At 41.4% G+C, this 71,651-nt stretch overlaps 2 protein-coding genes and 1 pseudogene across 2 annotated transcripts; 2 read left to right on the top strand and 1 right to left on the bottom strand.

Moving 5' to 3' along the window:
- The first annotated feature begins 19,920 nt into the window (after positions 1-19,920).
- SMU1 (SMU1 DNA replication regulator and spliceosomal factor) lies at positions 19,921-50,199 on the top strand. Its single transcript, XM_065947198.1, has 12 exons — positions 19,921-20,061; positions 23,159-23,369; positions 24,910-25,062; positions 26,354-26,464; positions 37,160-37,288; positions 38,761-38,880; positions 40,174-40,290; positions 40,912-41,039; positions 41,842-41,968; positions 43,961-44,128; positions 48,310-48,462; positions 49,698-50,199. The coding sequence occupies exons 1-12, from the start codon at positions 20,036-20,038 to the stop codon at positions 49,794-49,796; spliced, it is 1,542 nt and encodes a 513-aa protein (XP_065803270.1). The 5' UTR covers positions 19,921-20,035; the 3' UTR covers positions 49,797-50,199.
- On the top strand, positions 31,461-32,024 carry LOC136176659 (small ribosomal subunit protein eS24 pseudogene; annotated as a pseudogene).
- A 4,951-nt stretch (positions 50,200-55,150) lies between the features above and the next one.
- Positions 55,151-64,714, bottom strand: DNAJA1 (DnaJ heat shock protein family (Hsp40) member A1). The gene is made up of 9 exons (XM_065947200.1): positions 64,562-64,714; positions 63,354-63,495; positions 63,049-63,226; positions 60,687-60,791; positions 59,804-60,031; positions 57,754-57,868; positions 56,626-56,741; positions 56,223-56,323; positions 55,151-55,529 (listed from the first exon to the last, which is right to left on the bottom strand). Exons 2-9 carry the CDS (start codon positions 63,483-63,485, stop codon positions 55,311-55,313), a joined length of 1,194 nt encoding a protein of 397 aa, XP_065803272.1. The 5' UTR covers positions 63,486-63,495; positions 64,562-64,714; the 3' UTR covers positions 55,151-55,310.
- Between the last annotated feature and the right edge of the window lie 6,937 nt (positions 64,715-71,651).

Below are 71,651 nucleotides of genomic sequence, written 5' to 3'. Positions count from 1 at the left end.
TTCACACCTGTTAGTTATACTTGGGTAATTAAAATGTTTACCAACCAAAACAAGTGGCGAGGGTGGGGGGCACTGTGCCCCTTGGCTCTGGAGGGGCAAGATTGGCCTGAGACATCTCATCAGGACCCTGGGAGGAGCAGGAAGTGAGGGGGATCTGGCTGCCTGTGGATCTCTGGCCCCAGAATCCAGGAGTCCTGTTGCTGGCACGAGGGGGCCCTGCCATCTGGATTTTGATGCAGACCCAAGCCTAGAGCTCTCAGAGATTCATTTCCGGGCCAGATGTGAGTGCTGGACGACTGGCATGTCCTCTGGGACCTCATCTTGCCTGGGAGGCATGTGCCAGGGAGGGTGGGCACCAGGCTGTGACCAGTAAGAGTGCACTCCACTGCCTTGGAATCTCTGTCTGGTGGGGTGCCAAGAGCTGCGTGCCCAGCCTTGCCCCCACTGCTGCTCAGCTCCGTGGGAGCCCTGCCAGCTTGAGCTTCCTGCCCTGAGAGATGGGGCAGGGTGGGCCACCAGCCATCATCCAGCTGGGGCCTTGGGCCAGCGGGGGGCTCTCAGAGTGCTCCCTCTCTGCGACATGTCCTGCTGCTGTGGCTTTGGTGTCTTTGCTTTTCCCTGACAACAGCAGCAGAGGGACAGGTCAGCTCCCAGGCCCCAGCTCTCTGGTCTCCCACCTCCCCGAGGGCCTGTAGTGATGGCCGGAAGAGGAGGACCTGGCGGACTGCTGCCCCACTGTGACCCTTCACACAGCTTCTCTCCTTCGGAGCACACGTGGCCCCTTGCCGCCTCCTGTGCCACACTGCTCATTATGATCATCCCCACCCTGAGAAACGTAGGCTTGAGGCGGTCACGTAAGGACACAAGATCACACAGAGTTACTCGCTGATGCAGGAGTGCTGAGTCTCAGCCCGGGTTCTGTCCACGGAACCGTGATCCAGCCACTCATCAGCTTCAGGGGCTCGTCCTCCACAAAACAGCGTGGGAGCTGGAGGCTGGGGAAGGAGGGTGCCCGCCTCAGCCAGAAGACAGGAGCCTCGCCTTGAGCCTCACGGCTGCACCGTCACCAAAAGAAGTGCTGTGTAGACCGCAGGCTGGACCCAAGACCTGGTTTCTGTTCTGTGTGGTTTGGGTTCTGTTTCATTTTCCTTTTACAGTTCCAGAAGACTTGGGAAGCCAGTATACTCAGTGGCAGCAGCTCCCTATGCCAGGGATATCATTGCAGCCTCCGTCTCAGAGACACACTGGAGTGGTTAACACTGAAATCATCCATGATGATTCAGGGGGCCTGGGTCATGGGTACAGAGAGGAAGGGAGACCCTTGAGAGCTGAGGGTCCACACGGACCTGAAGAAGTTAGGACTGCTTTTTGCCTCTGGAAGCATTGCTCTGGGCGGCAAGAAGCAGCCCCTTGTTCACAGATAGTACAGCTCCTTCTGAAATTAAAAGACGCTTGCTTCTTGGAAGAAAAGCAATGACAAACCTAGATGGTGTATTTAAAAATAGAGACATTACTTTGCTTACCAAGGTCATATAGTCAAAGCTATTGGTTTTTCCAGTAGTCAAGTATGGGTGTGATAGTTGGACAGTAAAAAAGGCTGAGTGCCAAAAACCTGGTGCCTTTGAACTTTGTTGGAGAAGACTCTTATGAGTCCCTTGGACTATAAAGAGATCAAACCAGTCCATCCTAAAGGAAATCAACCCTGAATATTCATTGGAAGGACTTCTGCTGAAACTGAAGCTCCAATACTTAGGCCACTTGATACGAAGAGTCAACTCATTGGAAAAGACCCTGATGCTGGGAAAGATTGAAGGCAGGAGGAGAAGGCGACAACAGAGGATGAGATGGTTGGATGGCATCACTGACTCAATGAACATGAGTTTGAGCAAACTCCAGGAAATAGTGAAGACTGGGAGGCCTGGTGTACTGCAATCTATGAGGTCACAAAGAGTTGGACACGGCTGAGTGACTGAACAACAATGGCTCCTTCACCCCAGTGCTAGGTCCTGCCCTTCCCCTGGGCTAACACCTGGCATCAGCACGGTGTTGTCCCAAGGCTCCCGGGGACGTGCGGGAGGGCTGAGAGGTGGGCCGCTCTGCTGAGGCCTGGACTTCTGCTCATCTCTCCCTTTTCCTTCTTGTCACCTCTTCTCACCGTACACGATCTGCCCAAAGGAGGGCTGCTGTCACCCCATTCCCAATCCTCCCAAACTTTCTTAGCCAATGGCATTTTCCTAAGTGAAGCCAGGGGCCGTGTCTCGATGATTCATGATTTTTAGACTGTCTCAATCAAGAGTTCTAAAAAGCTCCGCTGGGTTTCACTTCATCAGACTTAGTGATTTATGTTTCACGCGGTTTGCCCTGGATGGAAGCTGACCCGGCCACAATGAGACGTGGAATGAGGAGAGCTGACCTGCTGCCGAGGACGGAGGGAACCTCTGGCACGACCAGCCTGTTGGGTAGTGTCTCTGAGATGCCAGGCTGGGCCCTGCTGCCAGCTCGGAACACTCTGCCTCTGACTCAGGTGCTGGGGCTCCACTCCGTCTTTCAGAGGCCCTGGACTTGGTGACCAGTGGGCCTGGCTGATGAGCTTGGCCGTGCTGGCTCCACGGGGCCTGTGGAACCTCCCTACCTTGGACCTGCCCTGTCTTGCACGTTCACTGTCCACACCCTCCAGAAGATCTTTTCAGGGCTTTTCTTCATGGGAGACAGGACCTGCCAAGCCTTTCCCTGGCTCGCTACCAATACTGAGTGAGCACATGTTTTAGCACACTGCTGGAGTGACTGGCTTCAGGAGGATGAGACAGGAGAGGAAACTAAGGAAGGCCAGTGTTGACTGGAAGGCCAGTGTTGACTTGCTAGGTGACCACGGCCATATCCTCTCTGGTCCCCAGCCAGAAACTGGCTGAGGAGGATGTGAGCGCCCACTGGGGCTGCTGGCTGTGGTTCTAGGAAAACTCTTTGGGGTGGTTTATTCCTCCAGCCCTCTCTGCCTATTTGAGGTTGCTGCTGTGCACTTAAGCCAGGATTCAAGGCCAGAAACAAAAGTCCTCTTTGTTAGTCCAGGAAACCAGGAAGGGGGAAGGTAGAAGGAAGGGTAGATCCAAGGCACCCCGAGGGTCAGGGTCCAGAGTCCAAAGGGAACTGGACTGCAAGCCTTCCTGGAGGGACCTTATACTTTTTCTTCTTCCTTGTCTTATCACCTGGACTAATGCTGCAATAAATCAGAGGTCAGCTCACAAGGTGAAACACAAGACTTGTGCCCAGGGCATCTGGTGGCCAGCCTCCTGCTTTCCCACGGAAGTTCCACCAGAAAACCACCACCACCATCACCGCACTTGTTGAGAGCCTGACTGAAATTATGATGAATCTATGAAACCACCCAGGCTTCCCGGGTGACTCAGATGGTTAAGCATCTGCCCACAGTGCAGGAGACTTGGGTTCAATCCCTGGGTCAGGAAGCTCTCCTGGAGAAGGGCATGGCAACCCACTCCCATATTCTTGCCTGGAGAATCCCATGGACAGAGGAGCCTGGTGGGCTACAGTCCTTGCGGTCACAGAGAGTTGGACACAACTGAGCCACTAACACTTTCACTTTTCTTTCTATGGACCACTATAAGCAGACTTGATCTCTTATATTTATAAAAGATAAATGTACTATAATCCTCTTTTGGTTAGGTCTTCTTTTTATTTTTTTTAATTTTTTTGGCCGCGCCATGCAATTTCCAGGATCTTAGTTCCCTGACCAAGGATTGAACCTGGGCCCAGGCAGCGAACGTGCCAAGTCTTAACCACTGGACTGCTAGAGAACTCTGGTTTAGGTCTTCTTTATCCTTAGGGTTCTTGTACTTTTTTCCCCTAGGTGTTTGGCATATATATATATATTGTAATAAATAATGTTGTGGTTCTTTAGTCATTAAGTTGTGTCTGACTCTTTGCAATCCATAGACTGCAGCGTGCCAGACTTCCCTGTCCTTTACTATCTCCCAGAGTTTGCTCAGATTCATATCCATCGAGTTGGTGATGCTGTCTAACCATCTTGTTCTCTGCCACCTCCTTCTTTTGCCTTCCATCTTTCCCAGCATCAGGGTCTTTTCCAATAAGTCGGTTCTTTGCATCAGATAGACAAATATTGGAGTTTCAGCTTTAGCATCAGTGAATATTCAGGGTTAATCTTCTTTAGGATTGACTGGTTTGGATTTCCCTGGTGACTCAGGCAGTAAAGAATCTGCCTGCAATGCAGGAGACCCAGATTTGACCCCTGGGTCGGGAAGATACCCTAGAGAAGGAAATGGCCACCCACTCCAATATTCTTGCCTGGAGAATACCATGGACGGAGGAGCATGATGGTCTACAGTCCACGGGGTTGCAAAACAGTCAGACGCAACTTGACGGCTAAACCACAACTTAACTTAAATATTATCAGCATCTACTTAACTTGCTTCACTCCTACCCCTACCCTGTCTCGGATTATTTTGAATCAAATACCTGACATTATGATATTTCATTGTCTATCACTAAAAGGTCAGTATTCTTTCTAAAACCCAAATATAATAATTAGTAATAATGCCTTAATATCAAATATTCAGTCAGTGTTCAAATTCCTCCAGTTGTTTCATGCGTGCTCAGTCAGTTGTGTCTGACTCTTCGAGACCCTAAGGACTGTAGTTGCCAGGCTCCTCTCTCCATGGGATTCTCCAGAAAAGAATACTGGAGTGAGTTGCCATTTCCTCCAGTGGATCTTCCCAACCCAGGGATCGAACCCACATCTGTGGCTCCAGCATTGGCAGGCAGATTCTTTACCACTGAGCCAGCTGGGAAGCCCCTCCAATCATTTGGTATGTTTTTATTTATATATATATTTTTTCAGAATCCTACCTTTTCTATTGAAGGGTGTTTTCACTGGATATAGAATTGAACCTAGAAATTATTTTCTTTCAGTCCTTTCAAATAAAATTCCATTGATTATTGCTTTCCATTGTTTCTTATAAAAAGTTATTTGTAAAAAAAAAAAAGTTATTTGTTAGTTTAATTGTTGCTTCTTTCTTTTTAATGGACTTCCCTTGTAGCTCAGCTGGTAAAGAATCCGCCTGCAATGCAGGAGATCTGGGTTTGATCCTTGGGTTGGGAAGATCCCCTGGAGAAGGGAAAGGCTGCCCACTCCAGTATTCTGGGCTGGAGAATTCCATGGACTCTATGTATAGTCCATCGGGTCGCAAAGAGCCTGACACAAATGAGCGACTTTCATTTTCTTTCTTTTTAAGGTAACATGTCTTTTTTTCCTCTGGGTGCTTTTAAGATTTTCTTTACTCACTAGTTTTGAGTAGCTTTGCTGTGATGTGGCTAGGTATGGATTTGTTTTTACTTATCCTATTTGTATTTCCAGGACTTCTTGAATCTCTGGCTTAATGTCTTTTTTCCGCTTTGAAAAGTTTTCAGCCATTAATCCTTCAAGATTTGCTTTTACCCTGTTCTCTGTCTCTTCTTCCTGGAATTTGAACTACTCATGTGTTATATCTTTTCATCACACCCTTTATGAATTGTTCCTCTCCTGTATTTTTTGTACTTTTGTCTCTCAGCACTTATTTCTGGTTATTTTTTAATGACATTTTCCAATTCATGAATTCTTTCTTTAGCTGTCAGGTGGTCTGGTAATCCTGTCTGTGATTTCTTATTATTGATTATTATATTTTTAGTGCTAGAATTTCCATGTAGTTTTTGCTGTTTTCTCCAGTCCTCTGTTGATACTCTCAGTCTTGTCTTTCAACATGGTCAAAGTGTGTTAGTCACTCAGTCGTGTCTGACTCTTTGGGACCCCAGTGACTATAGCCCACCAGGCTCCTCTGTCCATGAAATTCTACAGGCAAGAACACTGAAGTGGGTAACCATTCCCTTCTCCAGGGGTTTTTCCCAACCCAGGCCTCCTGCATTGCAGGAAGATTCTTTACTCTCTGTAAAGTAAAGACTTCAACATGTAAACATAGTTAATTTAAAGTCCGTGTCTTAAAAAAAAAAAAAAAAGTCCGTGTCTTATAATTCTAATATTTGGAGCCCTTGTGGAATTGTTTCTATTGTTTATTATTTTTGCTGGTTTTCACTTAATCTTTATTCAGAGTACACGGGCTATTGTACTTGCAAAACACAAGCAAAAAATTGTTTACAGCAACACTTTGAGGCCTAAGATGTCTTTCTTCAGAGAGGATTTAAGTGTGCTTCTGCCAGGCTCTTGGCACTCCAGAATTACTTTATTTCATTTTCAACGATTGAGATGATTTAAAGTTGATCCCCATGAGAGCCCATGCACTTAAAATTCATCCTTACTTCTAAGGTTCAAGCTTTCAGTATCTTAACCCAAGAGAGATTCATCAGAGATTCTCACTCTGGCCATTACTAGCCTTCTCTTCAAAAACAAGCCATCTGTCTCCTGATTATCTATTCTGGTACTAAAACACATCCCCCACCCCTACACAGGGAAAAAGTGATCCCAAACTCCAATTTATTATCTGTTCTGTGCCTTGTAGCAGATTCATTTTATGTTTTCCATTGTAGGTGGGCTGGGCCAAACTGCAAGAAGTTTGGAAACTCCATTTACCTTCTGAACCTCAGTTTTCTCACGATGAGGACCGAGATGTGCTCACTCGGTTTGGCAACATGAAGTCATTGACAGTCTTGACATGAGCAGGTTTTGTGGAATGAAAGTCAGATTGAAATAGGTTGGGAGTTAATGAGGTGAGGGGTAGAAATAGTATTTGGGGAGCAACTTATTCTAGAAGTCTGGCTATGAAGGAAAGCAGAGAAGTGACATGGGAGGCGAACAGGGATGATGTGGGTCAAAGAAGAACTTTGAAAGTGAGAGATACCAGAGTATGTTGGTATGTTGATGGGTATGCTTGCACTGATATATGAGTACATATTTACCACCATCATGAAAGGTATATTTCATACCCATATGACAGGTAAATTCATAACTTGGCTTTCCATATCTGCCTGATGTTTTTTTTTTTTTTTTTAATTTTACTTTATTTATTTGGCCATATTGTGCAGCTTGTGGGATCTTAGTTCCCTGATCAAGGATCAAATCTGGGTCCCAGCAGTGAAAGCACCGTGTCCTAACCACTGGGCTGCCAGGGCATTCCCTGCCTCATGTGTTTTAATTAGTATGAGTTGAAGTGCATGGGTCCTGCCACTTTAGGAGTCCCAGCTCTGGCCCAGCCTTTATCATCACATCCATAGCTGCTTTCATTTCCTCTTCTACTCACTCCCACATCATCCTTGGCCCTAGAATAAGTCCACAGCCCCTTTAACTAATCTGATGCTTCTAACTAGGGTTCCTACCGTTAGAGTCAGCAGTTTTCAGCCCCTTCTAAAAACAGGAAGCCACCAGAGCCCTTCATATTTATTATGTGCCATAATAAATTCTCGGAGTTGGGAGCTCTGCAGTGGAAATTTAAACATGTCACTTCTCACTTAGCAACACTCCTCAGCTCCTTATTTTCTTTTTTTTTTTTTTTTATATCAGCTCCTTATTTTCATCTGACTGAAGGCTACCTGTCTCTCCAGCTTCACCCCTCTCCCTCTTGCTCCCACACTGCACGCTGCTGTGTGGGCTAAGGCTGACCTGTCTGGAAAAAGGATGCTTGGTTTGGGGAAGGCAGGGGCTCTGGGTGTCAGAGCTTGTTTGGCCAGCCTGGGCCACTATCCCAGGGCGACCCTGTTCCCTGGGGAGGCTCTGCTTCTCTTGGTGGGGAGCCCCTGGGGTGGCACCTGAGCCAGAACTCCAGTGCCAGGGAGACGAAGGTAGGAACAGACACCTTGGACCGGTGAGCCGGGCCTGGCCATGCCAGGCCCTTTGTTTGTAAGTTGGGAGAGGTTTCAAGTTTCTGTCTTTTTTTTTTCCTAAGAACTGGGGATGTGCCACATGGGCACCACAGAGGCCAGAATCAACAAGAAAAACAACACCCTGGGGAGAAACCTGTTCCCTTAAGTCACAGGATTGTGGGGTGTGTGTCAAAGGTTGCATGTCTGTCACATGACTTTATGTATATATGTATTTCGTAATTGAGTATTGATGCCGCGAAGGGCCCTGTGGGGCTCCTGGGCACAAGGTCTTTCTGTGTCCCCCATTTCTTTGATTATAAGAAATAGCCTCTATTCAGCCTCATGACCTTCCCTGAGTTACAGCGGGCAGATTCAAGCAGTTGTTAATTAGGGAAGGGTGGGAATGTGACGTGGCTTCCCAGGAGGCACTGTGGTAAAGAATTCACCTGCCAATGCATGGGATGCAGGATGTGGGTTCAATCCCTGGGTCGGGAAGATCCCCAGGAGGAGGAAGTGGCAACCCACTCCAGTGTTCTTACCTCAAAACTTCCATGGACAGAGGAGCCTGGTGGGCTACCGTCCACGGACAGAGGAGCCTGGTGGGCTACCGTCCATGGACAGAGGAGCCTGGTGGGCTACAGTCCACGACAGAGGAGCCTGGTGGGCTACAGTCCACGACAGAGGAGCCTGGTGGGCTACCGTCCATGGACAGAGGAGCCTGGTGGGCTACCGTCCATGGACAGAGGAGCCTGGTGGGCTACAGTCCACGACAGAGGAGCCTGGTGGGCTACCGTCCATGGACAGAGGAGCCTGGTGGGCTACAGTCCACGACAGAGGAGCCTGGTGGGCTACCGTCCACGGACAGAGGAGCCTGGTGGGCTACAGTCCACGGACAGAGGAGCCTGGTGGGCTACCGTCCACGGACAGAGGAGCCTGGTGGGCTACCGTCCACGGACAGAGGAGCCTGGTGGGCTACAGTCCACGGACAGAGGAGCCTGGTGGGCTACCGTCCATGGACAGAGGAGCCTGGTGGGCTACAGTCCACGACAGAGGAGCCTGGTGGGCTACCGTCCACGGACAGAGGAGCCTGGTGGGCTACCGTCCACGGACAGAGGAGCCTGGTGGGCTACCGTCCACGGACAGAGGAGCCTGGTGGGCTACAGTCCACGGACAGAGGAGCCTGGTGGGCTACCGTCCATGGACAGAGGAGCCTGGTGGGCTACAGTCCACGACAGAGGAGCCTGGTGGGCTACCGTCCATGGACAGAGGAGCCTGGTGGGCTACAGTCCACGACAGAGGAGCCTGGTGGGCTACCGTCCATGGACAGAGGAGCCTGGTGGGCTACAGTCCATGGACAGAGGAGCCTGGTGGGCTACAGTCCATGGGGCCGCAAACAACTGAACAGGACTGAGCAAATGAGTGTGTACACATGCCCAGGAATGGAGTTGCTGGGTATGGTAGGTAACTGGGGACGTGAAACCAGAGAAAAACAGTCAAGAGCAGCCTTGGGGCAAGATCCCCATCAAAGGAGGCACACAACAATATCTTTGAGCTTTTTGCAGATACTGAAACCCCCTCCAGGCGGGAGAAGTTAATGATTAATGATGGTATGCTGCCCACAAGGCTGGAGACCCCAGACCAGTTGAACCTGAAGGTTGATGATGTTGACTCCTGCTTACCTCACCACCAACCCCCTTAGAAGAATATCCATGCGCTGATCATGCCTTCTTTGAACAATTACTATAAAACTTCTCACCATCTTCCCCAAGTGGGAACACATGCTTTGAGGGCATTAGCCCACCGTGTCCCCCTTTGCCTGGCAAAACAACACATCTACCTTTTTCTACTTCACCCAAAGCCCTGTCTCTGAGATTGCTCAGACATATGTGCAGACATTGCTCAGTTATGTCTGACTCATCGGAGACAGACTCAGTTATGTCTGAGCACTGGTGTGCAGAGAAGCTGAGCTTCCAGCATCAGTATGTGCCCATCCCTGTGTCCCTGGGTGTCCCCGTGTGTGTTGTCTGCTGGGAGGAAGAAGAGGTGAGTGTCTGCACTCTGTCCTGTGTTTGTGTTTCTGTGACGCCTGTGTATATCTGCACGTATGTCTGTATTCCGTGTCTGGGGTGTACCTGCCATAAGTTGCTTGAGTTTCTCAGCCTTCATATGTTCATATGTACTTAGTCCCCAGATTCTAGGCTTCCGCGCCAGCACTTCTTCACTTTGCTTCATCCACTCCCTCTTGTGGTCATGTCCCAAATCTCATCAGCAGTGGAAAGGGCTCCACCTCAGAAGTCTCAGCAATCCAGTATTTCAGGCTCTGACGTGCCCTTCTCTCTCTCCAGTTCTCTCACACCACACTTGTCTTCTACCTCGGCAGGGCCTCGGGCAAAATTTTCATGGCTCCCCATCTCTTCCAGCCTTGACCTCCAGGTGTATTCTTCAACGGCTCCCTCCTCAGCACCTTCACTGTTCTGTACCACATGCTCAGTTATGTCCGACTCTTTGCAACCCTGTGGACTATAGCCCGCAGGCTCCTCTGTCCATGGAATCTTCCCAGCAAAAGAATACTGGAGTGGGTAGCCAGCCATGCCCTCCTCCAGAGGATCTTCCTGACCCAGGGATCGAACCCAAGTGTCCCTTGCTTCCTGCATTGCAGGCAGATTTTTTTACCCACTTAGCCATTGGGGAATTGCTCCCATTTCTACCCCACCTGGCTAATCCTCAACTAGGTAGTGGAACCTCAATGGAGAAATAATCGGAAGGTGGGGGGAGGAGGCGGGGAGGGGGTGGATGAATCTACATACAATGCGTCACCTGTAACTGCTGCTGGGGATTTCTCTACCTGGTGAAAACTGCCTTCCCTCTCCCACTTACAGATATGGCTTTTCCCCTGCTGCACCCCTTTCCCCCACCCCAAAGGCTTCAGTTGATCTCAGCACAAATGCCTTGCCTCCCAGCACCTCTCTGAACACCTCTCTGCCTGAGGTCAGTGGGTGTGAATCTCTTCCATTTCCTGCCCCCTCCCACCTCCAAACTTGCCTGCAACTGCCTCCATTCTCCCCTCCTTTTCCTGTATCATTACGTCCCTCCTTACATTCAAGGCTGTGCTGTGCGTGCTAAGTCATTTCAGTTGTGTCCGGCTCTGTGACCCTATGGACTATAACTCGCCAAGCTCCTCTGACTGTGGGATTCTCCAGGCAAGAATACTGGAATGGGTTGCCATGCCCTCCTCCAGGGGATCGTCCAGACCCAGGGATTGAACCCTCGTCTCTTATGTCTCTTGCATTAGCAGGTGGGTTCTTTACCCCTAGTGCCACCTGGGAAGCCCACATTCAAGGCTAGATCCAGGCAAAATAATGCAGCTCAGTTCTGTTCTGTCAGTACTCTTTTAATCAAAAGTGACAGAATCCCAACCCAAAGCTGCTGAAGGAAGCAAAAAGGGACCCTTTACCAGCTCGCACAACTAGGATGCCCAAAGTTGTACCCTATTTAGGAACAGCTAGATCCAGGAGCTCATGTGATATTGCCTGGACAATGTCACAATGCTGTGCCTGAGTTTCCTCGTTTGTAAAATGGGATATTAGTGGTCCTGCTCACTCACAGTTTTTGCGAGAAATAGAAGCCATCATAAAGTCAGATAGTGGGACTTCTCTGGTGGCCCAGTGGTTAAGAATTTGCCTCCCAATGCAGGGGACATGGATTCAATCCCTTGTCGGGAACTAAGATCCCACATGCTGTGGGGCAACAAACCCTACATGCTGCAACTAAAGAAGCCTGTGCATAGCAATGAAGACCCAGCAGCCAGCCAAAAAAAAGAAGTAAGAACTCAGACAGCTCTTTGGTAGCTCTCAACTCTTTTTTTCTCTGTGCAGCAGGCTTCATTCATTTCTCTGCAATCTGACTTCCTTTGTTCCTCAGTCAAGTAAAGAAAGTGCCCACTCACAATTCCTCAGCATATCAGGTCAGTTAGAACGAGAATATTTTGATTCCAGGTCTTAATATTTGGAAGAGAGAATTCTATCAGCATAGTATGGGTCAGTGTCCACCACTGGGCCATTCAGGAAGGGAAACATCTGGTAAAACGTAGATGTAGACGGCCCACCCCTGAGTGAGGGTAGTTGGAAGGGGAAAAGAAAAAAAATTGTGAATTGACCAGACAACCCAAAAGGTGTGTGGAGAACAAAGAAAGTTAGATTGCAGAGAAAAAAAAATGAAACCAGCTGCATGGAGGAAAAAGCGTTGAGAGCTACCAAGAATGTTATCTGGTCAACTCAGAATTCCCCACACACATCCAGGGAATGAGCCTGGATCCTTTCCCTCCAAGTAGATAAAAGCCAAGCATTCCAGGTATCTAGATATGATCCTTATTCTATGCCTTAGAGTCCCTGGAGGTTGATGGAAATTAGTCTGATAAGGAGATCAAAGACGCTTTATTTAAGAAAAGGACAACAGTGGGAACTCCCTGTGGGAAAGTACAAGAAGCTGCAGGGGCTTGTCCTGGCCTGGACCTGTGGATTCCTTGCGCATAGATTCCAGATCAAAAATGCGTTAAGGGAAGCCTCTGGAAGTTACAAGTGCTGACAAGTCATGGTGTGGGGAGAGTGGCGCTCCAGCTCTGGCCTCCCATCTGAGCCTCAGGCTTGTGAGAAGCTCACTTTCTTTGTGAACAAAGGCAGGGCTAGCCATACACCGCCATTGTGGCTTTGAGACTCAGGAGCAGAATTAGCCAGCAGGGACCACAGAATGATTCCTGGGGTTAAGACAAAGTGGAGGATTACAGGGGATCATTCATTCACCCCCTGGTGGCACAGGAGAAGGATACAAACCCATTTGTGAAAGACTTCAAAGAGGGGAGGAGTGCTTCCCTGCAAAACTAACCAGTACTTCAACTTGACTTTTAGTATGAATTTTCTCATTGTGTTAAGAAACATAAAGGAGTAGGGCTTTTACAATTCTTAATATACATATCAACAATAACAATAATAATATTATAACAATAAACTCATGTGAAGTGAGGTCACTCAGTCATGTCCAACTCTTTGGGACCCCATGGACTGTAGTCTACCAGGCTCCTCTGTCCATGGAATTTTCCAGGCAAGAATACTGGAGTGGGTTGCTATTTCCTTCTCCAAGGGATCTTCCTGACCCAGGGATAGAACCCAGGTCTCCCGCATTGTAGGCAGATGCTTTATCCTCTGAGCCACCAGGGAAGCCCTAAACTAAACTCATATAGTGAAAGGCAAAAGATTCACACAATCTGAAGAGAAACCAGAGTATAAGGAACTCTTAATCAGTGCTTATTACATGCCAGGCAGGGCATTAAGTGTTTTATACAGATTAGCTCATTTAATCCTCATAACTTTTGAGGTAGTACTATTATTATCTTTATTTTACAGCTACCTCACACTTTACCTTGCTTACCTCATGGCTTCCTCCACTTGAAAAAACTTTCAACTGCTTCTATTTCTAAGTACCTGATTGCTATACATTTTCTAGGTCATAAAACTGACTTATTTTTGAGTCAGTTCAGGCTATAGGATGCTGGTCAGCCTGTGGTTTGTTCGCTCTTGGGTCTGGTATGGGAAGCGGATAGAAATTACACGGTATAAAACACAAGTGCCTATGGCTGCCTTTTAGGTGGCGCTGTTGGTGAGGCTGTTTTCTTAACAAGAGTCTCCAGGATAGGCTTGTGTAGCTGAGGTCCGGGCCAAGCCTTGTGTCCTCAAGCTAGAACTATTCTTTGTGCCCCGTCAGTCCCAGGTCATTGCTCTCCTTGGAAGGCATCTTTCCTTTTCTTTTCCCTTCAGTCCTATATGCCTGGTCTTGGCTAGTCCACTGAGGACAGCATGCTCAGTCATTGGTCAAAGAAAGAAGGGAAGGGACCAGAGCCAGCATCAGTGAGTTTTCACAAGCTTGGGACTCCCTCACTGTGAGATCTGGGTGGGGCTCTTCAGTCCCTTTTTCCTACTTTCTTGTCTGTGTGATGGGACGCTTCAGTGCCTCCTACCAGCCTCATCCAGACAGGGTTGGCTGTCCACCCAAGGGTCGTTCCACTAGCACCACCTACTCTTCCTTGCTGGGTGATATGCGATTGTGTTTGGATGCTCAGGAAAGTGGTCCCTTCATGGCTCTAGGGGGCACATGTACATGCTTAGGCCATGCATGGTAATTCCAACCCTTGCCAGTGATGGCTTTCAACTTGACAATGGCCATATGATGATGCCTTGGTCAAGAGACCAGCTGAAGAGGGCATTTCTGGGAAAGGCGTTTGTCCCTGGTTAAAAAAAAAAGTATCCATGTGGGGAGTTCCCTGGTGGCTCAGTGGTTAGGACTTGCTGCTTTCACTGCCATGGCCTGGGTTCAATACCTTGTTGGGGAACTAAAATCCTGCAAGCAAAATAAATAAATAAATAAATAAAATAAAATCCTGCAAGCCATGCAGCACAGCCAAAAAAAAAAAAGAAAAAGAAAACAAGCTATCCATGTGAAGATACTCTTCTTTTGACTCTAGAGTGGAGCTACATTGCAGTCTCTGAAGAGAACAGGCTTGCTCTTTGGGATTTACAGGAAAGCGTGTTTTGTTCCAAGTTGGAGCATGTGGCCTTTATTCAAGTAGGTGTACAGAAAAGGTCCTTCATCACGGATGGTGCAAGAATTCCTGTAGGAGTTGGGAATTTAAAAAGAGGAAGTTGAGTTAGAAGATCTTCAAACCAGGCCAGGAACAGGTAGAATTGTGTAATAATCTTTCTCTAGTCTTTGCCATGTTATCTTGATGAAATTGGTGTAGTTTAATAGAAAGGGCCAAACTGTTGCCCCATTTTAGCAATCAAATATTTACCCTATCTTCTACTTTTACTGGACCAAGGATCTCTTGCCCATAAACCTCTCTCTACTCCTTTATACCAAACAATGTCATCTTTTCTGTGGTTGGCCTGCCCTCTGCTGGATTGAGAAGATGGGTTGCAGAAACGTGGACTTCTGGGATGGGCCAGCTCTCCAGAAAGGACATGATCAGGAGACTGGGTTTCCTTTGGGTTCATTCTAGGCTATTGGTTCACCAGAAGTTAGGTCTGGGGGGCTGTGACCCAACTCTGAGTGTGGAGTAGTAATCTTCCTAATGAACACAACCGCCTGGTTTAGAGGTTAGAAAATGTGTGTGTTGTATGCCTGTTTGAGTTTCTTTATTCATGTACAGATGAGGAGATGTAAGAGACCTCATTTGTCTAGTGTTAAAAACAAACTTTCTAGACAAATTGATGGTTAGCAATTGTCAAAGCTTATCAACTTGCTAATAAGGGATTAGCAAAATAATAAAGCTTATGCTTTGGGTATAGAAAGGCTGTGGTAACTGATGGATTATGTAGCTTGGATACAGAAGACTTACATAAGCAGCCAGTTTAGGGTGGGAAACCCCCTAATTAGATAAAGCTTAAAGTTTGGTTACAAATAGTAACAAATGTCATAATCAACTCCCTTGTTACAGAGGAAATGTGGAGGAGGAGGATTTGTGTTGCTAGGGGCATTGGCTGTCAGTCAGAGATTAAAAATCCAATATATCAAAGAAGTGAAGAATGAGGATACATCTGCGGCTGCTACTTGTAATCATGAAGTTTCATTTCTCAAGAATGGCTTCTGAGGATCTGATTGCCATGGGTGCATAAACCACAGACCCCTTAACAAATAATAAGCTCTGACTTGAAACAGGCTACTTTGTACCAAGAATTTTTCTCAAGCAGCAAAAGCAGTGCATCTAGAATATAGATTGTGTGTGCATGCTCAGTCACTCAGTCGTGTCCGACTCTGTGCAACCCCATGGACTGTAGCCTGCCAGGTTCCTCTGTTCGTAGTTTACAACCTCCCAAACAACAAACACCTTCCCACACACTTTTTTTTTCCTTTAGTTTAGAGGAATTTTTTTTTTCTGAAATTAGAATGATCAGATTGAATTTTTCCACACGTTAATTTTTCAGATAAGTGACATTTGTGTCTCTGAGTACTGTAACTTTTCCTCTTGAAAACTAAAAAAAAAAAAAAGATCTAATTTTTACATGTTTATGAAAAAGGAATTTTAATGATGTAGAATAATGAAAAGAAAATACTGTTTGTCCAGATCTGGTTACCCAGATGATGTTAGGTGAATAACATCCAAAGAACCTTTATGTATGCATATAATAGCAGACTGGGTAGATAGTTAGGTAGAATAGGCTCATGAAACTCTTTTTGAAAATCTTGAGTCTAGATATGTTTCGGAGTTTGGAATTTTTATATTTTGGTAAGATAATATGGTATATATACTGTATATCTTATATCTCCCAGCAGGATCTAAGTGATACATAATTTAGTATATTAATACTTCTGCATAAGAATGTTCACACTAAAAGACTTTTAAAAGACTGCAAATAGCCTCACTTAAATTCAGGACAGATTTTGCTGCTAAATGACTTATAAAGTATATAAAACATATTCAATTTTCACAGTTTTTTAAATTTCAGAATTACAGATAAGGAATTGTGGACCTGTGTTTTCATAAATGGGATGATATGACATATGCTATTTTTTAGAGAAAAAGTAATCAATTTAATTGTACCTATAATTGACAGAATAAATAGAAACTGAAGTGAAACCAAAGGAATTGCCATACTTCACATAAATGTTTCTTTATTACAAAAGATATTATTTTCTAAAATATCTTTCCAAGGTTAAAAGATGAGAGTAAGGAAAATAATAAGAGATTGGAGTCATTCTCTTGGTTGGAATAATTTCTGGCAGCGACCTTCTCAACATGTTTGAGTACTATTAGGCTTACGGCCATCCAAATATTCTGTAACTTTTTCTTTAGTATTGTGAAATTCAAATAACATAATCTACTAATATAGATATTGAAAATATTAATATAAAGCTTAATATGTAGGAAAATAAAAATAAATTAATTTGTTATAAAATATAGTGATATGGATTTCAATATTTAGATCCTTGGGCATTACTACTAAAGACATAATGAAGCAGTGAGATGCTTGCTGTATGTATAATTAACAAGTTTAGATTTAATATAAATTATAAGAAGAGAAGCCATTCCATTCAAAATGATAGCAGAGGTGTGATGGACACTAGACTAAAACTTGGTATTAAGTAATTATATTGCCGTACACCTGAAACTAACAAAATATTGTAAATCAATAAAAAATGTTTAATTATAGAGAAGACTTACTTGTATAAGCAAAATAGAGATGTAAACTTAATGCAAATAAGAATAACCTGTTAAATACTAGGTAGAGAAAATGAAGGCATATGCTAATTGTTGAAAATGAGTAGTGTCTTCTTTTCAAGGAAGCTGTTATAATAATTTTCTATGTTGCATCATGAGATGGGATAGTGAAAAAATATGTCAGAAATCATGCCCCTATCTAGACGCCCGACTACACATTGGAGCAAATATTTTGACTCTTAAGACCTTTGATCTTGGAGATCGGAGACCATGTCTTTCACAAGTTGATAGGAAACTGAGAAGATTTGAAAGAAGAAGTATTTAAGAGTCTACAGAGAAGTTGTGTGGCAGACCTTTGGGAAAAGTATCAGATAAGACTGAAAACCAGTAGAAAATCTCCAAATAAATCATTTCAATATGTAATTTGACAACATAGATTTCTTATCACTGTGCTGCAAATTTTAAAAAATTGTACAGGATAGCAATAAAATATTTTTAAAAGTAATCTTTATGAAATTCATTGATATATCTACATTTCATTTGACTCTACTAATTTAATGATGTATGGTTTCAATTCTATTAAAAGAAGTCTCAAATCTCCCTTTACACATTTGCATCTGGTTTCATTCTATTTCCAGGAATTGTACCACTGCTGTGAAACCATTTTCAACTAAATACTTAGTTGGAAAAAAAGGCTACAAATAATTTAGGTCTTTCCAAGAAGTGATTATGCAAATCTGGAGTCTCATCTTTTCCTAATTAGATTAATTAAACTGTGTTTTGGCTTCAAAATCTTTCATTTATTTAAACTCAATAAACTTTTCCTGCAAATATTGCCTGGTTTCCAATGTATTAATCAGCCCTATCTTTTATTAATTTATTTAGTTTTAATTGGAGGATAATTACTTTACAACATTGTGTTGGTTTCTGTCATACATGAACATGAATCAGCCATAGGTACACATATGAATTCCATAGGTATACATAGGAATTCCAGTTGAGCTATTTCAAATCCTAAAAGTTGATGCTGTGAAAGTGCTGCAGTCAATAGGCCAGCAACTTTGGAAAACTCAGCAGCAGCCACAGGACTGAAAAAAGTCAGTTTTCATTCCAATCCCTAAGAAAGGCAATGCCAAAGAATGTTCAAATTACCGCACAATAGCACTCATCTCACATGCTAGCAAAGTAATGCTCAAAATCCTCCAAGCTAGGCTTCAACAGTACATGAATCAAGAACTTCCAGATGTTCAAGCTGGATTTAGAAAAGGCAGAGGCACCAGAGGTCAAATTGCCAACATCCACTGGAACATCAAAAAGCAAGAGAGTTCCAGAAAAATATCTACTTCTGCTTTATTGACCATGCCAAAGTCTTTGACTGTGTGGATCACAACAAACTATGGAAAATTCTTAAAGAAATGGAAATACCAGACCACCTCACCTGCCTCTTGAGAAACCTGTATGCAGGTCAGGAAGCAACAGTTAGAACTGGACATGGAACAGCAGGCTGGTTCCAAATAGGAAAAGTAGTATGTCAAGGCTGTATATTGTTACCCTGCTTATTTTAACTTAAATGCAGAGTACATCATGAGAAACACTGGGCTGGATGAAGCACAAGCTGCAATCAAGATTGCCAGGAGAAATATCAATAACCTCAGATATGCAGATGACACCACCCTTATGGCAGAAAGTGAAGAACTAAAGAGCCTTTTGATGAACGTGAAAGAGGAGAGTGAAAAAGCTGGCTTAAAACTCAACATTCAGAAAACTAAGATCATGGCATCTGGTCCCATCACTTCAAGGCAAATATATGGGGAAACAATGGAAAAAGTGACAGACTTTATTTTCTTAGGCTCCAAAATCACTGCAGATGTTGACTGCAGCCATGAAATTAAAAGACTCATGCTCCTTGGAAAAGAAGTTATGACCAATCTAGACAGCATATTAAAAAGCAGAGACATTACTTTACTGAGAAAGGTCCATCTAGTCAAGGCTATGGTTTTTCCAGTAGTCATGTACGGATGTGAGAGTTGTACCATAAAGAAAGCTGAGCGCTGAAGAATTGACGCTTTTGAACTGTGGTCTTGGAGAAGACTCTTGAGGGTCCCTTGGACTGCAAGGAGATCCAACCAGTCAATCCTAGAGGAACTCAGTCCTTAATATTCATTGGAAGGACTGATGCTAAAGCTGAAGCTCCAATACTTTGGTCACCTGTTTCGAAGAACTGACTCACTGGAGAAGACCTTGATGCTGGGAAAGATTGAAGGCAGAGAAGATGGGGATGACAGAGGATGAGTTGATTGGATGGTATCACCGACTCGATGGACATGAGTTTGAGCAAGCTCCGGGAATTGGTGATGGACAAGGAAGCCTGTGTGCAGCAATCCATGGGGCTGCAAAGAATCGGATAGACTGAGCAACTGAACTGAACTGAACTGATACACATGTCCCCTCTCTCTTGAACCTCCCTCCGACTTTCCACCCCATCCCACCCATCTAGGTTGTCACAGAGCACTGGGTTGAGCTCCCTGAGTCAGACAGCAAATTCCCACTAGCTATCTATTATGTTTATAGTAATATATATGATTCTACTGTACTCTCAATTCATCCCACCCTCTCCTTCCTCCACTGTGTCCACAAGTCAGTTCTCTATGTCTGCCAGCCCTATCTTTAAATCTAAACTAACTAAAAATTTAAAAGGCAGCATTTGAAAACCAGTCGTTTAAGAACAACTCTTTCTTTAGGGAGAATGAAGAATGCTCTGGACCTGGCGCTTAGGTTCAGACTTCTGAAAGACCCTCGAAGCTCCGCCCCGCACAGCCCCGCCTGCAGGTCCCGCCCCGCTATGCCCCGCCCCACACGTAGTCCTCGCTCCTCTTCCGTACACACCGCCTCCAGAGCGGGCGTCGACGTCGCCGGAAGTGACGTACGTGGGTCGCCGGAGGTGTCGTTGGTGCGTTGCGCGACTGGGCCTGAGAGTGGAGTGGGGCCTGCGCCCGGAAAGACAACGCTATGTCGATCGAAATCGAGTCCTCAGAGTGAGTCTCGTGGTGTCGGATGTTCGCGAAGTGGCCGGGCCGGGAGTCGATGAGTTGAGGGGTGGACGCTGCTCGAGGGAGGCGTCCGAGAGGTTGGGCAGTGGAGGGGTATTTACTTCCCCACAAAGAAGCTTCTGGGATCTGACTGCTTCAGGGGCGGACCCACAAGAAAGTAGCGAACGGAAAGCCCAAAGCCCGGTGGAAGGCGGCGCGGGGCTAGGGGTAGGATGTGCCCGCAAAACTTGAGTTCTAGCCCTCGCCGACTCCTGATGCGCCCTGAGACTGAGCAGATTAGCCATCCAGTCAGGACTCCGGTCTCATCTGCACAGGGGGCCGCACTCTTAGCCTGCCCTCTCTTCCTGCCCCCTTGAGCACGGTGGTTTGGTGTGCTTACACGGTCCTCTGGTTTCTTCTGCCTAGCTCTTAATCGGGTAGTGTCACCGTTTGCCCACCCTTCTAGCCTGTGTCGGCGCCTGGGGGCTGCTTTTCATCACAGTCTCGGTTCCTAGTACATCTAGAGGCTCAATAGTTGTCTTTGGAATGAAAGAACGACTAGCTCTTTTATCCGGTTCCGTGTGGCGCTGAATTTTGGTTGACCCGTGAGCTTTGTGTAGCCCCAAGGGAGGGACAGAATGTGGAAATTGGGTCAGGAGAATGATAGATTTGGGGGAGAGGGGTACTAATGAGTGACTGAAGAAAGTCTTCGGTGAACTTCTCCAGGACTCCATCCTCTACTTGCTCTTGCTAACGCTTAATAATTAAATCGGCAGACTTAACATGAGTTAAGGGAGAGGACTTGTCCTCAAGATCTGCCATAGGAGGAAGGGAGGTTTATTCATTCAGGAGATATTGAAGTCTGCTGTGTACTTGCTCTAGACCCTGGGAATATGGTAGTGAATGAAGCAGACCAAAGTCCTTGCCCTTATAGAAAGAGGAAGGAAAACAGACAAAAGCAGTAAGTAAAATAGGCTTACAGATGGTGGTAAGTGTTGTGGAGAAAAGTAAAAGAAGGGTGATGGAGAGTGCTGGGGATGAAGACAACTAGGAGTTGGCAGGAATTGGAAAGGATTCCATGCTTCAGACCCTGAATTAAAAGTGGGAACAGATCATTCTCCCAGCCCTGAGCTGCTGCATGTTTTTTTATTATCAATAATTGCTGTGTTAAGTATTTTCTCTGCTAGTCACACTGTAAACAGTGTCATCTTCTCTTTGATCAGCCCTACAGACTGGTCTGTATACCCTACAGAGTAGGTATTTTTCTTAACAAATGAGGAAATAGGCAAAGAGACCTTAACTGACTTGTCCAAAGTCACAGTAAGTGCAGAGCTCTGATTCAAATCCCAATCTATCTCCAAAACGTTTAACTCTTATGTATTACACAAAGAAGAAAGTGAATTTGATTTTGGCTCTAGCAAATAGGAGTTCTTTGCAAGCATGGTGTCTCATTGTGGGAGTGTAAATGGAAGTGTGCTGTGGGAAACTGTGGTGCTGGAACAGCAGGATCCAAGCTGGGGTCTCTTAACAGGCCCATGAGAGAAAAGACCACTGTGAGTAGCAGTATTCAGTTCCCTTCTGCAAGAACTATTTTTAAGAAGAGGGAGTTTGCTTTCTTATCTGGGCTATTGGAAGGACTGATGCTGAAGCTCCACTACTTTGGCCACCTGTTGCAAAGAGCAGACTCATTAGAAAAGACCCTGGTGCTGAGAAGGATTGAAGGCAGGAGGTGAAAGGGATGAGAGAGGATGAAGTGGTTGGATGGCATCACTGGCTCAATGGGCATGAGTTTGAGCAAGCTCCAGGAGAATTATGAAAGACAGGGAAGCCTGGCCTGCTGCAGTCCACGGGTTCGCAAAGAGTCAGACACAACTGAGTGACTGAACAACAACAATATATGCTCATATGCCACACTGCCAGTTTGAATCTTCCTTTTTCACTTAGCTCTGTTTCCTGGCCAAATCCTCATCTGTAAAATGGACGTAAGAGTAAATGCCATCCTCATAGGGTTGTTTTGAGGAGTAACTGAGTCCAAAATGCTTAGAACAGTACCTGATATATTGTGAACACTGGTCAAGTAAACATCGGTCATTGTGTTTTGATTATTATTTCTTTGCCGGGAAAGAGAACAGACTAAATTCCATTCTGAATTCTCTTCCAATCTGGATAGTATGACCCCTGATGCTCGTGTTGTCCAGTAGAAATATGCATGAGCCATATGTGTACTTCTAAGGCAAGAGAAGAACAGTGTAATACAGCAATGTACATGAACTTTTACTGTCTATATAAAAAATTATTCATCAGACTCCTTAATACTAAGCCAGAGACCAAGAAATTTTAGTTGTATATATTTAACTATAAATGACTTGTAAATTTTCTGAATGCTGAAATGCTGAAAATTGTTGCTTGTTCTCTCAATATTTGGAGATTGTTTGTGTCCTCTTTCCCTTGGGAAAGTGTATCCACATGTTTTTATTTTACTTGTCCTGAAATTTTAGTAATAATGGCAGTGGGTAGGTGTTATTTTTGTGAGGACACAAAGCTTTGTTTTGAATTTACATCTAATATAGCTCTACTTATTTGTGTTCAACAAATCCCTGTTAAAAAGGTCTCAATTCATATTTTTTTGCTGTTATTTAAAAATGGACCAAACCATCCAGTCATTTAGAATATTCTGTGTCAGCGAGTAGACTAGGTTTAAAATATTTTCCTAAAGTGTGCAACAGTTTAAAATATTTTCCTAAAGTGTGCAATGAGTTAACAAGAAACTTGGCAAAATAAAAAGATCTCTGACCTTGCAAGTGTGAGAGTCTTCTTGGTACTATCTTGCTTTCTGACTGGGAGACACGGGACAAGTTTTTTCCCCTCAGTGAACCCCACTTCTATGTACGGGTTCGAAGTAGGACCTGGGTGATCCCCAGGGTCTTCTGTAACTCAGATCCTATGATGTGGGGGGTGGGGGAGGGAAGGTTTTACTCACATGATAAATGGAAAGCAGGTAGTGAAAGGAGGATGGCTGCAGAGAAGAATAAACTGGGCCTGGTTTTGTGGCATCTTTGGTGAGTGAGGATCCTGAGCTGAATGACATGCTTGTTTCTTTCAGTGTGATCCGGCTCATTATGCAGTACCTCAAGGAGAACAGTCTACATCGGGCGCTCGCCACCTTGCAGGAAGAGACGACTGTGTCTCTGAATACAGTGGACAGCATTGAGAGTTTTGTGGCTGACATTAATAGTGGCCATTGGGATACTGTTTTACAGGCTATACAGTCTCTGAAATTGCCAGACAAAACCCTCATTGACCTCTATGAACAGGTAAGAGTGGGGATGATGCTGATTCCTGGACCTGGGTTTATTGTGGGCCTCCCTGACCAGAGAGCATCCATAAGCATTTCTGCAAATGTTTTGGGCTGTGACAGCCCTTAAAATTTACTCTCTAAGCTTGAGTGTTACTCTGTGGTTTTTTTTTTTTTATCTTTATTTTATTTATTATTTATTTATTTGGCTGCATCGAATCTTAGTTGCAGCATGAGGGATCTAGTTCCCTGATCAGGGAATCGAACCATGGCCCCCTGTATTGGGAGCGTGGAATCTCAGCCACTGGACCAACTGAGAAGTCCCCACTACTCCATATTTTTATCTCTCTTCTTGGCAAAGCCAAGATATCCCCAAATTGGTATTATTTCTCAAGTAACCATTAAATGATGTATTCTAACATCAATCATTCATACACCAAATAGTGTCCTGAAGTTTAGTTCTGACACTAACCACCACTAACCAACCACTAACTTGTTGGTGTAGACCCCACAAGTTAAGGGCTCAGTCCTCTATAGGACTGTCTTTATTTCACACACCAGCAATACTTTGATGTCTTGGGCCACCCACACTTCTGACCAACTGGCCACAAACTTAAGGGTCCTCATGAGCCACTCAGAATTGATATTTTAGTAGAATGACGCAGAACTCAGAAAAGTGACATAGTGATGATGACAGTTTTATTATCAAGGGAAGAGATCAGTACCAGCCAAATAGAGAGACATGTAGGGTAAGGTTTGGGAGGGTACTGAACCACAGTTTCCAGTGCCATGGAGTTAGGGTTAGTCTGTCGCCTGGCATTGAAGTATTCATCAACCAGGAAGCTTCATAATTTTTCATTCAACCTCCAGTTCCCCCCCCCCCCCCCAACCTTCAGTTCTTTGACTGCCTTTGGGGTTGGGCTAGTTCAAAGCATCAACAACCCTCAAATCATGTGGTTGGTCCTAGTGATAACCAGCCCCTATCCTGAGCCATCTCCGTAGCGCTAACTAGGTGTGATGGAGAGGGCTCATGAATAACAAGGGTATTTATCAGTGGGGAGATTCCGAGGTTTTTAGAAGTTCTATGCCAGGAAACCAGTACATAGATCATAAAATTGTTTAACTGTACAACAGAGCTGAGTAGACTTTCTAGAAATAAGAATGTTGTATGATTTGAAGTGAAAATAGGGATGGGTTTGTTTCTTTACAATCCATCTGGGTTTAGTAATACCCTAAAGAAAATTTTGGTACCTGAAGGACAGTTTCTCTGGAGCCCGTGGATATATTTCCATCTTTTTAGTTTTTTTTAGCATCTTACATTTGGAATAAGAGACCTGAGAGGAGGGGAGATTGGTAGATAAAAAGGAAGGATGGAAGTTATTATTGTATAACTACTTTAGTTGTCTGCGTGAAATTGCCTGTGGAGAGGGAAAAGGGCATTTCCTGGTTTGTGATTTGGAAATCACTTTGGCAGACCATTTCTGTGTTGGAAATTGTACTGAAAAAGAAAGCGAGCTAAGAGAATGCATTGAAACTGCCACTTCCTTTCAATTTTACAGGTTGTTTTGGAATTGATAGAGCTCCGAGAATTGGGTGCCGCCAGATCTCTTCTGAGACAGACTGACCCCATGATCATGTTAAAACAAACACAGCCAGAGCGGTATATTCATCTGGAAAACCTCTTGGCCAGGTCTTATTTCGATCCTCGAGAGGTAAGACTGATAATGAAAAGAAACTGCTGTTAACTTTGAAAACGTGCAATAATGTGATATTTTTTCAAACCATGTTATTGGATACTTTTTATAATTTTGATTTAATTTTTACAATGATACTTTTTTGTTTATTTACATTGGTTGAAATTTACATATATTAAAGAGGGTAGTCTTGTTCATTTTCTGAGTACTTGAGGGCCTTCTCTTCTGCGCACACCCCATCATATAGGATTATGTGTTCATTAGTAGAAAAGCAGAAAGTTTATTCTGGTGTCATTTCTATTATTAGCCTAAGTACCTGCCCAGAAGCACTGCTCTACTGTTGGTGTGTTCACTGTGCATTTGTGTCCTTAGCTCTTAACAACTGCAGTTTCCTTTTAGTTCTTTTATTTCTTAAAAGCTTATGTTTCTGCTTCTCAGCTGCTTATGCTCCTGGTAGAGCATTATGATTGATACTCTTTTATTATTCAAAACTCTTAGATATAGTTTCTTTCTTTCTCAGCCAGCCTTTTACCAGAAGCTTTTCTAAATAGGAGGAAGAATTTAATAGGCCCCGAGTAACGGAAAGTTAGAGTAAATTCAAGGAAACCATGAGGATAAAAGAAGGAGTTTAGATTGCCAGGACAGAATTTAAGTTAGAGTTGTTAAAGAACTTCTGGGCTGGAAGTCATTTGACTGAAAGAAATTATTAAAGATTATAAAAGAATCCTTGGCTTTGCAGATTTTTTAAAAACTGGAAAAACAACTCTGACTTTTACATAGTTTATTATTATTGACGTATACTTATTATTATGAGACTCTTTGACATATATTTGGGCTTCCCTGGTGGCTCAGAGGGTAAAGCATCTGCCTGCAATGTGGGAGACCTGGGTTTGATCCCTGGGTTGGGAAGATCCCCTGGAGAAAAAAATGGCAACCCACTCCAGTATTCTTGCCTGGAAAATCCCATGGATGGAGGAGCCTGGTAGGCCACAGCCCATGGGGTCGCAAAGAGTCAGACACGACTGAGTGACTTTGCTTGCTTGACATACATTTATTATTTACTATTTTGAGGCTCTTTTCAGAAATAACTGTGGATTGGCTAACCTCAGTTCTGTCTCAGCTCACGCTTTTGAAATGCAAGTGGGTAGAATTGAGACATCATTTTAAAAAACTAATTAATTTGATTAATCCTCTGTTTAACTGGGTAGTTTCTTTTTATCTTTTGCGTTTTGAATGTTTCTGCTTCGTTACTGTTGCTCTTTTTAAAAAATAAGCACATTTATATCTTCTTCCATTTCTCCTTTCTCAGGCATACCCCGATGGCAGCAGCAAGGAGAAGAGAAGAGCCGCCATTGCCCAGGCCTTAGCTGGGGAAGTCAGCGTGGTGCCTCCGTCTCGTCTCATGGCATTGCTGGGTCAGGTAATTAGTCTTTGGAACTGAAATTCCTGTGGACTCCTGGTAATGTTTCTTGTGTATAAACTCTTATGTATGAGCTAAAGAAATTAACCTGAGAACTGGGAACTACCTATAGAACTGCTTATACCGACAGCTGTGCCGTGCCACATTCGTCCTTCCTAGGAGTGGTAGTGCAGATTAGTGGTTACGGGCATACACTCTGGAGACAGATTTAGAGTAACCATAAAATTGATTGTCCTATCTTGACATTGTTGATCATCGAGTCAGAACACTGGAAGAAATATTTGCCATAGTTAGAATCTGAGCTCTCTCACTTACCGGCTCTGTAGTATTGGACACATTGCCTAACTGTTTTGATCCCATTTACTCATCATGGTGTTGTACTAAGGATTAAAGGAGATAAAATGTACTTAAAGCAATTGTATATTGACTGGCACCTTGTTAATACTCAGTAAATGGTAGCTGCCAGTGGTGTTTCTTTTTTATTTTTTTAAGCAGTAGTAGTAGTATTAGCATTGTCATTGTTATTTTTAAAGCTGTCTAGAGTGTTAGATGTTACATAAATAGCAGAGTTACAAGTCATTAATAGAGATGTAAATAGCCTGTTTACACTAAATCTGCATTTTGAAAGGGGCCAAAAAGCTACTGTTAGAGGCTTACAGTGTTTCTGAAATTCAAAAATAAGCTGCTTTATTTCTTAATTTACTTTTTACCTAAGTGATAGATGTGCATAATTTAAGTAGTACCTCAAGGCTTTTAGAACTTCCTTGGTGGTTCAGATGGTAAAGAATATGGTGGGCCACAGTTCATGGGGTCACAAAGAGTCAGATACGACTGCGTGACTAACACTTCGACTTCTCACGGCTTTTAGTGAGAAAATAGTTCCATCTGCCCTTTTCTACCTTCTTACTTCCCACAACCATTTTTGACTCTTGGCATTTACCTTTGTAGCTGAATATCATGCTTATAATGTCATATTTTGATTTTTTTTAGAAAAAGTTTTAAACATTAACTGTTGACTTTAGTGGAAGATGATTTCTCTCTTACCTGTTCCCCACAACATGCACACATTCTTCTTTCTCTGGATTTTCAGTATAGTTATATCACAACTTTTGGTTAAATCATTTCAATGTTTACATTATCTTTACATCAATATTGCTTGTAGACTAAAAATAACTATTTAATTTCTTATGTAATTTTGATGATTCTTTGCACTAATTGCTTAATTTCTTTCTTTTGCCTAGTTTTCTGTGTAATTTTTGCTTCTTCATCCTGTATCATTCCAATAAGTGTAAAAATTCTCCCTTTCCCCCTGCTTGCTGATATTTTCCCTGAGGCCCTTCTCTCTCTTGTTCTCATGGTTTCCTGCACAGTGATTGTACTGGGAGTTCTTTCATCTTCATACTGAGAGTTCTGGGTCATATTTTTCAGGAACATGTTTTCCTTCTCATAGTTTAGAACCGTGTTTTAATGGAGTACTTCTGGTAACTTCCTAAGAAAGGGTACACAGAGGTAAGTTTTTGAGAGTTTGCTTGTGTAAGCAATGTCTCTTACCTCTTTTTTTGAAGGTTTTGTTTATTCTGAAATACAAGAAAAGTCATAGGAGTCCTACCACCCAGAGTTTAAATATGCATGTTAACAAATTGTTTTGTTTCATAGAATTTGTGCATCTTTTTTAATGTATACATGAAATATTTTTAATGTTAACATCTTAGGAAAAAAACTCTTTTATACTATAGTTAAGAGGTAGTCACATTCAGAATCTCCACAGAAGATAATATCAGGAGAGGCCATGTGTACATTCATTCTACAAGTATTAAGCACCTAATATGTGCCAGGCATTGTTTAGATACTTGTGATATATCCATGAAATAAAGATGTCTTTCTTGGAGGAGTTTATATTCTTGTAGCAAAGATGGACACTAAATAGTAAACAGCATTTAGCAAATTATGGTATGATAGTAATGACTATTGTGCTTACTCGCTCAGTTGCCTTCAACTCTTTCTGGCCCCATGGACTAGCCCGCCAGGCTCCTCTGTCCATGAGATTCTCCAGGCAAGAATACTGGGTTGCCATGCTCTCCTCCAGGGTATCTTCCCAACCCAGGGATCAAACCCAGGTCTCCTGCCTTACAGGCAGATTCTTTACTGTCTGAGTCACCAGGGAATCCCAACAACTATTAGGATAAACTAAGAAATTTAGAGGAGATTAAGAGAGGTGAGGCATGGTAAGTACGTAGGCAGGTTGCAGATGTTTGTTAAGGGAGAGTGTTCAGTTCAGTTCAGTCCACTTGCTTAGTCGTGTCCAACTCTTTGCAACCCGATGGTCTGCAGCACGCGAGGCCTTCCTGTCCATCACCAGCTCCCGGAGTTTACTCAAACTCATGTCCATTGAGTCGGTCGGTGATGCCGTTCGACCATCTCATCCTCTGTCATCCCCTTCTCCCGCCCTCAATCTTTCCCAGGATAAGGGTCTTTTCAAATGTCAGTTCTTCACATCAGATGGCCAAAGTATTGGAGTTTCAGCTTCAGCATCAGTTCTTCAGTGAATATTCAGGACTGATTTCCTTTAGGATGGACTGGTTGGATCTCCTTGCTGACTAAGGGACTCTCAGGAGTCTTCTCCAGTAGCACAGTTCAAAAGCATCAATTCTTCGGCGCACAGCTTTCTTTATAGTCCAACCCTCACATCTATACATGACCACTGGAAAAACCATAGCTTTGACTAGACAGACCTTTGTTGGCAGAGTAATGGCTCTGCTTTTTAATATGCTGTCTAGGTTGGTCGTAACTTCTTTTCCAAGGAGCATGAGTCTTTTAATTTCATGGCTGCAGTCACCATCTGCAGTGATTTTTGGAGCCCCCCAAAATAAAATCTGTCACTGTTTCCATTGTTTTCCCATATATTTGCCATGAAGTGATGGGACCAGATGCCATGATCTTAGTTTTTTGAATGTTGACTTTTAAGCTAATTTTTTTACACTCCTCTTTCACTTTCATCAAGAGGCTCTTTAGTTCTTCTGGATTTTCTGCCATAAGGGTGGTGTCATCTGTATATTTGAGGTTACTGATATTTCTTCTGCCAATCTTGATTCCAGCTTGTGCTTCATCCAGCCCAGTGTTTCTCATGATGTACTCTGCATATAAGTTAAAATAAGTAGGGTGACAATATACAGCCTTGACATACTCCTTTTCCTATTTGGAACCAGCCTGCTGTTCCATGTCCAGTTCTAACTGTTGCTTCCTGACCTGCATACAGATTTCTCAAGAGACAGGTGAGGTAGTCTGGTATTTCCATTTCTTTAAGAATTTTCCATAGTTTGTTGTGATCCACACAGTCAAAGACTTTGGCATGGTCAATAAAGCAGAAGTAGATATTTTTCTGGAACTCTCTTGCTTTTCGATGATTCAGTGGATGTTGGCAATTTGACCTCTGGTGCCTCTGCCTTTTCTAAATTCAGCTTAAACATCTGGAAGTTCATGGTTCACATATTGCTGAAGCCTGGCTTGGAGAATTTTGAGCATTGCTTTACTTATATGTGAGGTGAGTGCAATTATGTGGTAGTTTGATCATTTTTTGGCATTGCCTTTCTTAAGGATTGGAATGAAAACTGACCTTTTCCAGTCCTGTGGCAACTGCTGAGTTTTCCAAATTTGCTGGCCTGTTGAGTGCAGCACTTTCACAGCATCATCTTTTAGAATTTGAAATAGCTCAACTGGAATTCCATCACCTCCATTAGCTTTGTTAGTAGTGATGTTTTCTAAGGCCCACTTGACTTCCCATTCCAGGATGTCTGGCTGTAGGTGAGTGATCACACCATCGTGATTATCTGGGTCGTGAAGATCTTTTTTGTATAGTTCTTCTGTGTATTCTTACCTCCTCTTCTTAATATCTTCTGCTTCTGTTAGGTCCATACCATTTCTGTCCTTAATTGTGCCCATCTTTGCATGAAGTGTTCCCTTGGTATCTCTCATTTTCTTGAAGAGATCTCTAGTCTTTCCCATTCTGTTGTTTTCCTCTATTTCTTTGCATTGATCGCTGAGGAAGGCTTTCTTATCTCTCCTTGCTATTTGGAACTCTGCATTCAAATGGGTATATCTTTACTTTTCTCCTTTGCCTTTCGTTTCTCTTCTTTTCATAGCTATTTGTAAGGCCTCCTCAGACAACCATTTTGCCTTTTTGCATTTCTTTTCTTGGGGATGGTCTTGAGCCCTGCCTCCTGGTTAATGTCACAAACCTCTGTCCATAGTTCTTCAGGCACTCTGTCTATCAGATCTAATCCCTTGAATCTGCTTGTCACTTCCACCGTATGATCGTAAGGTACTTGATTTAGGTCATACCTGAATGGTCTGGTGGTTTTCCTTATTTTCTTCAATTTAAGTCTGAATTTGGCAATAAGGAGTGAGCCACAGTCAGCTCCCAGTCTTGTTTTTGCTGACTGTATAGAGCTTCTCTTATCTTTGGCTGCAAAGAATATAATCAATCTGATTTCGGTACTGACCATCTGGTGATATCCATGTTTAGAGTCTTCTCTTGTGTTGTTGGAAGAGGGTGTTTGCTATGACCAGTACGTTCTCTTGGCAAGACTCTATTAGCCTTTGCCCTGCTTCATTCTGTACTCCAAGGCCAAATTTGCCTGTTACTCCAGGTATTTCTTCCTACTTTTGCATTCCAGTCCCCTGTAATGAAAAGGACATCTTTTTTGGGTGTTAGTTTTACAAGGTCTTAATAGGTCTTCATAGAACCATTTAACTTCAACTTCTTCAGCATTACTGGTTGTAGCATAGACTTGAATTACTGTGATATTGAATGGTTTGCCTTGGAAACGAACTGAGATCATCTGTCGTTTTTAAGATTGCATCCAAGTACTGCATTTCGGACTCTCTTGTTGACTGTGCTGGTTGCTCAATTTCTTCTAAGGGATTCTTGCCCACAGTAGTAGATTTAAAGTCATCTGAGCTCTTTTCCTCCCTGGCTGCTGGAAGATCAGCCGCAATCATGAACGACACAGTAACTATCCGGACTAGGAAGTTTATGACCAACTGACTGCTTCAGCGGAAACAAATGGTCATTGATGTTCTTCACCCTGGAAAAGGCAACAGTACCTAAAACAGAAATTCGGGGAAAACTGGCCAAAATGTACAAGACCACACCAGATGTCATCTTTGTATTTGGATTCAGAACCCATTTTGGTGGTGGCAAGATAACTGGCTTTGGCATGATTTACGATTCCTTGGATTATACAAAGAAGAATGAGCCCAAACATAGGCTTGCAAGACATAGCCTGTATGAGAAGAAAAAGACCTTAAGAAAACAGCAAAAGGAACGCAAGAACAGAATGAAGAAAGTCAGGGGGACTGCAAAGGCCATTGTTGGTGGTGGCAAAAAAGTGAGCTAAGATTGGACAACAGAAGGAGTAAATATTCTGCAGTGACTGTATCTGTGGTGATTATGCAGATTTTTCATGAAAGAGAGAATAAACTAAGACCTTTTACATGTCCAAAAAAAAGAGTCATCTGAATTAAATTCACCCATTCCAGTCCATTTTAGTTCGATGATTCCTAAAATGTTGACATTCACTCTTTCCATCTCCTGTTTGACCACTTCCAATTTGCCTTGATTCATGAACGTAGCATTCCAGGTTCCTATGCAGTATTGCTCTTTATAGCACTGGACTTTACTTCCATTATCAGTCCCATCCACAGCTTGGTGTTGTTTTTGCTTTAGTTCCGTCTCTTCATTCTTTCTGGAGTTATTTCTCTACTGATCTCCAGTAGCATATTGGGCACCTACCGACCTGGGGAGTTCATCTGTCCTATCTTTTTGCCTTTTCATACTGTTCATGGGGTTCTCAAGGCAAGAATACTGAAGTGGTTTGCCATTTCCTTTTCAGTTCTTGTCAGAACTCTCCACCATACCTGTCCATCTTGGGTGGCCCTACATGGCATGGCTCATAGTTTCATTGAGTTAGATAAACCTGTGGTCCATGTGATCAGATTGGTTAGTTTTCTGTGATTGTGGTTTTCAGTCTGTCTGCCTTCTGATGGAGAAGGATAGGAGGCTTATGGAAGCTTCCTGGTGGGAGAGACTGAGGGGGAAACTGGGTCTTGTTCTGATGGGTGGGGCCATGCTCAGTAAATCTTTAATCCAATTTTCTGTTGATGGGTGGGGATGTGTTAAGAAGGCCAGGAACAGGGCCTTAGGGTGATAACTTTAAAGAAAGTTATCACTGGTGGGAGTGGCATAATTTGATCTGGTGCCCCATACTCTTCCACCATTAATAGGGCTTCCCTCATGGCTCAGACGGTAAAGCGTCTGTCTGCAATGCAGGAGAGCCGGGTTCGATCCCTGTGTTGGGAAGATCCCCTGGAGAAGGAAATGGCAGCCCACTCCAACATTCTTGCCTGGAAAATCCCATGGACCGCGGAGCCTGGTAGTCTACCGTCCACGGGGTCACAAAGAGTTGGACACACCATTAATATAATAGGCTAAATTTCATGCCTAGCTCCCAAACTGGGTATGGAGCAAGGGCATGCTCAGCTTTTTGTTGAGAAATCATGCATAAAGAAGGGGGTGGGGATGGGATAATGGATAAGGTAGTTGGTTCAGTATTCAGTCAGTCTCTAGTTCTTACACATAGAAATCGAGTCCCTACAATAGGGAAACTGGGAGGTGAGTGCCAGTTACTTTGTTCCTGAATTGTTTTTGTTGTTGCTGGTGTGTTAAATCAAAGCATAGTTGATTTACATTGATGTGTTATTTTCAGGTTATGTCAAAGTGATTCTGTTTTCTTTTTCTCTCCTTCTCTCCCGCCCTCCCTGTTTCCCCCTCTCTCTCATTCTCTCTCTATATATTTATATATATGTGTGTATACATATATATAACTGAACATATATAATTTTTAGATTTTTTTTCTATTATAGGTCATTATAAGATGAAGATATTAAATACAGTTCTCTGTGCTATACAATGGGTCTCTATTCAAGTTTTTAAACTATTTTCCTCCCTATTGTGTCCCTACTTTCTTTGAATTCCTCTTTTTCTGTTTGTTTTGGTGCCAGTGTTTAAAAAAAAGCTTCCCTCAGATTTAAGAGTGAGGTACTGAAAAGCTGAAAACTGTGTGGGGAGGGATGGAAGGTGGAGTTTGAGAATTGATAAGATTGATTGAGTGAAGGTCCTCATGTGTCTGAGATATATTGTCTTGGACTGATCAACTTTTCCAAAGAGTAGTCTTCTAGTTTCCTGCCTGGGGGTGGAGGTTAGAGAAATCTCCCTGTTCAGCATACAAGCTTGCACTTAATCCCCCTGTTTTCATGAAGCTTCTTACTTACACTCTGCCCCTCAGCTCCGCCTTTTTCCATAACCTGGGATCTCAGCTTTTCCAGAAATACAGCTTCTCTTGAGGCTTGGACAAGGCAGTCACCTGATGCATAGAGTTGAGATAGGTTCTGTATGCTAACTGCTCTTGATTCAGATTTTATCATTGCCATATGCCCTGCCTTGTCCTTGAGGGGATGTGTGGCTCCTTCAATTCCTAAGCTTTTTTGGAATTTGCAGGGTAGTTTGGCTTACTGCTTATGGCTTCTTCATCCCTGTCTTGTGTAATTAGGTTTCATTTTTATCTGTTCTTCTTGGTTTCCAAGCTGGTCCATTCTGTTTGCATCTTCTTAAATTTAACGTTTTTCTTCTGCTGTTAATTTTTTCATTCTCTCTCCCTTTTGGGGTTATGTACCTTTTTTATTCCTTTATTATTATCACTTCAGTGGGGTGTCTAGAAAGAGTGGAAATAAACTCATGTTGTCCTCCACATTTAATGGTTAGATTTGAGGAGTGAGTGAGGCTTTCATTCTGGGTTGCCCTTTTAGGATTCTGGCTTCACTGACTTGGTGGAGAATATAAAAAGAAGGGCAGGTTTGTTAGGATGAAGCAGACCATCAGTTTGGGATGTACTAATTTTGAAGTTCCTATGAGACATACAGGTGGAGATGTCCAGTGTATGTACTGGGATTTGTGGCTCTGAACTTCAACTTTGAGATTTTGGCTATGGCTATAGATTTGGAAATTGCAGTAGTAATTGAAGACTTATATGAAAATATGACTACGTAGGAAAAGCAGGTAGACTAAGAAAAATAAAAATTTGAGAAGAAAGCCATAGGGAACACTTAAAGTCCATAGGATGAACAGACAAGGGAACAACCAGAAAGATGAAAAGGGAAACCAAGAAGAATAGTGTTAGAAAAAGCAATAGGAGTTTCAAGCAGATGAGTGGTTATTGTAGTTGAGAGCAGCCACGATCATGGAGAAGATTAGGGTCACAAAGGAGTCTGGTTTTGGTCATAGGGATATCTGAGATGTGCTTCCAGTGGAAAGATGGGGACAGAAGCTATGTTATAGCAAATTAACTGAGGTGTGAAGACAGCACATATAGGTGACTTACGAAGCTTGGTAGTTAAAAGAAGGAGATGAAGGTGATGTAGAAGGAAGAGGGCCATAGTAGCTGAAGAGCAGAGGGCAAGAGAGGGGTTTTTGTTTTTTCCTTTAAAAGATGGGAGTGCTTTGAAACTGCAAGGTAGAGTGCAGAGAGTACCCATTGATTGGAGATAAGTCCTCTGGTCATTACAGTAAAATATGAAAAATAAGCAAAATATGGATTTTGAAAAGAAAATAGAACAGTATTTAGAAACAATATAGTGATCATAGAATTAATTTGAAAATTTAGTAAATTTGTGAGATATAAAACATACAGAAGTTGATTGCATTTCTGTATATCAGCACTAGCCAGTTCAAATATTCAATGAGAACAGAGTTCTTGTTTATACAATATAAAAATTCTAGGCCTAACTTTTGTGAGAAAAAAATGATTTTCACTTTTTAAAAAGGCAGAATCCTTTCAAAGCTTCCAGGAGAAATAAATTTGAGAAGATGATAAAACATTGATTTTCCTGGATAAGACTTGACACTTGATACCAGTTCACAATGGGTTTAGAACTGTATCACAAAAGAATTCTAGTATTCATCTGGAAATATAAACTTAGAGAAGTATATTCATGAAGAAATTTTGGGAAGAAGAATGTTGAACATATTAACCCTAGAAATAGTGAAGCATTTAACAGAGGTTCGTAGTTTAGATCATTTTGGTAGTCAGCATCCAGTGCAACAGCAGTGCAAGAAATTGACCCTATTATTTATCAGAATTCAGTAGATGGTAATGAGACTGTCACAGAGCCTACGGACAGGAAGAATTACTTAGCGTGTGGTGTTCGGGAACCTACTTTAGAATAGGGGAGAAATGTCAGATCAGAGTCTTCCCTCATATTTTATAATCATAATTTCAGATATATATTTTAAGAATATAGATCAAATTAGGTAGTAATATATCAGACTTCCTATTACAGGACTTCCTGTGATTTAGGAAGTAGACACCAAGGTTAAGGTCAACAAATTTCATTACTTGAGAGTTTAACTTAGATGAAACCTTTAAATCCATAATAAATAAATAGGTAGATTGGGGGAAAAATTCTTTTTGGGAAACATGAACAGATACAATATCTTGATCACATTACAAAGCTTACACATTGATAAGAAAAATGTGAGCCAACAGTAGATAAGTGAACAAAGAACATGCGTAAACAGTTAACAGAAGATGTGTATGTCGTTAACAAATATGTATTAATAGAAGAGGTCAGACTAATCAGAGAATTTACTAAAGTAAGGCATAGTTTTCCACTCATTAGAGTTTTTAAATGACATCCAAAATTATTGAGTTTTGTTGATATAACAAAGGGAAAAGAGAATAAACACTGATCATGTCCCTGTGTAATGTAACATATATTGTTTCATCCCTTCATCAACTCTAGGAATTAGGCTTTTCTCTGGACTTTTGGTTGGCAAATTAGGGATTCAGAATAGCTCAGTTGACAAACTAGTGCCGTCTGTCTCCAACGTCCATGGTTTTTCCATTCCCTATGATGCAGTTGTGATTGCTATTATAGTTGTGTCTTTTTGGGAAAACATTTTGGTAGTGTGTCTAAAGAGCCTCTCTTTGTGTTCTTTTTTCAATTCAGTAATTTCTGTTCTAGGAATCTAATTCTGGGGGAGAATATCCTGATAATAGAAAAAGCCTTACATCCAAGGCTATTCACTGCAGCATTATTTAGATGAATGCAAAAATTAGAATATAAATGTCCATTAATATATTAAATAAGCTATGAAATATCCACTAGTAGAGAATATAATGTTAGAATAGAAAATGTTAGTTATGTTGGTTATGTCATAGCATGATATAATGATAGGTGAAAACAGGGTATAAAATTTTACATAAGTTGTAATTACAGCTATATAAATTAAACATGTTGGGGGAAAATACTAAAAGGTAACATATGAAATGCTAATTGTAACTGTGTTTGGATGTTGGAAAACTATGGGAAATTTTTGTTTTTCAAATTTTATTTATAATAGGAGTCACACCTATTAAGAAAATGGCTGTAGAAACTTGGACCCATTGGCTCTGAGAATCCCCTTCCACTTTGAGATCAACCTCTGATCCCAGAACACACAGAATAGCCCAGGCTGTGTTGTTTGGATGGCCAGAGATGGTGGGTCTGGATGACTCACACTTCTGTGAACCTCACCCTTTCAGGCTTTGAGCAATCAGAACTAGGTTTTAAAAGCACCCAAGTGGATTTCTCTTCTCATAGGCATTGAAGTGGCAGCAGCACCAAGGATTGCTTCCTCCTGGCATGACCATAGATCTGTTCAGAGGCAAAGCAGCTGTCAAAGATGTCGAAGAAGAAAAGTTTCCTACACAGCTGAGCAGGCATATTAAGGTAGGAGCTTTGGACTGCCCAGGTGGTAATCACTTGTTGGGGAGCGAATGCTTGCTCAGCCTGGCCCTGTGCCAGTAGCTTGGATTGGGGAGTAGAAGTCATTCTTCAGCTCTGACAACATTCATGGTTGCTGCTGGTGACCACTGAGGTCCCTTGTGGCCTGGCAATGGCACACCTCAGCTGCATCACCAAGTGGACATTCATTGGACATTGACCCATCATCCACCCTTGGACTTTCTCCCAGGAATCCTGCATTTGGAAAAATGCTTTAGCTCTTAGGTTAAACCTGGGACTAAGAACCATGAACTCTCATGTAATTTTCCTGTTCAACATTTGTGTTTTTGTCTGCTATATGTTTGGGAAAGGACTAGGCATGGACTGGAAAGTGGGCTTCAGTGGTGTTTGATGAAAATAATTTTATCATCTTAATGGCTGGTTCTTGGTGTTTTTTGGCCTTTTTTTTTCTTTCTGAGACTTTTCTAGTAAAAAGCATAATGAAGTAATTGTTGCAGTTCCGAGAATAATTACTGTATTTGCTGTTTCACCGTCTCCTTTTTATTCCAATTTCTTTTTGGATTTGTGCTCTGATTGAGTTTATAGATTTAAAAATATTTCATAACATCTTTGGCTTAATATTTTGAATTTATCTTTTCTGGATTATATGTTCTGACTTGCATGTAAAGATATTTTTGAGCAGCACTTTTATTTACCTTGGCAAAAGCCTTGCGACAAATAGAAATCTATTAAATTTGCTGCTGGACTAAGATTTTCTGTTTTAAACACTTTCTTTTGGGGCATTTAAAATGAGACTCATAATAGAGCTTTTCTCTGTTCTCATCTGTCTAATGTACTGTAGTTTCCATCTGTTAATGGAAACATCAGTGCTGATAAATGCTCCGGATCCATTTCCCAAGCATTTCTGTCGGCTCTAATTAGTTCTCTTTGAGTTAGTCAGTCACACATTATCACTTGTTCAGATTAAGGTCATGAGAAGAAACAGTGATAAAAAATTTGTTTAAAAACCAATGTAGGAAAACAGCCATTTATTTTGAAAAACTGAATTTTTTCCTCCAGATTACAAAAAAATAGGAACATATGCCATATTAAGTTAGTGTGAAAATCATGTTAACAGTGGCTGATTCTGGTAAAAACTTACTGTTTGAGTTAACAGGATTATTTGTTCTAAGTCCTTTGCTAAAATAGGGGTTTTTTTTTTTGTTTTTCTTTGGAAATACCAACGTCATTAAAAAAAAAATCAAATTAGTTTCAATGGTGAACCTCAATGTTAAACTGGTTGGAGAGAATGTATCAAGCATTTCTTTGTGTCTGGGTACAGAAACACCCTTCCAAACTCCATAATATAGGCTGGCTATGACTCTGTGCTAGGGCTGAACTCTCAAAAGATTAATATGGGAATTGTTTTAAGGCCAGTAGATAAAAATGCATCTGTTTCATTGTTTCATTTGAAACAGTTTGGTCAGAAATCACATGTGGAGTGTGCTCGATTTTCTCCAGATGGTCAATATCTGGTTACTGGGTCCGTTGATGGATTCATTGAAGTATGGAACTTTACAACTGGAAAAATCAGAAAGGTAAAGTATTTTAAATATATTAATTTTTCTAGTAGGAGAATTACTGTTATTGTTTTTAAGTTATCTGTTATAGTTGCAATTTAAATTTACTTTTTGAATGGGTAAGATGTACATCTGATAAAATGTTTTATAAAACAGAAGTTATTCAGTAAAGGCTCTTGTTCCCCACTTTTGTCCCTCAGCCAGTCAGTTCCCTTCTTTGGTGCACCCAGAGTTACCAGTTTCTTATTCTTTATGGAATATTCTATGTGTATATGTAAGCAGTTGCTTATTGTTTATAGTCTAACCTTTTAGTAGTACTAACTGCATTTCTGTCATCATGAATGAAGTGGAATATCTTTATATGTGAAAAGCCACCAGTATTTCCTAGTCTGTGAAGTCTGTTCATATCCTTTGCCCATTTCTCTTTTGGACTACTTCTTATTGGTTTATAGGAGGTCTTTATAGTTTGAGGAAATCAACCTTGGTAATATGCATTGCAAATATTTTTCAGCTTTGACTTTTGTCTTTTGACTTAATGTATGGTTTTGCTTTGTACAGGTAATAGTTTTTTGTATCATCATATTTTATCCATCTTTTCTCCCATGGTTTATTCTAATACTTCTATGTTTCTTTCTGTGTTTAATTTTTGACCCATCTGGCATTTAATTAGGGTGATAAAATTGGCATAGATCCAGCTTAATTTTCCCAAATAGCTACTTAGTGACTAACCACTGATTTAAAATGTAATCTTTATGATAGAGTACTAAATTCCACTCCATGTGTACTGGATTTATGAGTGGTTTTCACTTTCTACATTGTATATTTCCTTACAGTTTGCCTTTTTTCTTTTAACCATGAAACAATCTCACTTTATAATTAGAAAAAATAAAGATATTTCCTTATGAACAGTAATGGATGATAAAAGAAAAATAACAAATACAATAATCAATACATGATTTTAGGGAAGGTAGCTGACTATGGAAAAACGTTTCTCATGTCATACCATTAAATAAATTCAGATTTATTAAAGATGTACAATATGAAACTGTAGGGAAATTTTGCTGAGAAAGGATTAGTAAGCAAAAGATGTAGGCTGTTATGTTTGTATTTTTTATAATATTTATTTGAATTGTGTAAAAAAGGTACTCCCAGTGTTAGCAGTTGTTCATCAGGATAACGTTCATGACACTACTATTTGCTTTGGAGATTTAATCAGCACAGTCTACTATCCTGCTTCCAGTAAGTTTGCAGAGACCTGGGGTAACGGGTGTTTTTGTTATTTTGATAATTGCTTATCATTGTTTCCTTTAGGATCTTAAGTACCAGGCACAGGATAACTTTATGATGATGGATGATGCTGTTCTCTGTATGTGCTTCAGCAGAGATACAGAAATGTTAGCAACTGGTGCCCAAGATGGAAAAATCAAGGTATGAATTAGAGACATGAAGTCTTATATGTAGACATTTTGAGAATTCTGTGAAGAGCTAGTCCCTACATAGGGTTTTTTAACTACTCTTTATTGAGCATCAACTCTTTGCCAGTCATTTTAGTTTTTCTTATTTAATCCTGATAATAGCTCTGCTTAGGGAGGTCCAGTAATTTAAAGTCACACAGTTGGTGATAGATTTGGGACTTCAGATCTGCTCGTGCCCTTTCTGCTGTGCTACCATAGCTTACCTTATATGGTGTGTGTTGCTTTGGGGTGGTGGTCTGCAAATGCTTAGCAGTTGATCAGCTATGGCTTGTATTTAATTGCTGGTCAAATACCCTGGGCTAGATAAAATACAGAAATGGTCTCTGCTAAGTGAAATTAGAGTCTAAATTTTTGTTTTAATAATTTAAAAGGAAAGAGGTTTAAGTTTCATAGGATTCAAGTTGTCATTGTACTTTGAGAACCAGACATATCATATTCAGCTATTGGCATGCATTTTTAATGCTGTTTTTAGTACCTTAGTGAGCCCTGTATTTTGCCTGGCTCTGCAGAGTAGGAGGGGGACATGGGACACTGTATTTACAAGTTTTTACTATTCTTTTTTTAAAAAATAAAGGTATGGAAGATTCAGAGTGGGCAGTGTTTAAGGAGATTTGAAAGGGCACACAGCAAAGGTGTCACCTGTCTAAGCTTCTCTAAGGATAGCAGTCAGATCCTTAGTGCCTCTTTTGACCAGACAATTAGGTAAGTAAAAATTTCCAAACTGCCCTCACTTTTGTTTGATATGATGAAACTTCAGAGGGAGGTACTAGTTTGTGATTTCTGTGTTTTCACTAGGATTCCTTTATATGGACAGTGAGGGAATAAATGAGTAATAAATAAATGTGGGACCTTATTTCCCCAAAGTACACTGACACAGTGCTATTGTGTTATCCATTTGAGTCTTTACCCAGAAGAGAGATCAGAAGGGGATTTTAGCAGCACCTCATGGGCTTCCCTGGTGGCTCAGAGGTTAAAGCGTCTGCCTGCAATGTGGGAGACCTGGGTTTAATCCCTGGGTCGGGAAGATCCCCTGGAGAAGGAAATAGCAACCCACTCCAGTATTCTTGCCTGGAGAATCCCATGGACGGAGGAGCCTGGTGGGCTACAGTCCACAGGGTCGCAAAGAGTCGGACACGACTGAGCGACTTCACTTTCACTTTCATGTTTCTCAAAGGGTGGTCTGTGGACCCACCTGTATCAGAGTCACCTTAGAGAGCATGTGACAAATACAGATTCTTAGGACCCAGCAGAGACCTAGAAGTCTGTCGCTGAACCAGAAGCTTGTGGTATCAGTGGCATATTTTCTTCAAGCCTCTGCAAAGCTTTTGGTTTTGTTTGATTGTTACATATAATGAAAATACCACTTCATACATAATTGCATAGTCCCTGTTCTTAATATTTTAACATGAGCTTCTGTAATTCATCTAAAATGCTTTCAACACTCGGTTCCAACCACAGTGTACAGGATACTAATTGATCTTTTCATTGCTTTTATTTGTGATAGAATTCATGGTTTAAAATCTGGAAAAACCCTGAAGGAATTCCGTGGCCACTCCTCCTTTGTCAATGAAGCGACCTTCACACAGGACGGACATTATATTATCAGTGCATCCTCTGATGGCACTGTAAAGGTTAAGTATTTGCTACTAATGTATTTTGGGTTGTCTATTCCATTTTTCTATTTTGCCCTTTGAGGAGTTTTCAGTGGTGATAATTATGGTGGCTAAAGTAAACTCCGGGAGTTGGTGATAGACAGGGAGGCCTGGTGTGCTGCGATTCATGGGGTCACAGAGTCGGATACAACTGAGCGACTGAACTGAAACCTCTTTACTCTGTATTTTAGCCATAATTGAGATCTGTGACAATAATCATAATCTGTGGGTAATTCCTGTTGACCTAGGACCTCAAATCTCAAACCTATAGGCTATATGATATCTAGGAAAAGGTGTAGAGTTCTAAACTTAACTCCTGTTTACAGTGGTTACATTTGACTTTGCCACAAAGTCAAATGGTCTACCTGCAACAGTCAAATTCATGAAGGGCTCAGTAGCAGAATAAATAGGTCTCTTTTATTGCACAGCTTCACCCCACACCCGGCCCCCCACATTAGGACCTTTCTGATAGCATTAATGAGGAACAAGATGGGTGTAGAGTAGAACTAAGTCCTCTTAGTTACTTGCTACCTTCAGCTCTCAGCTGAAAGTAATAGATCTTCAGTGCCTTAAGAGATTTAGTTATTTCAAGAGAGGGCATCATTTCCTAGAAAAGATGGGCAGTCCAAATTGAAAATTGCTAGAGATCTTTGAGACACTCCATTTACATTGTACATCTGCTTTTAAATTGCCTTTTGTAAATGAATGTTCTCTGGCAGAAGACCTAAACATCCTAACACAGATCCCTAACAGTCAGGCCCCTTTCTGTGATGGCTTGGGAATTGAACCAGAAGTCTGAAGGTAGGAGATGTACCCTTCCTTAGGATGGAACGGAAATACACAGAGTTCTTGGTGCTTTAGTCACGGAATTTGCCCTCTCTGCTGTGAATATGGGCCTTACAGCCTATAGGAATGCCACTGGGAGGTAGCTTGTACAGGTCTCTTTGTTTTGTAGTCTTTTTCTTTAGTTTTTTGCAATAGGTGGGGTAAAATACCTGACTGACTTTTTGGACAGAAAACTCTAGAAGTCCCTTGATCACTGAAATGTTCATTCTCTCCTAGGCCACTGGGCTTTAGAGAGGCGGTTGGGGGAGATGATACAGTATTAAGGAAATAAATATTGAGACAACTGGTGAGGCAACTATTTCCTCCTTTCTCTAGGTATTTATTCAACATCCATTTTGTGCTAGGCTCCATTGAAGGCACGGAAGAAACACAGTCTAGTCATGCCTTTGAGGTTTTTACATCATCAGTGCTCACGATGTGCGTGGTGTCCAGACACAGGCTACAGTTGATTCATCCCTTCTCTAAGCATGTCTCAGACTTCAGTAACTACGATGTCTGATTTATCTGCGTCAGTTCATAATAGTGCAGAAGGACAAGGTGAAAAGCACTAGGGTGGAGAACTATTAGAAGAGGTGTCGGACTGGGAGAGGGCATCCAAGTGGCCAAGAGTAGCCTCCGCCTCACGGGTCTTTGCTTGTGGCTGTTGACATTGTGACTTCTGTGGAGTGGTTCTCAGTACAAACTGAATCATTTGTGGAGCTTTTAAAAAATACACAAAGCTACATACATCCCACACTAGACCCACCAAATTTGAATCTCAGCATCCTGAGTATATAAATTTAAAAAACCTCTGGGACTGGGTAGCTTTCTGGTTGTTTATGACAGTAGCAGTGTTGACACATAGGGAACTTGTTAGCTGAGAGAAATTTGTAGGAAAAGAGCATAAATTTTTTAAAAGAGTTATCATTTAGCTTTCTGATTTTTTTTTTATCAGTTAATCAGCAAATAGGGGAGTTCTTTTGTATATGGCAATGCTAGGTATTTGGACTGTAAGCAGCTTTTTTTTTTTTTTTTAATCCTTTTTTTTTTTTTTCTTTTAAAGTAACTTAATTCTCAACCCCCAGACTTTAGAAATTGCTGCATCTCCACCCCTAAATGTTTATGCCTTATATTTTGGTGTTGTAGATCTGGAACATGAAGACCACAGAATGTTCAAACACCTTTAAATCCTTGGGCAGCACTGCTGGGACAGACATCACTGTCAACAGTGTGATCCTGCTTCCTAAGAACCCAGAGCACTTTGTGGTTTGCAACAGATCCAACACAGTGGTCATCATGAACATGCAGGGACAGGTGAGTGCTCAGAATGTGCCTTTCCTCAGGCCCTGTGGGCAGGTCCCTAGTCAGAGAGACTTGGTCCTACACGTTCAGTTTAGCATCAGGTATCAGTTCACGATTCAGAAAACCAGATACACTGTTTTTTAGACACTTATTTAAATTTTAAATTCTACTGTCTACAAAGCGTCTTTCTGGCATCTCAAAAGTTAGCTCCTTTTCCTGGGATGTTTGTATACTATGGTCTTTCTTTTGCATCCTTTGGATAAATTAAATTCTCTTTTTTTTTTTTTAGTTTTTTTTTGTGGCTGTTCTGGGTCTTCATTGCTGCATATGGGCTTTTTCTAGTTGCGGCAAGCAGGGGCTAGTCTCCAGTTGAAGTGCATGGGATTCTCGCTGTGGTGGCTTCTTGTTGTGGAGCGCAGGCTCGAGCAGCTGAGCTTTAGTTGTTGCCGCTCACAGGCTATGGAGCAAGGTCTCAGTAGTTGTGGCACACAGGCTTATTGCCCTTCGGCATGTGGGATCTTCCCAGATCAGGGTTTGAACCCGTGTCCCCTGCAGGTGGGAGGGGATTCTTAACCACTGGATCACCAGGGAAGTCCCCTGGTCTGTCTTTAAATCTTCTTCAGAACCTCACTGACGATTTTAAGGTATAACAATTCCTCTGTGAGGGAAGGAGACACTGTGTGTGGATTAAGAGTTTGGGATATCTGTTAGCTACCATATGATCTAAGGTGGAACTCCAGTAGAAGAGCAACAGTGTCTTCATGATGTGTGTTTGTAATCAGCACACCTGCTGGTTCCCAAAGAACCGCACTTTGTAGCACCAGGGACATGAGGAGTATCAAAGTTGAGGTCTCAAGCCCTTGGATGTGTTGTGATGCTACTGAAATGTTGACCTGGGTACTTGGGGATCTTGCTGAGCATGGAGAAGACCCAGGGGCTGGTGTATGGAACTGTCTTTCCATTGCTTGAGTCCCTATAAAAGATAAATTGGTGGTGACGAACCCATGGTTGAGATGGCTGGTCCTCAGTACTGCTGGGACACTGCATAATAGCCACACTTCCTAGTTTTCTGCTTGACTTTTTTTTTTCGTGTAACAGAGTTTTATTAAAGTATAAAGAGGACAGAAAAAGCTTCTGACACAGACATCAGAAGGGGGATGGCGAGTGTAGTTTTATCAAGACCTTATATACTTTTACCAGACCCACTCCCACATCATAAATCTTAAATTAACAAGAATAGAACAAACAATAGAGAGGTCTTACCAGACCCACTCCCCACAACATACATCTTAACATTACAAGATTAGTCAGCAGCTTCTTGTTAAGAAGGAGATACATTGTTCTTATATAATCATTAGTATAGAGCTTAAGGAAAAACATAACCCTTGAGCCATTAGCTCTGGGCTTAAAGAAAAAACATTTTATGTGTCTAAGATGAAGGAATGTAGGGGGGAAAAAAAGTTTGTCCTTTTCTCCTCCTTGAGAGCCCTGGACCCCTTCCCTCCTTGAGGACCCTGAATTCCTTATCAATCTACCTAAGAATTAGTTTTGTCATTCACCCCTTTTTCTTTTAGGAGAATTATGTTGCCAAGGGAAAAGGGGGGCATTTTCATTCCATAACTACTTCCTGTTGGGATGGGGGCATTGTCCCTAAATTGTTGAGACAACATATTCTCCTAATCTGCATATTGAGGGTTTCTAATCCAGGGACCCCAAGTTGAAGGAGGTTGTAGAAGTTGTATCGGCACGAACAACCATTTGTAACCTAAAAGCTTTTAGACAGCTAGAAACAAATCCCATTATACAGTCACAGATGTAAGGCAAAATAGTCATTAAACCAAGTTAAAACATAATCAGAGTTAAAAGTCACATTATGTCCATAGTTAAGGTACAGTGAGTTATACCAGTCCATTTTAGGATTGTTAGATGTTTTCAGATTAAGAAGTGTCACATATGATTTTTGTTGGTTAATAGCTGAAGAAAGTCCTTTCCTTGAATGAGAGAAACCCACCACGTGAAGCCTTCCAGTGATGATGAAGGGACCATTTTGCAGACCTAGCAATTAGACCAGTTTTGGAGACTGGATCAGGGGTCACCTGCCAGAGTTCTCGTAATGTCTGTTGAAAGATTGAAAGATGAGTCACATAGTAAATTCTAAGGCTTCAGGATCTATGACAATATTGGTGCACAAAATGGTCTGCCATAGAGACAGTCACTTCCTAGGGGCATTTCAAGCCCTCATTAAAGCTATGGGTAAAACTTTAAACCAATTATCTTGTGTTTCCTGAGTTAGCTTATGCAGATGCCTCTTAATAATGTCATTAGCCTTTTCTTCCTTTACAAAGGAAGTAGCCCACTGTACTTTCAATCTGGGATTCCTGACTTAGGTTCTAGGTTCTTAGAAACCTCATGCTCGCCAGCAGCACTTCCATCCATATAGCATTTGGAGGCACAGCTATGACAGGGACTCGCTTTTAGGACTCTGGCCCCATATGGAAGCAGCCGAGAGAGATGCTGCTGAAGCTAGAGTTCCACCTCATTCCCGAATGTGCTCCTAGCAAGTCTGGGTTCTCATGACTATTCCAAGCTTGGGGTCTAAGTAAAAGTACATAGTAACAACATGGATCACAAGTCCTTTGAAAGTCTATGATCCAGCTGATTAGGTTAGTGATTCTAATTCCCCAGGCAGTTATGGAATGGTCAAAGAGACCAGGAAAAGGTGACTGAGAAAGGGGAATTTGGTCCACATGCTTCGCTCATTTCTGGCCGCTCCTCTCGCAGGGACATTGGGTGCCTTTTGGCATTGGCAAGTCGGTATAAACCCCTGACAAAGCTCCCCATTTTGGAGCAGCCTTCAGTCATTACGAGGCACCCTGAATCTGCAGGGCAGGGCTCTGCTTAGTATCCTTGCTTCGTACTTCTTTCTGAACGTCTCAGGCTCTCAGTCAGTCACACACACAGGCACGCCGTAGTTAGTAAAGGAAAAGGACACTAAAAGAACAGGCAGGCTAGAGCTCTGAGTTCCTTACCTTGTTTTGAAGATCCCAGATGAGCCCCCAAGATGATAGCTTACGGTGAATGATTCGAATTCATGATCTCCAAAGAAGACTTAGCTTTGGGACCAGCGACCAGGCTTGATCACTCAAGAGCTTTTGTGTAGCAGAGTTTTATTAAAGTATAAAAAGGAGAGACAAAGCTTCTGACATAGACATCAGAAGAGGGATGGAGTCCCTCTTGACTTTTTAATTAAAAAGTTAAAAAAAAATAAAAAGTTAAATTTTTTTGGATTAATAAGGAAGTTTCAGAAACAGGGCAGAGCGTTCCTATACACCCTTCCCCTGCATCCCTCAATGATAACATCTTACATAGCCATTGTATCATTATCAAAACCAGGAAATTGACATCAAAACCAGGTACAAGACTATTAACTCAACTATGAGCCTTATTTAGATTGTCTTTACATCCATTCATCTTGAGGTGGGACGTGAACAGCTCTGTGAAATTTCATCTCGTTTTGATTTATGTAACCACCACAGTAAAGGTATAGAACTGTTCCATCACCCTCAAAGAAACTCCCTTGTGCTGTACTTTTATAGTTAAATCCTTCTTCTCACAACCCTAGCCCCTGGCAGCCACTGAGCTGTTTGACACTACTATAATTTTTCATTTTGAGTATAGTAAATAAGAGTCACACAATATGTAACCTTTAAACCTTTTGATATTGGTTTCTGTCCACTTGATTTATGATGATTTAAGTGGTATGTAAAATAGATCAAGCAAGGTCTTCAAGAGATAGAGTTCCATTATGAATGGGGAGGGCATCTCATTCTGTTAGAAAAGAGGAAACTAGGGGGCATGGGTCACAGAGCATTGAGAACCAGTAGCATGTTGATTTAGGCAATTGTGTATGGTAAAGAATTTGCTTCAGGATAAAATGGCTCAATAGATTAGAGAGTAGGATTGGTGACCTGGGATGTGGAAAGTGTAAATTTCTGTCTGCCACTGACTTACAATAGCTTATCTTTTGTATATTTCCCAGTCAAGAGGATTTAGCACATGTGAATGGAATTGGTAATCTAATTATAAATGACAGTAAACCAAAGTACAAAATAACATAGAGTTGTCAGTTTCCCCCGCTGCAGCGGAACTACTGCTAATCCAGATGTTTTTACTTGGGGCTGTGTTGTACTTAGATTGTCAGAAGCTTCAGCTCCGGTAAGAGAGAAGGTGGTGACTTTGTGTGCTGTGCCCTCTCCCCGCGTGGCGAATGGATCTACTGTGTAGGGGAGGACTTTGTGCTCTACTGCTTCAGCACCGTCACTGGCAAGCTGGAGAGAACTCTGACAGTAAGTATTACTGACTTAAGGCCATCTACAGAAATCATTAATGCCTGTATCTTTCTGAACTCGGAAGTAAACCTTTTTCAGACTGCTATTCTTGTGAATCTTGATGTAAAAATATGTAGAAGTGTCATTAAGTAAAATAAACGGCCCATAAGTAATTGTATGGAATTACCCCCTGTATCTGAAAAAGTCATCCTTCAGTGAGCCCTCAGCTTCTAGTGGGTAGGATGAGTGTACATAGAGGAGGAAAAGGAATGTGCCTGTCTAGCCAGCTATAGTTAAACCTCCTCAGGGTGGTTGGAGAGTGACAGATATAGCTAGTTCTCTGCATGTGCTTTCAAAGACTAGTTACTTGTCAAAATAATGATTTTTTAAGCAGCATTGAGTTAGTAACAAGGAATAATTAACCCAGTTGCTCTAACACTCTACAAATTTCAGTGGCCTAACACAATGAATATTATGTCACAATGTGATATAAATTGCATCCTCCTCCTCCATCTTTTAGCTGTGCCATTTGGGAAATGTGGCCTTTAAGTCTTAGGAGAAAAGATAATTGAAGGGGTTATACTGGATGTTTTAAAGACTCACATCTGGAAGTGGTTTATATTATTCTGTCCATCATTCTTTTTTGATTAGAATTAGTGCTGCCAACAGTGCAAATGCAAAGGAGGAGTGGACAGGGAAAATGCAGTCGACTACAGTTGGGAAGAAGAAATGGTCTGGTGAATGTATAAAAAAAATCATAAACATCCCTGTTAAGAGAAATAATCTCATCTCAAACTGTTTGTTGAGTGAACTTTTGCTACACCAGCCTTGTGAAGCCTCCTCCAGTAGAGAGCAAAGATGTGAACAAAACAGAATGAGGTGACCAGTGTCCTCTAGCTGAGGAAAAGAGTGAATTCACTCAGTTGAAGTAATTGTTCAGTCTCAGCCACTGTCTTGGCCTAATATTTGCAAAATGGATGATGACTGGGACCAGCTGTAGTACCAAAAGTGGTTTGGCATAAAGTGTAATACACACATTATGAAGAACAGTACAGAAAATGTGGTCAGCCATCTGATAGCCTCATTTTGAGTTTTTGGTTTGTGTGTTTAACCCTCTCTGAGGCTCCCTTAGGTTTGATTCCTTTGGTGAGAAGTAGAAGCTTCACTCTTCTTACCCACCGTTCAGCTCTGGAAGCTTCTTCAGTGATTTGTTAGCGACCTCTGTACCCTGATTCTGTGCTTCCCTCTTCCAGGTTCACGAGAAGGATGTGATTGGTATTGCACATCACCCTCATCAGAACCTGATTGCTACTTACAGTGAAGATGGACTGCTAAAGCTTTGGAAACCCTAATTCAGCTTCTCTTTTTAAACTAGTTTGAGAGCATGTACTTAAAATTAAGACATACTCATGTGTTGCTTTTTTTTTTTTTAAGGCCAGCTTTTACAATCCAATCGTCTGAATTGGGGACAAGAATAATTTTGTGAAAATTCATGTTTAAGTAGCAGTTACCATTTTTTTATATATTTTCAAGGTATTCACTCTAACTGGAGCAGTCACTTAATGCTGTCACTCTTTTATGCGGAGAATGAAATACCAGTATTCTTAGGGGAAAACTGTACTCCTTTGATTATTTGAAATGCTTTGATTGAAATGGGCTTCTGGAAGTAAAACTTGTAAATAAGGAACTATCCCAAATTCAGTAGCTGTTTACTGTCCCACCTTTTTTTTTTTAATAAACTTTACACCTTTCTGAGGCTTTGTTTTTAAATGTAAATAAATGCCCACCTAGTTAACATATTTACTTAGATAAAGAGGGTAGGACACTAACTACACTATTATCCCTGAATCAGTTTCCCATAGAATCTCATTTCACTGCTCTCCCCAGGGCATTCATTTTTTCTTAATTGCAGGATCCACTATGAGAATTCAGTTGTCATATTGCCTTTGTATGCAGAGGAGGGTTTTTGCATTGAAAATGTGCTGCCGTTAATGAAAAAAACATTTTAGAAGAGATTTACAAAACAAAAACTCAGCAATATTTTGCTTGTGGGTCTTCTGTTTCAGCCGGTGTGTGTGGAATGCCTATGTTGATGTGTGAAGATACTGTGCTGGGTACCATTTTCAAGAAAGTGAGCTTATTTATGGAGGCCTTTTATGCCCCTTAATTTCCCCAGTTAGTAGGTACAGGTGAGTGAGGAGAATTTTGCAGTGTTAAAAACCTTTGTCACTTGAAATACAGCCTTGTCTGTATTAAAGATGAACAATGCCTAGCATGAATAATTCTTTGGCTGAAAAGATGGCTGAAATCCATCTTTCCCAGTTACACTCCCCAAATTTGGTCTTTTTACCACAAAACCTGAACTTTTCCCCAGAATGTCATTTGGTGTCATTTTGCGAGTTGAACCATAGCCATGAGTCTACACGACTGTAGCCTGCCATTCCTCAGTGAAGAGCAGCTTTCACTTAAATAAAAGAATTTTAAGGTGCAGAGAAAAGAGCTCATGCAACCATTCCTTACAAAAACCAAGAAACCAGTTTGATTTAGCCCACAACCTCATGAACTGGCAGTTGAGAGGCATTCTTTGTGCCAAGGCTCATGGAGAGCAAGAACCTAGTCAGCACCACTACACTTACTTTTTCTAGGAATTTTTAGCAAACATCTCCTGCTCTTGGATCTAATGCTCAGGATGGTTAAAAAGACCAATTTCTGTCACAGGATAGGGGAAAAGCAGCAAGTTAACAGGATTAGTGGTTGATAAGGGGAAATCCAGAGTTGTTTTTGATGACTGGGGAAGCATTATCCAGACCTAATGGCTTAGGAAAAGTTTTCTGGAGTTGACTGTGCAAAGGACCATCAAGAGCTCAAGGTGAAGGGCTTTGGTGATCTTAGGGGGAACCTTTCCAGGCCCTGCAGTGTGCCACAGGTGCAAGGCACGTGTTGCACAGATTGTAAGGTCCAGGGAGGCCAGGCAGAGGAGAGGACTAGACAACAGGCCACTAAGAATATTTTCTTAAGGAAGTTAGTGCACAAAACTGGGGAGGAAAAATCTGCTTTTCCAAAGTCTTTTTTCTTGCAGTCCCTTCTTCCTGGTCATCTCCTTCAGTACTGAAGGCAGGGGGAGCCCTGGGGAGAGGCAAGGTGGTGGAGGACTTGAGTTGGGCATGGCTGAACAGTGTGGGAACAAGGGCTCCAGGACTTGGGTTGAGCATGGCTGAGCAGTGTGGGAACAAGGGCTCCTGGGCCCTTGCTTGCACCCCCCAACCCGGGTTCCTAGAGAGCTACTACAGCCCATGTATTTGGCACCCCTCTCTTAGCACTGGGAACTCAAAATGCACATATGCTTGCTCAGTTGTGCCCAACTCTTAGGGACCCCATGAACTGGGTCCCTCAAGGCTCCTGTCATGGGATTTTCCAGTCAAGAATACTGGCGCATGTTACCATCTCTTGTTCCTGGGGATCTTCCTGTCCCAGGGATTGAACCTGCATCTCTTGGGTGTCCTGCATTGGCTGGTTATCACTGCACTACCTGGGAAGCCAGAAATTCAAAATATATGGCATTCAAGTTAACCCCTGCCCCCCAAAAGGTTAACTCCATGAGTTGTTCCATCTCCCACTCAATTGTTGCAGTAATAACTCTGGAAAACATTTAATGACCTATTATTTCACAGCAATTGTTTTTTTGAGTCTTAGGTATAATTCAGTGTTCTGTTAACTATTTTTCAGCTTGTATTTCTACCACTATTTCCTGAGTCCTTCCTATGTGAGCAGTGTTGTTTCTCAGAACTGCTTTATGAGTGCCAGCCTATTCTGAGTTCCATGATACAAGTGAAGAAACAGGTTGCCAAAGGTTTTATACTTACTCCTAGAGCTCACACACATTTTCTTCCATCTTAAGGTTTGGATAGAGGCAAAGAATCCTTGGTGTTTCTCCACATTTGGTTAAGACTTATCTGAACACAGGCGGTGAGAGGAGTAAAAAGAGCATCCAAATACAGAAGTGGGGTTCAGCAAGCATGTGCAAACTTGAGAACCAGTAAGTAGACCAGGGGTCCTTTTCAACATCTTTAAGGCAGGTGTTGCAATACTTGTTCTGTTGGTCTTTGAAGGTGGCTGAGATAATCAAGTGAAGTGATACTGTTGGAAAAGCAACATTATTGCTGTACTTTGCTCAAGCATGTTTTACTCACTGTGCCTTTAGAACCTATGCTTCCTTTCCCCACATTATTTCACGACAGGAAACTACCAGTATGTCTAAGATAGGAAGCTGTTTGGAACAGACTTGCTATAGCAAGGGCTGCCATTCTTTGCCTCTCCACACAGCAATTCTAACAATGGTATTACTGTTCTAGTGATTTAATGTAACTATATCCCCATGGTGGTGGTGTATGGCCTTGGCTGTATATAACCATCCTGGCTGCTTAGGGTACACACAGCTCAACTACACCAAAATACCTGAGACACATCATGTTTTAAAGCTTCCAAGGTAACTTGTGGCCAAGGTTGAGCGCCAGTATTATACACATGAAGAAATCAAATATTAACTTCACAAGATTTGTCACCACGTTCCATCTACTAAGACCCTCATGGGACATAAAATTAGCTTTTTATTCCCTTGAAGTATGAATGGACAGGGGGAGCATCATTAAGGAGGCTTTAGGGCTGGGGCCAGGGAGCTACACTTCCGTGAATGCACTATTTCTTTGATGACCTTGGCTAGAGTTAAAAAAGAACTTTTGGTGTTTGTTTTTACAGACTACAAACCTGTCAGTTTCTGCCTCTCCAGGTTATTATTATTTTCTTCTAGTGATGTCTAAAAATTTTTTTACTGTGATCAAACAACAGTAAAAGCTTACTCAACCATTTTTGAGTATGTATAATTCAGTAGCACTAACCTTATTAACTGTTGTGCAACCATTATTGTTTTCAAACCAAGTCTTCATTCCTCCCAGCCCTTGGTAATCTGTGTGCGATGCATCTGCCTAGGTAGTTCATATAAATGTAAGGCCTTTGTCACAAAGACATACATGACACATTTTGTTCATTCACCTGTTAAAACACCAACATCAGGGTCTTTTCCAATGAGTCAGTTCTTTGCATTCGGTGGCCCAAGTATTGGAGCTTCAGCATCAGTCCCTCTAATAGAATGTTCAGGACTGATGCTGAAGCACCAACAAGGCACACGGTTTCTCATATTTCTTCATATTCTCACTTGTTTTCATTTTGGATTACTAGGTACAAAGTGGTATATTTCACCGAATTTTCATTTTATTTCCCTCATGACTAATAAATATTAAAGCCTCATATAACGATTTTTGTAGTTTTTAAAATGTATTATAAGACAGGTTTATCGTGGAGTTTTTTAGATCAATACTTTGTTTTCCTTTCTGAACACTTACCTGCCCACAGATTAAACAGGGATAACACAAGAATGATAGAATGGGGAGAGGCTATCAATTAAGACTGTCAGTATGAGAGGAAACCTCAATGTGTGGGAAATAGGCACTTCACACCAAGTTTCACTCTGCTCTAACTCAAGTGCTGTAAGGGGAAGTTAGGTTGTGGCATACACGTCCATGTTAGAACTGTTTAAGGTTCCCAATTACAAGAGATACAGAATCAGAGTAGAACAAGCAAAAACTCGCATTCCACTTCAGTGTTTGCAAAAATTTTTAAGCTCCCCCCATCCCATTTGTTGCTCGTTACTCATCCCTCCACTTTCACTCCCCACCCTTGTTTAGTAGTATTTTTTTGGTGTTATTAACTTTAGTTAAATGAAACTAGTTAATCTTAACTAGTGAAAAGCCAATGCTTTAACCTGGGAAAAAAAAGCCTGTGGTGACACACTGGACATGCTTTGTAATCAGTATATTAAAGAGACAGTCATACATTTCAAGAGTTGCTTAAATTCTGATACCAGATTTAAGCTTATGAACATGACTTTAAACATACAATTAAAGCTATTCGTTATAATTTGCTATACTACCAACATTAAATTACAGTTACTCTGGAGCATAAGTTAAATGGTTTAAAGTAAGCCTGTAACATACCTACAAGAACACCTTCCTAGCTCATACATGCAAATTACTTCTCCATGTAAAGGTCTCATCACTCTAACCTCTAAGTTTCCCTGCTCCAGAAGTCACTACTCTAAGGCTTACTGTGGTCCAAAGAGGGGAGTGGGGGGAGGAGTGGCAAAAAAAGTAACCAGGACTAATAGCTATATATATTAATAAAAGATGGCACAGCAGAAGGGAATGCAATTCTACAAGTGCAAGCCCTCAAGAAGCAGCATGTTATGATAAACCCCTTCTTTACAAAGGTATCATTTCTATCACTGATACCACAGGCTAAATTAAATTATACAGCATGCCATCTTCAAATAACAGTTGAGGCAACAGAATAAATGCAGAAGCATCACAATGAATCCCACTTACTACAACTATACAGACCAACACTTCTCTACATTAACTTCTTTGTCTGACTGCCAGTTAAACACAGTTTTCATTTCATAGCTTAACAATTAAGGGTCATACACTGAAGTCAACACATATACCTGGCATTTCAGTCTAAGCTATTCCATGTACATAGCTGAAATCAATTACAAAGTATGGCCTAACAAATGCTAGGGGTAATTTTTTAAAGTCGTTTTTACAAGTATTAAACTTATCTTGCACACTGAAGTCATCATACATACAGGGCAAAGTCAGAGCTTTTATATTCGAGTTTATTCTTCATTTAACTTTTAAACACTACTATAGTTGAATATTAAAACAAAAGCAAGTAGTGAGCATATTATGATTATAGTCCTTCACTCAATCACTACTGCAATAAAACCCCAGCAGTGAGTGTTATTCATGGGCCTACTAAGAGGTCTGACACTGAACACCACCCCGGGGATGATGTTCATCATCCTCATATGCTTCTCCATTGTAATGGCGCCGTCTTTCCTGATTTGGATCAAAGTCCACTAATTCTACCTGGTCCATTTCGTCAGTCTCTTCTACTTCCTTCCTCTCAGGCAGAAGTTTTTCCAGCAAAGAGAGTTTATCAGGAGAGAGAAAGCCATTCTCAGGAAAGTTTACCTATAAAATTAAAGTTTAAATAATTTATTTCATTCCTCCTCAAACAAATTATCATTGACCCATTTTCCCCAGAAAACACACTTGTAACCACACAATTATTTGGTAAATTGGCCAATCCTAGGTTAGTTAGACCAAATGGTCAAATCATCTAGTATTCTGAACCTGAGTTCAAAGTCAAGTCTTAAAAAAACCCTACTAAATAGTAACTGCACTGTAATGATCACTTCTATTCAGCAAATACATTTTAACAGAACCCAGCCTAAAACACATTCTAACCCTTCTTAATGGATATTTAAAGAAAACTATTCTTAACCAGAAAGCAATTTTTAAAATGTTAAATTTGTGGGTCTGAGGTGACTCAATTTAAGGTTAAGGGAAATGGTTGGACTGCTTTAAGAACCAGAGCATTACAGTATTTTGTCAGAAATCCACACTAGCTACCATGCTTCTGTTGTACTTTAAAGATACTAGTAATAGCCTTTCATTAGTAAAATACCCACTTGCCATGCATCCCCTTCCCTGCCACAGTGATGCAGATAAACCAACTTGATAAAAAGAATGTTCAACATGACAGGGAAAATATTAGATCTAGACAAGAAAGAATATAAATCTGGCACTTCCGGAATTCAGAAACTTACAAATTTTAACAAGCTAATCATTCTCAAACATTTCTGAAGTACTTTCTAAGCTTACCTTAAATTCAATGATTAGGCGACCCTTTTCATATGGTCTACGATAAATTGGCATGCCTTCATTTAGCACACACTTGATATCTCCATGCTTGACGATCTGACCTAGAAACATTAGAGCCAAACTCCTTGAATACAATCATATTTTTATGAGACACGGAAAATAAAAACAGAGGAACATCCTAGCTCACTGACAGGAATACATCTATGTGAAACAATCCTGGTTTCTATAATTTCATTTATAGATTTTCTAGGGGCTCACAAAAGAGTCAAGAATGCACAATTTCAGCTCAGCTCAAGGATGGTTATGTTCTGAGCAATACTGAAACGCCACTTTCCTCTATGCCTGTACTAGCTACTAGCAATGAACACCAGAATAGAAAGAAACACTTATCTAGTTACCATACCTGGATGAGAAGTGATGACTATGGTTCGGTTGTCAAGAGTAGATATTGGCTTCTGGAAGCCACACAACGCCTCAACCAGCTGTATGTCCATACACATGAAAAGATCTTCTCCTCGTCTGTACAATGGAAACATGGCATGTGCTTAGGGCTTTCAAACCACCAATGATTCCAAGTACCAAAATAGGCAATTCTGTTCTTAGAAACAAGTGGTATATTTCAAAAGATACCCTTTCTTCCTCATTTTTAAAATAACCTGAGAACAGGGAACAGCAAATACATGGAACCTGCCAGCCGAGTTTCCTGGACAAGCTTCAGAATCCCTCCACACATTCTAGGCAGTGGAACACATCTCTGACTGGGTCCTGGATAAGTCAGGGTCTATGAAAAGGGGACATGGCCAATTTCAAGGGAACAGTAAGATCTCTTTATTGATGTACATGAACTAATATAGTGCCTGGCACGATGTGAACTCAGCCTGTTAAAACAATACACTTCCTCCTCCTCGTGCTTGCTTTCTTTTCCAATTCATATTAGTAACATCTTTTCATCACACAGACCACTCTCCAGAAACACTGAGGATTCATCTCAAATGACAGCATCAAAATTCTGAGCTTGACAGCATTTCCCATTACTGTTGAGACACCATTAATTCAAAACCTGTTTTTTTAAGATGTCACTCCCAACAGTTACTGTAGTCCTATTCCAGTCAAATGTCGCAACCAAGCTTATCACGAACTCAGGAAATAAAGAAACTGGTGAAAGCGTTAAGGCACATTTCAAAATTAGTTTTGAAAAAAATTTATTAAAAAAAATTGGGAGCTAAATTTTGTCCTAGGATGCATTCCCTAATCCACCTACTTATACAACACATCTTCTAATTGAAGCATATCCTTCAAAAACCAGATCAGGCAACAATTTATATAAATTTAGACACAAAATCAGAATCTGGTTCTTTGAAACATTAATGATTTAACAATCATTTATAAAAGACATAGCCTCAGTCTTCTGCTATACTTTTCTAGGTTACTTCCAAAAAGTGTTCTAAAACTGAGAAGCTCATTCAAGTTAGAGGGGAAAAAAAATCCCTAAAAGGCAAGATGTCAGTTTGAGTATTTTATAAATTTTTACCGAGTAAAAACAGCATGGTCCTTCTGATCTAAAACAATGATAATATCTCCTGGCTCCAGTCCTGGTTCTTGGTCTCCTTCACCATGGAATGTTATCTTCTGGCCATCTTTCATGCCTAAAAACAAAAGGCTAATTTTACACTCTCAACATCTAAGGTCAGAGTCTCTACTAAGAAACACAAATGCATGTTTGTGTCTAAGTCTCTGTAGATGCTCAAATTGTAAAGAATTTACCAAAAATGCACACATGCTTAGATCAGTCTAATTTCTTACTAAAGAAAGTGTTCATAATGGAGAACACAAATTCCAGAGGCAAATAAATCAAGCCTCAAATCTCAGAGCTGCTATTTATTACTAGGCATTACTAGGATTACCCTGGGGAAGCAAGTTGCATAACCTTCCTAAGCATCAGCTTTCCCAGAGACCTACCTCTCCATCACAGCTCTTGTGAAGACTAAAGAAAAAGGTCTATGCAGGCACCAATCAGTGACTAGCAAACGTAACCATAAATGCTTTACTATTTTATTACTTTAAAAAACACTTAAATCAAATTATTTCTACTAAATGTAACAAGCATAAGCCAGACTTTCTTCCCTTTATTGTATTAGAATATGAAACTGAAAAAAATTTTAAATCCACACTATTTTCACTGAATGATTTTTAATCTTTTAAAAAAGAATAATTTTTTAAATTCTTTTTACACATTTCAGACCATGTGGGTTAATGTCTATAATAGAGTCAAGAATAGAAAAGTTTTCCCAATAAGCAAACATTTCTTAAAGGTCAACATCTTTACTGAGTTCTTCCCTCTGGCTCAGTTAAGTTCAGTAAGAGCTAACTAACACCTTTACGAAAACTGTAGTAATAGCTCTGGATTTCCTGAATCAAAGATCACTGAGGTCACCCAACAAGAGCAACTTTGTTTTAGTTTCTATCCTGGTAAGTATTAAATGTATACAAAATAGCCAACAGTAGAACAAATCCCTATATAACATCAATCTAGATCCATAGTTACCAGTTCATGACTATTTCATGTATTACACACTTTTCCACCCACATTTCCTACATATATTTCAAGTAAAATCCAGACATACCAATTGACCAAATACTTTAGTATGTATTTCTATAAAGAGATGGGACTTACACTAAAATATTAGTATTATACACTGACAAAAATAAACATGTCATTCATAAGGCAAAGTAACTGTCTTGCTACACTAGTGAAGCAATTAAACTCTTAAGTTCTACCGGTTGTTCCCACAAGGTGCAGGGGCTTTCCTGGCGGTTCAGTGGTTAAGACACTCCTCTTTCACTGCAGGGGGTGCAAAGGAGGAACTCAGATCCCACATGTAGTGTGGCATGAGGTGGTGGCTGGGGGTGTTTAGGCAAGTGTAGCATTCATAAATGGTTTCACTTAGTACTAAATGCCCTCCTGAGTACATATCGTTGGTATCAAGGAGGGAATTTTACCAGACAGGGAGACATTCAAACCCTACCAAACATGGACCAGTTAAGGAGAAAAAAAATCGAGGAAGAGGAGTACTGAGTCACATGGGGGACTACTACTGCAGAGGCCTAAATTAATGTATATATTAGATGTAATAATAGTTTCATTTCATTTAGAAATAGCCAAGTCTGAAGGATCCATCTATGTTGATTATTTCATACTAAATACAACAAAATTTACTCTGGGGCTGTATATACGTTTCTAAATTTCTACAATGAATATGTACTGCTATAATACATTTTAAAGGATTTTTAAATAAACTGACAAAATTAAGCAATAGGCAAAATAAAAAAAGTAAATCCTAAGAGTATTTAAAGAAAGTTCTAGGTTATCCAAGAGGCAGAAACAGGTATGTTTACCTAATCTGTAGAAATCATTACAAATACTCATAGTCTAAGTTCTTACAAATCAGTAAATCAAAAACACACCTATTCTTTACCCCAACAGTTCGTAACAAACTATCCCCAATTATGATAGTTTTAAGCAATTACAAACTGTAGAATTAATATAATTAATCAAAATAGAGAAGTGGCTCATAACTCACCTTTGTCAATATGAACTTCTAGAATTTTCTTTTCTCGAACTATCTTCCTTCCGTTGCAGCTTTTACATCTATCTTTAGGGCTGATCCGCTCCCCATGGCCCTGGCACTCCATGCAGACAGACTGAATTTGCTGAACCATTCCAGGTCCTATCTGATGAATTCTTATTTGCATTCCAGTACCTCGGCAATTGGGACAGCATTCTACCGCTCCTTTCTTACCACCTCGGCCTAAACAGTTTAAAAAGCATGTTTGAATTTAATGTTGGACATAGTGATTAATGTTTTCAAGATCTGATGGAATGCTGCTTTAAAAAAACTACAATTCAGGCTTTTTGATAAAATATTTCCACATCAGCTTCAGTTATCATTATAAACATCTTGACGGCTATTTTTCTCAATGAACTATTTCAGTATTTTGGATTTTAAACATATGCTCCCAAAACACAATTCTTAAGAGTACTTCAACTGTGAAATGAGAACATTTTAGTTTCCTTTCATTATAAAACACTGCGTTTTCAACAAATAACTTGTTTAAAAAAAACAAAACCAAACACCCTAAAGATCCACATCACAGTCAGTAATTTCATAGTTGACTACCCCAACAGAGAACATTGCTAAGTATTAAGATTATGAAGCCACTGGAGTGCCTCAAGTTCTAGAGGGGATAGGAAGTACTCGTCTCTGAACAATGTTGAGTAGAAAGACACCAAATTACATCAATTCCACCCTGCATTCAAAACACACACAAAAAAGTGCTGATAATTTGCTGTTATTTCTGAAAGAGGTTTAGGTGGTTTTCATATTTGCACAGTGCAGTATCTGCCAGTTTTACATATCCAGAAAGGTTTCAGTTCCATTTTTAACAACGAATGTTAAGACATACCTTCACATTTGTCACAAATCACATTCTTTTGCAGAGCTAGTTTTCTTGTTGCACCATTATATAAATCTTCTAAAGTTACTGTAAGTTGATGCACAACGTTTTTACCTAGAAAAAAACATTCCTCATTTGAAATACTGCTTGCAAATAGCCCTTGCAACAACGAAGACCCAGTACAGCCAAAAATAAGTAAAATTTTAGAAAGCTGCATCCTGTGTTCAATGCACTGTAAAAACGGGAAAGGAAAATCAAAGATGAGCCTTACAGGGTTCACATATAATCTAACTGTGGTGTAACTTCAAATAAGGAAAACCAGGTAAGATTAAGTAACATATATATGGATATAGTTGTGGCCCTCCTACATTCATGGCAACCAAAAACATTAACTGCAAAAATCACTTGAAAAAAACGTTATTTGAATAGACACATTTCACAATAGTTTAACCCCAACTGTTTTTCTGTCCTAGTATATTCCTTGACTCATGTATTATATTGAGTGACATGACCAATTACATCATCCAAAACCTCTTCAGCACACTAAGGTTGCAAAAACTAATCAAGTTTGGCCAGGGAAGCTGATATATTTAGTCAGTCTCCAAAGAATATCAATTCCTACTTCTTCCTGAAGTAGGAATTGCACATTTACTGCTGAGCTAACTGTTTAAAGGCTAAATTTCTCATTCTTTACCACAGTGCTTTCCAACAGAACTTTCTGCAGTAAGAGAGAAGTTTTATACCTTGTGCTAGTCAATACATAGCCAGTAATCACATATTGTTACTGAGCTTGTAAATATGGCTATTACAACCTAAGTAGCTGAATTTTTATTTTTCTTTGAAGAAATCTAAATTTTATACTGCCAGGAGCTACAAAGGAGTGGCATAGCTCATCTAGAAATGGGAAGTGAAAGGTGGAGATTATGTAAGAACAGAGGCTAAAGAAATGTAGTGACCTGTCAATAGTTAGTAAGTTCCTAGCTAGTGATTCTTTCGCAATGACTTTATCCACCAGAAAATACTATCTTTCGCTTAAGTTAAATAAGATCTTCAACTATCTCCACAATATGTATAATGAGCATTTTTAGTTTCCAATCAAAAGTGAAGTACCATTAACTATAACCTTCTGCTCCTGGATCCACCTTTTGGTTCTGTATCACAAATTCCACATAATTGGTTCTGCCATGCTAGAAGCTGCCCTTCTTACTTCAGAGCTTTATAGACTTTAGAGTACAGGGAAGGAATAAAACTTCTGAAATTTAAGCAAATCTTTTTCAATATCACATTACAGAAAATAACCTTTCATCAATTTAAAACATGTAGTAGTTCGCCAATCGACTTTGATTGGAAATTGTTTAAATTTCTTAAAAAAAATAGTAAAACATACCCATTTCAAGAAAATCTGAATAAAAATATCCAGTCGTGAGACTTCCCTGGTAGTCCAGAGGCCAAGATTCCGTGCTCCCAATGCAGGGGGCCTTGGTTTGATCACTGATAAGCAAAACTAGATCCTACAAGCCACAACTAAGAAGATCCTGCATGCTGCAACTGACACCCTGTGCAGCATTAAAAACACACACACACAATTCCCAGTCTTTCTGAATCCAAAAACACTCAAAGAAGAAATTTAATAGCCTGCCCATTCCTTCTATAATGGGCTCTACCCATTAGTTTGTATAAACCACAAGTGGCAAGAGTAAGATGAACTCTGACCAGAATACTGTACTCCTATGAGCATATTTCTACAGTCCAGAAATCACATGTTAAAGGCACGTATTTTGATGTAATAAAACTTAAGAAAGCTTAAACAGACAGCAGGCCATTTGGGAGCAATGAACCCGTGTTCCAGTGAAGATTGATGCATGGCTATATAGGACCTTGAAAAAATTTACTTTTGACAGAATAAATCCAGTGCACTTCCCACTGGCGTTGAGGATCAAATGAAATCTGTGAAAAAGGTTTTGAAAATTATGTTCCTAGACTTCATGAAGCCATATACACTCCCAACAACTTTAGATACACTTTTTAGTACTTAACTGGCTATTTTTAGTTTTACCAAATCTCATTTAAAAAACTATTACCGGGACTTCCCTGCTGGCCCAGTGGTTAAGACTACGAGCTCCCAATGCCGGGGGCCCAGGTTCGATCCCTGATCAGGGAACTAGATCCCACATGCTACAACTAAGACATGGTGCAGCCAAATAAATGAATAAATAGAAAAATAAACAAAAATAAAAAACTACTACCATAGATTAGTGTACATTATACTAACAAGTAAACAAGCGTTTATCAAGTGAATTCTCAAGAATCTGCTTTGACTAAAAGGGCTAACTTTAGTTTGCTACATACATGTAGACTATGTTATTCTTACCTCTCCTCTCTCTCTGCATCCTGCCTCCTCCTCCGAAAAACATATCAAAGATGTCCATGGGGGAGCCAAAACCACCACCTGCTCCACCTTCTTTAATTGCCTGTTCTCCTCCTTTGTCATACAATTCCCTTTTCTTTGCATCAGAAAGCACTTCATAAGCTTGAGAAATCTGTTTAAACTGTTTGAGAAAAAGGCGATAAATTTCACTCAAAAAGGACAGCTACTATATTAAACATAATTTCACGTTGAATTGAAATACTATACACCTGAAAAGGACTAAATTATGTTATGGGTGTACTACTTGCCTTCTCGCCTTCATTTGGATTCTTATCAGGGTGGTACTTCAAGGCCAGTTTCCTGTAAGCCTTTTTCAATTCTTCTTGGGTGGCATTGGGTTTGACCCCCAAAACATCATAGTAAGTGGTTTCTTTCACCATTTTCTACAGCCTAAAACAAGAAAGCTCTATTTTTAACCGACTTTCAACTGATAATTTTAATTAATAAAATCAAGCGTTCAGGCAGAGAAATCTGTTCTTTGACAAGTCTGATAAGACCACCACCTTCCTTAAGTTTCACAGAAAAAGTAACAATTCCTCTGGTAACTCACCCGTAAGTCCTAAGAGACTAACACCTAACAATTATCAGGGAATAATTCAAAAACCTCCTCTAGCGCTGGTTCCCACCTCGAAGGGTCCATACTAACGCGACTATCATCTGGATTCTTTCTGTTTCCCTTCCCAAGTAGCGACAGAAGGCAGTACAGAAAAGGGGTATTAACAAGTTCAGTCCTATTATTCTCTTTGGTAAACCTGATAAATCATACACTTACAAGAAAAAACACTTGGGCACAAAGCGGGGGGTAGTGTTTTACAAAACTGATAAAGAACACCAGCTCCCCTCCCCCCTCAGTCTCTTTCTCAATCACAGAAGTGACTAGCTCCTCGGTTTTGACCGAACCCCTCTCGCCCCCACAAGCCAACGTAGTTTACACGTTGTTAGGTTTTCCCTTGCATTCAGGGTCGACCGTTACGGTTTCCTTCCTTTCCCCTCCCAGGATGGAAGGGGTGGGAGAAACCCAGCACTCAACAAAGAGAAGGAGGAGAGATCAGAGAAACGAAAGCCGCAGCCTCCGCCCGGCTCCTCCCGCATCCCCTCGGCCCCTGGGTCCTCTCGCGCGTGCGCGCAAGATCGCCCCCCCCCCCGCGACGACCCCCACCCCCACCCCCGCCCAGAGCGCCGGTTGAGGAAAAGCCGGAGGCAGCAGATCCTTGGAGACCTCAAGGAGGGGTGGAAAAAGCGTCAGGAAGGGTCTCGGGCCCACTCGCTGCGCGCCGGTAAGGGTTGCCGGAGCACCCCCACCAGCCCTCCAGAAGGGGACTCGAGGATACGGGAACCGACAACCCTCCCGCCCACGCGGAGCCAACCGCCTCCCGACCGCGGCTCTATCCAGCTTCCTGGCGCCGCCCGTGGCGCCAGACTTGGGACAAGGGGACGCGCTAGGGCTGAAACTCACCGGTGAGCGGGCCGATGCCGGTGTGGGGGAGCGGGAAGGAGCGCGTTGCTGTGCGCAGCTCGGGCAGCCGCCGCTCCTCCGCCTTTCACCGAGCGTTCTGGAAAGTTCCGGCCGGCTCGCCGCAGCGGTCGCCTTTTGTAGCCGAGCCCAGGCGCGTCACCCGCCGGAAGTCCCGCCCCTCCCGCCGCTGCCACCGCCCCGCGGTTACCTGGGCAACGGCGCGGGGGGAGCTCGGGCTGGGAGGAGTTGTGCGGAAGGGCCTTGTGGGGATGGGCGCAAGCCTGGGTTCGCAACGCTCGTGGAACTTTCTGGATCCCCTTCTTCCAGCTAGTGGGCCCACGGGAGCCGGGATTGCCTGGGAGCGCTGCAATTCTGCGTCAGCTCCGTATTCCCAGATCAGTGGGGCCACCGCCGCTGGCTAGAGCGCGCAACACTTGGGAACTGGGCCCCGGGCAGGGGCCGTGTGCTGCAATGGAACCTCTCAGAACAAAGCCCTGCTGCTCCGCCTCCCCGCCGGCGCCTCATTCGTCTCTTTCCTCGCCTCAAACCGGCTTAGTTTCTTAGCCTTGAGGTTCTGGGAAACCGCCGGCACGAAATGCTAAGCAGGACGGGCTTGGGACCCCGAGCAATCAGACGCTCAGTCCATGGCCTCGTAATTTGCGAAACTGCTAAATTGGAAGAGCTCTTTGTGCTAGTCTAGACCCCTATATACACTTTATTTTCATATATAGGGGTATATCTTCAACATACGTTGGGCTCAGGCAGCACTAAATGAGGAAACGTTTGCAATACTATGGTGCAAACCTTGGGCCTTGGAGTTTCTGGCCCGTCGTTCCTCCGGTTTGGTTAGCCCTGGAAACAGTAACACAAAAGAATGACTAGCAAATAGTATTAATTGTTTGACGTAACGTGTTAAGTGCTACCAGTCTGTGAATATGAAACTATAGCCTGAAATGGGTCCTTTGGGCTTTTCTAGTCTTGAGCGCGGGACACAGTGGAAATTGGGCTCTGTATGCTTCAGCAGCAAACACGGGATGACCTGGCACCGAGGAAGACGGAGATGCAAAGTTGAAAAAGCCCGCTTCACGTCGTTTTAGATGTTAGTAGGGAGACACACAAGTCAATGAACTGTAGGGGAACCCCAAGATAGAGGTCAGCATGGGAGAGGTCTGATGGGTCAGAGGAAGCTGTGGGGAAGTCGCAGTTGAGTTATGAAGAAAGGAGTGTTCCCAGCAAGGACGCAGTGCAAGGGAAGGCTGAGGTTAAGGTATGAAAGAATATAATATTTTTAGGAAATTGCAGACACTTGAATATAGACAGAGCTGAGAGCTGGAGTGACGGGAGGTGAGACTTCAGAGGAAGTTGACAAACACCCACTGGTGTATGTTCCTGAACTAAAGATTTTAAACTATCCTGGAGGCATTCCCCCACACTTAACACTTTTTTTTTTTTTTAACTTAACACTTTAAATTGTAGCTTTCTGCATTTTCCGAAATGCACTTTTTCACGTGTCTGTGCTTGTGCTAAGGCTGACAAACACCTAACATTTCTATTCTTAGATGTTAGGTTTTTCTCTATCACCTTATGTATAAAGGGTTTTGTTTCTTTAAGCATCCATTACCAAAAGTCTAGTATTGCCAGGAAGTGAGCTACAACTTGATAATATAAAAATCACTTAAGTCATTTATCCACCCCTCAAAGATAAATGCCAATAAAAGAAGAGTATTGAGGTGCTCAGTAGGGGGAATCTTGGCTTGTCCAGATAAGTATCCCAGGCAGAGACGCCAACAATTGTGAAAACATGAACAATTACTAGAGAACAGTAAGTAAACAATAAATCTCGTTCATGTGTTATGTGGGCCTTGAAGTCCTCCAGTTCCTAATTTAGTGTAATCTGTGTGTTCGTGAATCGAACACTGGTTAACCACATGAAATACCATCAGATGGTATATCTCAAATCACTTCAACCAAGTTTCTATGATCAGTGTTGCCATGGCTGGTGTTTCTTAAATGTTACCATGTTTAGTGTTTCTTTTTGCCTGAGGAAACCAATTGAAATTCCCACAAGTTTTAGAAAGATGCCTCTGTGCTCAGTCTGTTCATCTCTACCTCTTTGTGACCCTCTGAACTGTAGCTGACCAGGCTCCACTGTCCAAGGGATTCTCCAGGCCAGAATACTGGTGTGGGTTGCCATGCCTTACTTCAGGGGATCTTCCTGACTCAGGGTTGGAACCTGAGTCTCTTAAGTCTCCTGCATTGGCAGGTGGGTTCTTTACCACTAGCACCACCTGGGAAGCCCCTTTAGAAAGATGAAAATTTGATAAATACAAACTTGAAGATACCTTCTTGGGACTGAAACAGTAAGACTGAAATATGACACTGAAAATATTTTTAAAATCTGGTATGCTTAATTCCTTTTCTTTCTGGTTGCTGTGCTGTGCTGTCGTGTCCAACTCTTTGGGATCCCATGGACTGTAGACCGCTAGGTTCCTCTGTCCATGGGGATTCTCCAGGCAAGAATTGGCATGGGTTGCCATGACCTCCTCCAGGGGATCTTTCCAATCCAGGGATGGAATCCAGGTCTCCTGCCTTGCAGGCAGATTGTTTACCATCTGAACCACCAGGAAGTCCAAAAGTACTGTCATGAGTAACTTATCCCTTCTCTAGGGGATCTTCCCAACTCAGGAATCGAACCAGGGTCTCCTGCATTGCAGGCAAATCCTTTACAGCTGAGATACCAGAGAAAGCCCATAGAATATTATAAGTTAATTCTTTATTAAGAATAAAGTAGAACTTTTTGGTTAAAAAAAGAAAACTATTTATCTATTTGCTTGTATGTGTATAGATTATTTCAGAAAGATACCCCCAAACGAATAATATGGTTTCTTCTGGAGAGAGCTAGGTGCTGGAGAGAGGTGAATGGAGAAGAAGACATTTCACAATATAGCTGCTTATACCTTCGGAGTATTAAACCCATTTGACTGTAGTACTTAATTAAAAAATTAAGCTTAGAAAAGTATAAAATTTCTTCCTCCCAATTCAAGCTTTGAACTAGTATCTTGTCACTCCAGAAGCAGTTAGGTGATTCTTAATTTGCGTTAAAAAAAATCATTACAAGGAATTTCCTAGAAATAGGATCATACATGCTGCTTGCAATTTTCCCCTTTCATTTAATTTATTGTCATCTTATCGTGGCAGGACAAATAAGTCTAGCTTGTTATTTTTGACGAGTGTATAATGTTTAGCGCACAAGCACTTTAACCATTTTGCTGTTGACGAGCATGTTAACAGTTTACACTGTTCTGTGAACAGCGTTGCAGAGAAATTCTCAAATACAGCTTTGGGCACTTCTGCAAGTATTTCTGTAAGACATCTGGAACTTAAATTGCTATGTGAACGTGAATGCAGATTTAAACCGAATAAATAACTTTCCACATCAGTTTGTGCCTGTCAGTAATGGCCAGTGTGGGGAGTTCTGTCTCTTTTTGTCTCACCTAAGTTTAAAGATTAAAAAGTGATATCTGTTGTTTTAATTTGAGTTTCTTGAATAGTGCGATTAACATCTTTCAAATGTTTACTGACTCTTCTGTCATGTGTCTATTCTTATCATTTGGCTGTTTTTCTGTGGTGTCCCTCCACTGTTTTAATGATATATGATAGCACTTTTATGTTAAGGATAGTAGTGTTAATGTGTCATATGTGGCAGTTATTTTCTCTAGTGTTTTGTAGCTTTCGACTTACTACCTCTATATACTCTGACCATGTAAAGTTTTTAATTTTTTTTGCCATGTCATGCAGCTTGCAGGATCATAGTTCCCCAACCAGGGATTGAACCTAGGCCCTATGCAGTGAAAGAGTGAAGTCCTAACTACTAGACTGCCAGGAAATTTCTTGAAGTTTTTAATTTTCATGTGGGGTAAGTTTTAATTCTTTCTTTTTGCCTTCTCATTTCCTTTATTCTCTCTGCTTGTCCCCCTCATACTTCTCCTTCATTTGCCTTGTTTAAAAGCCTTCACCAATCCAACCTTGTAAATATGTTCTCCCAGGTTTTCTTCTGGTACTTTCCTGGTTTCATTTTTCATATTTAAATCTTTATTCCATCTGGAAATTCTTTTGATGTAAGGACTGAGGATTATTTGTAATTAGCTGAACTTTGTTATTCTCCAAATGGTGAACTGGTTTGCCTATTTTAATATTCCATTTCTCTTAATTCATGTGAAATGCCATTTTTATCATGTACTAAATTTCCTTAAAATATATTTTAGTGTCTGGTAGGCCTCTTTCCCCTCATTGCTCCTTCTTTTTACAATTTTCCTGGCATTTTTTAGTATTTTTCTTCTGCTACATGAGCTTAGGAGTATTTCTGGCAGATTCCCCTAACATCCCAGTGTGATTTTGATTGTGATTACAGTGCATTTATATACCAGTCAGCTTGGGAAGAATTAACTTGTTCATAGTGTTGAATCTTCCTCTCTGTAAACAAGTTATCTTGCTGTGTCCTCTGCATTGGTAGGTGGATTCTTTACCACTGAGCCACCAGGGAAGCCCTTGTTCTAGTTTGATTTGCATTTATTAATAATTAGTGATGTTGAACATCCTTTTCATGTGTCTACTGGGCATTTATATGTCGTCTTTGGAGAAACGTCTAGTAACGTCTTATGCCCATTTTCAGTTGGGTTGTTCGTTTTGTTGTTGTTGTTGAGTTGTTTGAGCTGTTTATTTATTTTGAGATTAAAGCCTTGTCAGTCACATCACTCACAAATATTTTTTCCCATTCTGTAGGTCTTTTCTTCCCCGTGGTTTTCTGTGTAAAAGTTTGTAAGTTTGATTAGGTCCTATTTGTTTTTATTTCTATAGCTTTGGGAGACTGCCCTAAGAAAATATTTGTGTGATTTATGTCAGAGAATGCTATGCTCTCTTCTAGGAGTTTTATGGTATCGCGTCTTATGTTTAAGTCTTTAAGGCATTTTTGAGTTTGTTTTTGTGCGTGGTGTGAAAGTGTGTTGTGACTTCATTGATATGCACGCAGCGGTCCAGCTTTCCCCGCACCACTTGCTCAAGAGGCTCTCTTTTTCCCCGTTTATATTTTTGCCTCCTTTGTCGAAGATTAATTGACCGTAGGTGTGTGGACTTATTTCTGGGCTCTTTATTCTGTTCCAGTGATCCATATGTCTGTTTTTGTACCAATACCACAGTTTTGATTGCTGTGTACTTTAAAAAAAAAAAAAAAAACAGGTTCTGATCATTTCTTCTTAAAGGTGCTTTTTGTTGCTATCACAAATGAGTTGTATGAGCTTTTGGTCTCCTTTCTTACCATTATAATGTATTTCAGTAGTGTGCTCTGTAACTCTCACCAGATCACAGGTATCCATGGAGATAGCTGGAAATAACTGGAGGCATGGTAGGAGCCAGTTTCATAAGGGCTTGAGAATTACGTTAGAATTTTTTCTTGAAAGCTCTTGAGGATACTGGAAGAGTTTAGGGATAGAGTGATATAACCTCTAACAGCTGATTTTTCAGGGGGAGTGCCTGTGAGGCACTGTGCTAAGCTCTCTATAAATGTCATACTTTAGTCACAGCAACTTTGTTTTACAGATAATTTGATCATATTTACATTTTAGAACAACCATTTGGATGTTAATTTGGTGGATGGATTCATCGGAAGCTTTTATGATGAGAGACGAGATTAAAATTGGTAAGGCTGGAACTTCCCTGGTGGTCCAGTAGTTAGGACTCCCTGCTTCTAATGCTGGGAGCACAGGTTTGATCCCTGGTTGGGAAACTAGGATCCTACAAGCTGTGCAATATGCCCCTCCCCCCCGCAAAAAAATATAATAATAACTAAGGCCTAAGGCCTATATAGAACTGAACTGAACTGAAGGGCTATATAGTAGAAATGGAGAGGGAGGGAAGTATAAATATAAAGGTAGAATCTGCCAGGTCATGGTGACAGGATGCTAAGTTGATGGAGAAGGAGTCATGGCTGACTTCCAGCTTTCTGTCCTTAGTAAGAGGATGGTTGGGGATGCCCTTTCTGAGATGGGGAGACCTAAAAGAAGAGAAAGAGAAAGCTGTGATGGGGTCAGAGTTGGAGGGGAGGAAAGATGAGGGGAGTTTTGGGGGTGTAGAATTACTGCTATACTTTTTTTCTTTAAAAAGGAAAGAAAAATTTTACTAGAAAGCACAAAATGGAAAGTAAATTCTAGCTAAAATGCAATTTTAAATGGTTGTATGAATTAAATTTCTTACAACGCTTAGGTTTCAACTGACTGGGAGGCCTAGTGGGGTTGGAAATTTTCTTTTTGAATGTCTCCGATTTGTTCTGGTTTTCCTCTTTATCTCTAGGACTACACATGGTCTCTGTCTTCTTTATGAACTGTTCTCCCTTCCAACCCCCAGGTCCCCAGTTGTTGGTTTTTAAATAAACTTTTAATTTTGAAACAGTTTTACATTTACAGAAATGTTGCAAGGATAGTACAGAGACTTCCTGTATACCTAACACCCAGTTTTCCCTATTGTTAAATTAAAATGGTACAGTTGTCACAACTAATGATCTAAAATTGTTACTGATACATTATTATTAACCAGAGCCGGTTCTTTTTTTTAAATTGAGACATAGTTGACATATAACATTATATTAGTTTCAGGAGTATAACAATGTTTTGATAATTATATACACTGAAAAATGATCACCATAGCATCACCATACAAAGCTACAATTTTTCTTAAAAAAAAAAAAAACACTTATTTGTCTGCGTCTGGTCTTAGTTATGGCACTCAAGACCTTTCATTTTGGCATGTGGGATCTAGTTCCCTGCATGTGTGCTGTGCTGTCGCCTCAGTTATGGCCAACTCTGTGATCCTAAGTGCTGTAACCAGCCAGGCTCCTCTGTCCATGAGATTCTCCAGGCAAGAATACTGGAGTGGGTTGCCATTCCCTCCTACAGAGGATCTTCCCGACCCAGGGATGGAACTCGCATCTCTTACACCTCCTGTGTTGGCAGTTGGGTTCTTTACCACTAAAGTCAACTGGGAAGCCCTCTAGTTCCCTGACCAGGGATAAAACCTGGGCGCCCAGGTTCACTTCCTG

The sequence above is a fragment of the Muntiacus reevesi genome, chromosome 10 (assembly GCF_963930625.1).
Source record: "Muntiacus reevesi chromosome 10, mMunRee1.1, whole genome shotgun sequence".
NCBI classification, from domain to species: domain Eukaryota; kingdom Metazoa; phylum Chordata; class Mammalia; order Artiodactyla; family Cervidae; genus Muntiacus; species Muntiacus reevesi.
Note: the sequence above shows the minus strand (reverse complement) of the source record. Positions and strands in the feature narration are given on the sequence as shown.

What these genes read in the sequence shown, in the direction of transcription:
- DNAJA1 (XM_065947200.1), bottom strand. Translation starts at nt 63,485, where the DNA reads ATGGTGAAAGAAACCACTTACTATGATGTTTTGGGGGTCAAACCCAAT. An exon ending in ATCCAAATGAAGGCGAGAAG is followed by an intron (nt 63,227 to 63,353) that starts GCAAGTAGTACA and finishes TTTCTCAAACAG; the next exon opens with TTTAAACAGATTTCTCAAGC. An exon ending in GATTTGTGACAAATGTGAAG is followed by an intron (nt 60,032 to 60,686) that starts GTATGTCTTAAC and finishes TAAACTGTTTAG; the next exon opens with GCCGAGGTGGTAAGAAAGGA.
- SMU1 (XM_065947198.1), top strand. Translation starts at nt 20,036, where the DNA reads ATGTCGATCGAAATCGAGTCCTCAGA. An exon ending in TCTTTTGACCAGACAATTAG is followed by an intron (nt 41,040 to 41,841) that starts GTAAGTAAAAAT and finishes TATTTGTGATAG; the next exon opens with AATTCATGGTTTAAAATCTG. An exon ending in CCTCTGATGGCACTGTAAAG is followed by an intron (nt 41,969 to 43,960) that starts GTTAAGTATTTG and finishes TTGGTGTTGTAG; the next exon opens with ATCTGGAACATGAAGACCAC.